The sequence below is a fragment of the Pelmatolapia mariae genome, unplaced genomic scaffold (assembly GCF_036321145.2).
Source record: "Pelmatolapia mariae isolate MD_Pm_ZW unplaced genomic scaffold, Pm_UMD_F_2 NODE_ptg000342l+_length_103917_cov_1, whole genome shotgun sequence".
NCBI lineage: Eukaryota > Metazoa > Chordata > Actinopteri > Cichliformes > Cichlidae > Pelmatolapia > Pelmatolapia mariae.
The window spans coordinates 15,795-87,883 of record NW_027052031.1 but is presented as its reverse complement, the minus strand read 5'-3'; the positions used below and the strand labels follow the sequence as shown (position 1 = coordinate 87,883).

The 72,089-nt window shown below is 42.4% G+C and overlaps 2 protein-coding genes across 3 annotated transcripts; both read left to right on the top strand.

Moving 5' to 3' along the window:
* The first annotated feature begins 20,110 nt into the window (after positions 1-20,110).
* Positions 20,111-25,086, top strand: LOC135932368 (protein L-Myc-1b-like). Of its 2 annotated transcripts, none has more exons than XM_065469803.1 (3): positions 20,111-20,374; positions 21,338-22,022; positions 23,716-25,086. In XM_065469803.1, exons 2-3 carry the CDS (start codon positions 21,383-21,385, stop codon positions 24,495-24,497), a joined length of 1,422 nt encoding a protein of 473 aa, XP_065325875.1. In that variant the 5' UTR covers positions 20,111-20,374; positions 21,338-21,382; the 3' UTR covers positions 24,498-25,086. The 2 variants fall into 2 exon arrangements, with proteins under 2 accessions (XP_065325875.1, XP_065325876.1); XM_065469804.1 differs by having other exon boundaries at positions 21,335-22,022.
* Positions 25,087-27,815: 2,729 nt separating this feature from the next.
* LOC134623012 (tRNA dimethylallyltransferase) lies at positions 27,816-68,301 on the top strand. Its single transcript, XM_063468259.1, has 11 exons — positions 27,816-27,990; positions 46,621-46,761; positions 50,560-50,658; positions 51,045-51,202; positions 51,718-51,860; positions 51,986-52,097; positions 55,487-55,599; positions 55,758-55,835; positions 65,701-65,810; positions 67,155-67,272; positions 67,610-68,301. The coding sequence occupies exons 1-11, from the start codon at positions 27,832-27,834 to the stop codon at positions 67,822-67,824; spliced, it is 1,446 nt and encodes a 481-aa protein (XP_063324329.1). The 5' UTR covers positions 27,816-27,831; the 3' UTR covers positions 67,825-68,301.
* Positions 68,302-72,089: the final 3,788 nt, after the last annotated feature.

Below are 72,089 nucleotides of genomic sequence, written 5' to 3'. Positions count from 1 at the left end.
CAGGCAACCAAACAGAACTGATGACATACTCTGTTTGGGAAAGAATGAGGGAAGGCTCAAGACTTTTGCACAGTCCGTACACATTTATATGCAGCATCTGAGATTAGTACACTATGAAGTGGAAAGTCAGCTAATTTGTAAAGCTGAAGAATAAACACACACACAGAGACAAATATGTCTTTAATGGGACATTTGACATTTTGGGATAACATAAGCTTGCTGATGGTTTAATTACCGCCACCAAGGAGGCCGTGTTTTTGGTAGCATTTGCATGCGTGCGTGTCCTTCTGTCTGTAAACACAATAGCTGAAAATGTTTTGAATGAAGCAACAGAACACTGAACTTTACTCACTGTTGTCAGGATAGATTGGTCTTAATTACAACATGAAATTTAACCTAGTTTGGTGATGCCACTGTGTTTGTGTTGGCAGTACATCTTACTCGCCCATCTCCAGGAGACCATCCCACCATAGAAACCATCCCACAGAAAAAAAAAATCTTAGTAACAGTAATAGAACAAGACTGAAACCATTCCTAATTGAAACATAACAAATCTGATCTGAAGTCACAGATTTTCACTTTAATAGAAAGCAATTTATTAATGTGGAACTCCTTTCCATTATCATTTTAAGTTGATTTAAAGAATTATTTTTATGAAGTGTTCAAAAAAGTATTGAGTCTGGTTAACATAAAAGTTTAATGGATTCATAACAACTTTCACATAGTTGTCATCCTCTTATCTTCATCAGGGTGGGGGATCGTATCCCAGATGTCACAGGGCCAGAGGCAGGCTACACCCTGGACACGTGGTCGCCAGTCTATCGCAGGGCTAACATAGAGAGACAGACAAGCATTCATACATATGGGTAGAATTACCAAGTAAGCTATAGCTGCATGTCTCTAGATTTGAACTCAGGACCTTCTTGCTGTGAGGTAACAGTGCTAACCACAGCACCACCACGTCGCATCAATCCATGCTTTAAAAAAGTAGGAAAGCTATGATGACAAAGCTTGATACAGAATTTTTTTTGATATTTTTATCCTTGACAGGTTAACCACAATAAATAACAATAGCATACATGTGGTGTGTGTATGCTTTTCTGCCTCTTATAACCCAGTGATTTTCCTGTGGTTTGAAAGCTCGTGTGGTCTTGGGAATTTGGTGAGTCCAGGCAACTAACCACTCTTGCTAGATTGAATCAGGTCATGTCAACAAGATTAAATTAATTTGTTGAATTTCATACATGATTTAATTACATTCACCATGGAACCATGAAATTATTTTGTTCAAATTACAAGTTAGACTCTAGTAAATGCAACAACCACCCAATTTCATTTTTTGAGTGCAGGTAAATGTACACTGCGTTTGTGTGTATAGAAAGAGGTACATATTAACAGAACTCAAACCCGACACAGGTCACTAATCACCTGTTTGTTGTTACCGGGTTCATTTCCAAAAGGGCCTTGAACACACCTCTGTATTTCTTATCTCCAGTAGAAAAGCATTATCTAAAATCATTAGCCATTATCTCTTTAATCACTCTAGAGATATTTCAGCCATTACTTCCTGCTCTCCAAGACCATATATCTTCTCTGGAGCAGTGTTTCTGAAGCAAGCATCTGTAAAGTGCAGCCATCAGTTAGAGGCAGAGCTTCAGTGAGTGAGTGGGAGTGAACACAGCTAATGGATTAAATGAGCAGTTGTGGGACGATCTAAAGATTCTACATGTCTTTAAAATGTTAAAATGATTATCTATGGATACATTCTCCAGGACTGTTAACAGGATTGGAGAATGTATGATTCACACGTGTGATTTGCTGTCTTTACATTTATTTATTTTTCTGATTTCCTGGTAGTCTGGAGAGGTTCAATCAATCTGGAGTAAAACGCTCTCTCACTGCCTTTTAACAGTGCTACAGACTTTACGAGCATGTGACTGTAAAAGCCTGACACGCATCTAAAGTTGTTAGCCACTGTTCAAAATCTGCTTAATGTAGTAGTACAGAGCAATGTACTCCTGATGACACCAGACCAATGGATGCCCTTTTTAACTGTATTCTAGATATAAAATCTTGGATGGCAGAAAACTTTTTACAGCTTAACCAGGACAAAACTGCAGTTTTAATCATCGGTCCTGAGGCTCAGAGAGAGAAACTCTTGTCTAAATTACAGGCATTTTCACTATGCCCTTCACTACAAGTGAAAAACCTGGGTGTTATTTTTGACTCTGAGCTTGGTTTTATCCCACATATTAAACATGTAACCAAAATTGGATTTTATCATCTAAAAAATATAGCCAGAGTCCGCCCTATTCTCTCTCGGGCCAACACGGAGATGCTGATGCATGCTTTTATTACCAGTCTCATTGATTACTGTAATGCCCTGCTCTCTGGTCTTCCTAAAAAGAATATTTCATCTTTACAACTTTTACAAAACTCTGCAGCTCGTGTGCTGACGAAGACCAGAGGGCGGGCCCACATTACACCGGTTTTAGAATCGCTGCATTGGCTCCCCGTGTGTTTCAGGATCGATTTTAAAGTTCTTTTATTGGTTCTTAAATGTCTTAATGGTCTTGGGCCTTCTTATCTTTCAGATCTGCTTTTACCATATGAACCCTCGCAGACCCTGAGGTCCTCTGGTACTGGCCTTTTGATTGTCCCTAAAGTCAGGACACATACTCACGGAGAGGCAGCTTTTCAGTGGTATGGTCCTCGACTGTGGAACAGCCTGCCGGAGGAGCTCAGGGCCGCAGAGAACGTACATGTTTTTAAGGACAGGCTCAAGACCCACCTTTTTAATTTAGCTTTCACCTAACGTTTATTTATTTTATGCTTATTTATTCTATCCTGTTATTCTATTTATATTATTAATTTAGGTTTTACCTAATATTTATTGATTTTATTCTTATTCATTTTTTATCTTCTTACGCTATTTATATTTATATTGTATCCCATTCTTATTTATTTTATCTCTTTATCCTGTATATATATATTCTTATTAGGTCGTATCTCCAGTGTTTCCTCGGAGAGGGCTCTCTGCACCGGGGCTGTGATCGACCGTGGCTGCTGGGGCTCTGTGGGTCCTCTCAGCCTGGCTGGGGGGCTTCTTTGCCTCCCTCCCCCTGGCTCATGCGTACCCAGCCCAATTTTACTCTTTAAGTGTGCGTGTGTGTGTGTCTGTGCGTGTGCGTGTGCGTGTGCGGGAGGGTGGGTGGGGTGGGCTGCTTTTAACCATGTAAAGCACTTTGTGCTACATTTTTTGTATGAAAAGTGCTTTATAAATAAAGATTGATTGATAAAGATTGAATGTATTCTAGAGCAGGGGTGTCAAAACATAAGGCCTTATCGGCCTGCCAATCACTCCAATCTGGTTCACTGGATGGCTTTGGAAAATATGAAGGAAGAGAAACATTTTGGACTTTTGACTGTGTTTGTTTTGTTTCTTCCTGATATAAACCTTCCTTGTGGTCATTCATACTACACCAAAGTAATAAAGTAACAGATAAGCAGGTAAAATCTTATTTTTTTCATTTTTCACAGTGGTTCCACAACCTTAAAAAACAAAACAAAATTCTTTCTGTAAATTAAAAAAAAACAACTTGCTCCTTTATAATTACAGGGCAGTCTGGGTACTTGGAGCTGCCAGAACTTTTTCTGTTAATTTTGCACATTTATTTCTTTCAGTTTAAGCCCAAAGAGTCGTGCTGACAGATTTCTTTCATTTACTACAGCAGCATTTGTTTATCATGTAGTAAAACTGAGAGGTCCTGTTGAAATTGTGCTTCTTTTTCTTGTACTGAGATATGGCAGGGATTAAATGTACAATGAAACATCTTTACACTGGGTGAAATTTTTTCCTTTAGTTTTTTGCCTCTTTGCTACCACCTGCTGGAATATTTGTGACTCATCCCAAAAGGTGAAGCATCACTTCACTGAACTGAATCACTGAACCGCCAATTTTTTGACTCCTACTTTGGAGTCAAAAAATTAAGGATAATCTTGTTCATACCTCAAACCTATCTAAGCTGCTGTGTCAGAAAAAGATGTGCTGGATCTCAGCACTGAACACAATAAACCCCAGCTTAAATAGTTTCTTCTTTATATGAAATATTGTTTTACCGTAAAACGTGTCACCTCAGTCTGTTTTAAAACTTCTAATTGTTAAAAACAGTGGATGGATGCTGTCAGGGTGAAGTGTTTCCTCACAGTCTACATTTTTGTCCCTTTTGTTCTGCCTACTGGAGTATTTGTCCAATGACAGGTTCTGTGAATGCAGCATTGAACCACAGTACAAGAACAAATCGGTTCAGTCTGGACTAACCCACAGAGAGCTTGTTGATGGCTTCTTCATTAAAACTGACCACAACCGTGATGTGTTCAAAGTCACTTAAATCATCTTACTTCCTTATTCTGATGCTCAGGTTGAACTTCAGCAGGTCGTCTACAGGCCTAAATGCACTGGGCTGTCTCTATGTGATTAGCTGATTAGGTATTCGTGTTTGGACAGCTGTAACTAATGAATGTTCGATGAGCCTATAAATCACTGAACACTGCAGTGATACTTGTTGACTGATCACGTGTGCAGGGAGACAGCACGGCCAGTAGGGTGCAGTAAAGGTCTGTGTTGTGGTGATGGGCGTCTACTTCAGGTAATCAGAGACTATACAAGATAAACATCCTTCTCCAGATAGTCCAGACTAAAAGCAAATCAAAGGCCACAAATAGTCATTAATAGGAAATAACCTATATGCAACGGACAACCCTAATACTGCAAAAAGTACACAAGTGGGCATTAATTTTGTGAATGTCACTGATATAATACCCAGTCAGATCCACTTTTTCCTCTTTTTCCTTTTCTATGTATTAGACAGGCACTCAGCTGACCACTGAATGGCTTTCTCATGGACAGTGACCATATAGGCACCTATTTCTATAGATTCAGGGTCTCAGAGAGTCACATTTTAAGAAGATTTTATGTTAAATATAAAATTCAGCCCGAAACCAGGGTTTTTGTGTACAAGCATGTAAAGCAGTTTTTATTTATTAGGGTGATTTTAATTATTATTTATTTTATTAGTCTTTAACATAACTTAAAAAAAATTCTGGTGTGTTTTGATGTAAAGAATGTTTGTATTTTACAAGAATAAAATGGGGAAGATGTGATAAGTGTTGTTTTGGATCACTCTTTTAAGTACTTTTTTTGTTCATATTCAGGACAATATGGAGAATGATCTTGTTCATCTACCTTATTCCCAGCCCACAAAGCAAATTATGCCTTTAAAACCTTGCTAAACTCCTTTGTCCTCCCTTAGTTACGTTGCGAAAGGCCCAGGCTACTGGGGGCTTCCCATGATGCACTGTGTTGCTTTTTCACTCACTATGTGTTCATACACCACTCCCCTCACCCCGAGCCGGTCACGGCAGATGGCCACCCATCCCTGAGCCTGGTTCTACTGGAGATTTCTTCATTTAAAAGGGAGTTTTTTTCTTCTCACTGTCACCATGTGCTTGCTCATAGGGGGTCCTGTGATTGTTGGGGTTTCTCTCAATTATTGTGTGGCATATACCTCATAATATAAAGTGCCTTGAGGTGTTGTTGTGATGTGGTGCTTTTTAATTAAAATTGAATTAAATATTGTAAAGTGAATGCAAGAGAAAGTACGTGCAACTTCTTCACGCACCGCTGCAGAGGACTTTTTTATCTGATCTCTTTTCATCGCTGAGCTGACCACCTCACTGTGTTTCTTTCAGCAGAGGAGGGGAAGTATTGGATGATGTCACTGCTACCTGTCTGAGTGAGTGAGTGATTAATCACCAGAGGGCTCACAGTGGGCGGAGAGGGCGAGGGGGATCGGATTGGAATGAGAGAGGGAGGGGCGCGAGACCGATCAATCTCCGTGATTGGCAGGCGCGATCTGAGGACCTGCCTCCCCGGAGGATACTACATCAACCAAAGTCAGGCGGGAGGTATAAACATGCAAACAGGGGCACACACTCGGGAACCTCGCATAGACAAAACCGAACAGTTACACACAGCCAGCACGCGCTGGCTTAAAAACATGCACCTGACATGGAAAAGTGCACACAAAGAGACTCAGGCACATGCAAGCAAACTGCTGTAATCTCACACACCCACCCATGATTATCATTTCTACCTCCAACTGCTCGCTGAGAAAGTGTCAAGGCTGGAAAAATATTCCCAGGTACAGGCTGGATGATAACAACCTGAGCGTGGATGGATTTACTGCCATCACACACACAAACACACACACACACACACACACACACACACACACACACACACACACACACTCTTTATGTCAGCAACACAGTCTGACCGTAGTTGCTCCATGTAGGTAGAAGGGAGTGGAATTGCTAAAAGAGAACTCAAGGGAAACCATGTAAACTGCAATGCTGGATTTACCATCACCACATCCAAACATGTGCACAGATAAAAATGATAGCCTCACACATTTTCTTTTAGAAAAAATACATTAAAATTTGCAACAACAACAACAATGGCCCTCCCCCTACACACTTCTGGCTTTTTATCTCTCCTTCCTGTTGTAAACGCCCCTCCTCCTGCTGTTACAGTATCGCCTGATGCTTAGTGGCATTAGTTTTCCTGTTTCAGAGACAGAGAGCAGCATCTGTCACTAGCTAGGACTGACACATGGAATCCCACCCAGAGCCCCGAGGCGAGAGCCTGCCACCTGAGAGCCCACCATCAGAGAGCCTCTCCCTGGGGGCCTGATGACCCCTTCCCCCATTAGTCACTTTATCCAAACTCAGCACTTTTGATCCATCCTTGTCTCCTTTTTTCCAAGCTTGCTGAATTTCTTTATTGCCGCCTTTTCACTTGTTTCTGCTCATCAGTCACATTTTCACAGATATATATATATTTGGCCAGAAACATTTGAATTTTTCTATCTTTCCAGTTAAGATGTAACACATGCCTCCCACTTAATTAAACCTGATGAGTTTAATAAAAAGCATGCCTACAGAGGCTCGCACAGTCTCCACGCTTTTCACCGCTCGAGCTCAACAAAGTCAAGGCTGCTTTTTATGTTTTTGCCAGTAGATTTGAACTAATGTTGTATTTATTAAAGCAAATTTCTGTGCATCTCTACGTCTATTACAGCACATCATAGAACACATGATGTTTTATATTAGCAAATAAAGAAAGCATCATGCAAAAATGTAAGCACTTGATGTGTAATATGGTTGTGTCATGCACACACCTAAACCCTGCTGTCTGCGAATCAAAAGAAAGGCTACCTTAAAGAGAGAGGAGCTAAAATTGGAGCTAACGCTAGTTCCACCATAAGATAACAATTATTTTAACTCTCTTTCCCCCCATAAAGACGACATTTGACGACCTCCCTTCTACACTTAACAACAAATTTTGACACCTCAATAAATACGTAGTTTGACGACCGTTAGTACACGTTCCTTGTTTTTCCAAAGGAGACCACTCTCAGTAACTTCTGATGCAAAACCAATCATTTTACTCTATAGGCAGGTCTAAAACATGACAGGCTTTCAATGGGTAAAGAGTTAAACTCTTTGAATTGCGCAAAGATAAAGCTGGTGGTGTGGATAAAATTGTCGCCTCACATCAAGAAGGCTCCTGTTTGAGTCAGCTGGAGCCTGGAAACTCGGGCTATCTTGCAAAGACATGCGTGTTAGATTAATTGGTACTTCTGAACTGGCCGTGAATGTGAGGTAGATAAAGTGCCTGAAGTGTATAGAATAAAGTGAAGTATGAATGTATGGTTAGACAATGTGACTTGCAGTTAAAAGCACCTTGAGTCATCAGCAGAAACTGGAAATGCGCCAAATAAAAGTGAGCACCATACATGTCCTTTTAAGCAGCATTACCACGAAGCTGGCTCACAATAAATTCTACTAACGAAAGAAAATAAACATAAAACATGGCCAAGTATAAAGTACCAGAAAATGGAAATAGCCTGTGTCTACAAGCTGTACTCAAAGCTGCAATGATTCAGTTACTGGATGTAATTATCTAGATTATATTCTAACTTTAGGGTTTCCCACAGCCTGAGAGCGTATTTCAGATTGACTTATATTTCATGCCTTTGTTTTGAATTTTAGTCATATTTAATCAGCCTCAGTGTTGCTCCTCTTATGTGTGATATTTCCAGTTTCCTGTCATTGAGCTGCAAAGATGTTAGATGGTACACATAGTGTAGCATTTCCAGCTGTTTTCTCATTTTACTGGAGAACAAAACAAAGCTAAAAGAAGAGTGAAAACTGGGCAAGCATCGTGACCCTAAACACTGCTGTAATCCAAGAGATTGAGGCTAACATGGCTAAAATCTGAGTGCATCAAACAAACAAACAAAAATCCCATCTGAATGAATGCCCATGTGTGCCCGCACTTTCAAGTACGGGCGCTTTAAATTTGTTAAGGGAAAAAAGAAAAAAAGGAAGATTCCCAGAATGGTTTGAATTCCTTTTAGCCACTGACCTTCTGCCTGTGATGTCAGAAGGCCATATGCTCCCCACACACAATGAGCGAAGGATCCAAACACATTCACACACACACAAAGTGGCTGCCTGGTTACATTGTAGCAGGAGCTGCCTGGAGGAGGTATTGTTAATGTTAACTATTGTGTCTTCCTCAGCAGGGATGACGGGTGTGTGTGTGTGGGGGGGGGACGGACGGACGGACAATTGCTGCTTCTGGGGGAGTGGAGGAGGATTTAGGGGGGTTGAAGGATGAGCAGACAAGTAAAGAGCCAAACACATTAAATGAATATAAACAGAAGACTGAACAGTGTGTCATTCAGAAGATGCTTTAAGCCAAATGTTGGACAATGAAGAAAATCTCCCCAAATATAACACTTTTTATCAAGAGTGGTATATTTTTTAAAAAGCATCACAAATATTACAGTATATACTGTTGCGTATATATGCTACTGTTTCAACTACACGATGTTCTCGCCCTCAGCACACCTTCTCTCACTGACTTTGGGGACTACCATCACACTCACGCCACGGTTATTCTATTGGAGAGAAGAGGAAGAAAAAAGCGTTCTCCTCTCAATGATCAGCTGCCATTACTGAAAGAGAAAATTGGATTTTCCTCAGGCTGCTCGCTGAAAGAGATTGGAATTTTTTTGATTTGAGGTGGCCTCTAGTCTTCCAGCGTATGAAAACGGGAACACCGTCTACTCTCTAGTACTACCTCATATGCATACTTGAGTTATCATGGACTCAGAGCAAATCATACAAAATAATAGACCTCTTTTCTGGGTAGTATTATGTTTTAGAAAAGTGCACCGGAGTTTTCTTGGTTTTTAGACCGTCTTTATGAAACCACTGAAGCAAGAAACGCAGGATTTTAAACTATTTTAAAGACGTATTTTAATCTGATCAAAGGCTGTACCTAAAAGATGGCTATAGCTAACGTGATATCACACATGGAAACTTCCAGTCAATAGGCAAAACTTTTTATTCCACAACTAGTTTGCAAGTGGTGCACCACAAACGTGCATGGAAGACACTGACCTGTCTGCAAACACTTATTAACTAACCACATAACGGCAGTGAAACTTGAAAACGTGCAACCTTCGAGTGAAAGTTTTCCTCACGGCTCAAACCAACATACTTAAACAGGAGCAAACTTTTACTTTGAAGGGGAACTCTCTCCGTTTCTGGTCTGTGTCATAGTCCGCACAGTTTCATTAGCACTCAACGAGCAGTTAAGCAACTCATTGTCTTCCATACAAACTACTAGTAACCGCGACAGCCTGATAGTTACCAGAGCAATCACAAGGAGCACCATATACCTGTTTTCAGCCAATTTCACCTAGCAACAGCAGCCAACCTCTCACAACCACTTGCCAATTAGTTGGATAATATTTTCCAAGTGACTAATGGCTACAAGGGATCACTGACTGGTCTGTAGGCCAGTATGATCGGGGGGTTTTAGCAGTTGATTTCACAGCAGCTGCCAGCCACCTACAGCAGCGATCCCTAACCTCTTTTGTGCCACGGACCAGTTTATGTCCGACAATATTTTCAGAGGCCGGCCTTTAATGTGTCACGGATAAATACAACAAAATAAAACCAGTACTGGTACCAAAAGAAAAGAAGATTTATTCATAACACATGGGAAAAGACCCAGGGAAACAATTAAAAAATAACGCTAACGACCAATAAAAACCCTTAAAAACATGAATTTCACACCCGAGCCTCAACTCTTGCCGCCCGGTACCAAACGAGTCACGGATGGGTACCGGTCCGTGGCCTGGGGGTTGGGGACCGCTGACCTGCAGCAAGCACTTACAACCAGTCTCTGTGTGAGTGGGGACTTAAAACAAACAGTGTAAACTTCATGTGAGTAAAAATTGCAGTTATGAGGCCTAGCAGAGAGCAGTTAGCCCCAAAGATTGCTGTTTGGTGAGTACAATTCATACTTCAAAGAGGGCTGTCCAAACTCATATAATCTGGAATGACCTTTCATACTAATAAAATGATCCTGATGATGTTGTCAGGGTTAAAGCCAAGTTATTGAAGCCTGCAGATCTGGCAGATCAGTGAGCAAACAGTTGCTCTATGCATCCAGCAGACACAGAGAAAAGTCTGCATGCATCTGAATCATTTATGTGAGCCTACAGACGCGGTCAAAAGCATAAGGGGAAAAGCCTATATTGTTTAGCTACATCTAGTAGTCCCTGACTTAATTTCCCTGCATTTGATTAAGAATGTACATTAGCTTTTTTGCTTTTAAGAAAAAGCAGAGACATCTGTAAAGGAGGTAACTGAAAGAGTAAAGGTGTGGCAGCTGCAGCACTGTACAGCTAAGCTTTTAAGACTCAAGCAGTATCCACTGCTAATATACAAATATTGATTATTAAATAAAACATTTGTGCCACTTGGTTGCTGCTTACCTTACATCTGTAAATATGCTTCCACTGAACGACTGCTAAAAAAAGACTTGCAGAGCTCCTACTGTACTGCGAGTGAAATAAATTAGGCGGAGAAGTATGAGAAAACACGGAGGAGATTGGTGTTGACAGTCGTGTTTTATTTGGAATCATCCCTGTGTGGGAAAACACAGCCGCAGGGCAAATAGGCATCGCCATTCTTCTCCAAAATGCAATTAGCCCTAATTAGGAATGATTACGAAGAGCAGTTCCTTTCTTCTCCGCCCATCTTCCTCTGCTGTGTAGCCAGCTCTGGTTATAGTTTCTGACATAACCTGTGGAAAGATCTCACTTGATCTGGTGATCTTGAAAATGAGATTTCAAGTGTTGCTGCTGTTTGGATGTGTTAGAAAAAACACAACTTTTACTGCTTCCAGTTAATTGAAAAAGCAGTGAAGAAGGTATTTTTTATATGCGACAGATATTTTTATTTGTTTGTTTTTTGTCCTGGCTTTTGTTTTGACATCTCCTTATCAGGTTGTCAAGGTTACATCTTCCATTGTGTTCAAAAGCCAGATGAAGTGTTCGTCCCCGTCAGTGAGCGGAGCGCAGGTTCAGCTTCAGTTTTCACGCTTTTCTCTGTAAGTTCTTAAATAAAATTGTACTTGTGTTGCAGTGTGCGTAGGCTAATTCAATAGTTAAAACTGTGTTTTCTTTAGCCTTGACAGCAGTTTGGCCTTTTGTGGTTAGAGCTATCCACATTTTGTACACGGCTTATAAAACACAGAGCAATGGACGATAATGCAGTTGAATGCATGGGGAGGGGGGGGAGACATGTAGACTAAACAGAATTGCTGTCTCTCTGCATTTTCAACTTCAAGGCCAGTGATCCAGTCAGGTAGTCACGAGTCAGAACATCAGTTCTCACCACAAGATGTCTGAGTGCTGAAAACTATGTGGTGAGTCGCTGCAGAAAGGAAACAAACCAAAGGACACGTACAAAAAGCTGCAGTTATACAGAAATGATGTATATGATGTGTCTCAGTTTAACATGAACTCATTTTACCCACCTTTTAATTTACTGTACTCTGCAAAAGTCTCAATCCACCCTTAGCTTCTTTATGTTTTGTTAGGAAAATGGAAATGAGGGCATACAGAAGATGATTTGTGTGTTACCACAAAGCTGTCAGAAAAGTTGGTTGAAAACAGCCGATAGAGCATTTAGCAGAAAAACATTATTGTGACTGTGATTCTAGGTCAGGAAAGACCACGTGTAGAAATAACTGAAAGAAATAAAAACAGCTGCTTTGCTGGAGTTGATATACACACACACTTGAGTCTCATTCTGAGTCTGAGGATCTCCAGCTGCTAGCTTTATGTTAGCATTATGAACTGTGTAAAAGTCTAGCATATTGTGTTCACTGTAGCTTTTAGTTTTTCTGTAATGTTCATAGTGACTGTTTACTCTTTGCCAAAACATGTGATTACTTTGGAAAGCATTACAACCAACCCTGGTCACAGTAGACTGTATGTAAAAGATGGACATAACCAACAAAGTGACATCAGCCATTCATTCTTAGACGATGGATTTTCAAGCCTCAGTATTAGTATTTAGGCTGGCACCATGTTAACTTTTTGGAATCAGTACTTATGTTTACTTCTCTGCAGAGAAATGAAAGATTATTCAGCTTCTGAAGCTCTAGAGGTTGCCACTTGATTGCCGTGCACTGAGCATATCTGCAGCTTAAAACTGATCTAACTGGTATAGTGTATTAAAACAAGGTTGAGTTACTAAAGTAATTGTACAAGTTTTAGTTTGATATCTCTTTATCTTTCCTCCGCCTTTCTGCTCTTTCTTTTTTTCGCTGTACGCAAATTCAAATTTTTGTTTCAAATTTGCATTAACCAGCAGTTATTTGAGAAAACCAGGCATTCATGTGATGAACGGGCAAACCCGTGATGGGCATCAGAGCAGAAAGCCAGAAACATTCAAAACAATCAGCTGTGTTGATTAGAACACAGAAAGAACTTCACACTCACACACACTGACAAATTCCTGACAACAGTTATGTAGCACAGACACAAAAACAGAAGGTGATTTATCAGCAAAAACACTCGCAGGCTATTAGCGTGTATTTGTTTACTTCACTTTGTGTGCATCTATGTGATATTATCTGTCCTCTTGTATTGACTGACTGGGATCGTGCGCATGCCCGTGTTTGTGGTTGTGTGTGTAGTCGTGAGTGTGAGCAACGTTTCAAGAATGCTCAGAATCAACGCCCTGCCAAATCAGTTATGCAATTGCATTGTTTTCTCTTCCTGTGAACTGCTATCACATCGTATCCCTGATTTCTCATTTTCTCTCCCCTCTCTCCCTTTCCTCGCTCACTTGATGGATAATAATTTTTTTTTACCCAATCGCTCATTTCACCCAGTCCTGTCTACATTCCTCCCACCCTCCTGCTAACTCTTTATTTTGCACAGCATCTTCCCCCTCCATCCCCCACTCCTTTTATACTCTTCTCCTGCAGACCCTTGTTTATTCCCTTGCTTTCTGGCACATCCCGTATATCCCTCTCTCTTTGTCACACTCACGCCCTCTCTCTTTTTTTCTGTGTGCATATCTTTCCCGGGGTACAGTCTGTGCTGACAGGCTGTTCCTCCAGAATTGATTTTGACCAAGAATGCAATAAAAGTCACTGAAGAAAGAAGCGGAGCAGCTGAGTAACAACTGCTTGTCAATCAGTGCGGATGGCTTGCAGGGAACAGACGAATGTAAGGAGCAGAGTTCATTTATATGTCCACACGTTACACCTGAGAGCACCTTTGGTATTTGTATTATAGCCTCACAAGGTTGTATGGATTTGCTGTCACCTCCATACCTTTTCTGTAACTGATAATCATTAGCTGTGCTGCCATGTGATTAAAATCAATTTCTCATTTGTTTACGCAAAGTTGCTGTTTTTTTACACACTGCTGTGGTTATATGGTGACGGGCATGAGACACAAACAAGATGTTGTGTAATTTACTCTGTCAGTTAGTGAAAATATGACGCTTCGATTTTCTAGTTGAAAGGAAATCATTCTCGCACTCACTGCTGGAAAGTCCACAAATACACAGGCCATGTGAGTTTACCAAATCCTCGCTCAATGTAACTGTAGGTATTCAGAACTGAAGGAGCAACCTAAAAATAAAGGTCGTAAAATAAAATCTTTATGGGCCTGGATGGAGTTTAACACTCAGGAACTATTCATGATGAATGTGGTGGTAGATTGATTAGGAATGATTGACACATTGAGCAGTGTGAACAGGCGCCCCTGGAATTATCACCTAAAATCCCATAACCTAACGCAGAAATGCTAAAACTGCAAAAAGTGACTCACACACTCCCATAGTGTTAAAAATATTTCTATAACTCAGCCATTCATTCAAACTGCATTAAGGCTTAAAGTTATCTATGATTAAAGCTGTGGCTGCACTGGCCAACCAATGGTTGTGTATTTATATGTTTATGGAGCCAACACAAGCAGCTGGAGCTGCTAGCTGTCTGCTTTGAGTCTTTTAGCAGAGTCATTTCAAGCGTGTTTGTGGCGTCCGTCTCTTCTGCAACGTTTTTAATGCATTTTTCAAATAAATAAAACTGATTGCTGTGATAGAAATTCCACTAAAGAAGTCTGTGAAATGCTTGCATAGCTTTAGTTCTATGTTAGCATCATCTGTATGTGCAATGTGCTTATGGATGCTAATTGCTAACCAGGCCAAGAAGTGTTAGCTGGCAAGTTGGCACCTTACCAAGTACAGTCAGTACTACAAAAGTGTTAATCTTGTTAAAATGATGTTAATGCCATAACCGCATTAACGCGGCACATCTCCATTAGCGAGTTAGCTCGGATCGCCCCGTGCATGGGGCTGCACTTCGTCAACGTGTTAGCGCAGTTAGCTCGTTAACGCTGACAGCACTAAGAAAAATTTAAAAAGCCTTTTTTTAAAAGGCTAAAAAGTTAAACACAGGAATAGGAAATTTGCAGAATGCCAAAAGGGCTGCTTCTCCCTTTAGCAGGCTTGTAGCCCACTTTAGCATTCACACTTAGCCACCTGGCTAACAGTTAGGCCAGTTAAGCAAACAGACTTTCATCAGATATGAAAAGCCAAGTTAAATATTGCATCATTACTATTATTGTTAATATTATTATTATTATTATTATTATTATTATTATTATTATTATTATTATTATTACATAACCATGCCAGAATATTGTTTGATCTGTAGTTTTAGTTAGTTAGATTGTTGCTAGCCACAATGACTTCATAATATATCAAGCATAAAATAATTCTGTGCTTAAAAATTACATGTTGCAAAACTGAACTGACAACATGCTTTTGTAAAGTGTTACACAGTAGATAAACTGCAAATGAGTCATTTTAGCTCATTGGTAGGTGGTTGCCAGACACATATAGTGGTCTAAGATGTATCTGCATGCTAGGTTTGGTTCCTCAGCTCCTCATCCTCCTCCTGTAGGAGGAGTTCACAGACAAACAGAAAAATTGTGCATTAAAGTATTAAAGATTTGAGAAGATTTTCTGCATATACACTTTGTGGACATATGTCTGTGTGAAATAGTTCAATGTAATGAGCATCTGGACCAAAAGGCAATCCTCTCACTCTGTGTTGTGTGTGTGTCAGCAGGAGGTCAACACCATCTAGTGGGTAGCAGCTGTCACTTTTCCTCTCCTGTCTCACAGATTACATGAAGTGAACTTGCGGACGCCACAGACACACTGATGGTTGGAATCCAGACTAGGTGCTCATTGATCAGTCTGGAAGGTCAGAGTCGAGTGCAGCGGGGGTGGTTACAGGAATGACGGGAAGAGTGACCCAAGAAAGGGGGGTGGTGTTGGTGACTTGTTTTCCCGTCTCTATGCTCACATTCCTGGCCATCATTTGCTATCCAACTCCATTTCATTTTTTCTCTGGGGTTTTTATCTTTTACTTTTCTTTCTGCGGTACAATAAATCCTTCCACTGACATAATTACCATAAATAATCGTATTCCTGACAGAAGATGACTTGATTGGTGTATTTAGTAAACAAACCAAACCACAGCATGTGTTATTTTCTGATACATCATTGCCAACTGCTCGGAAACTGAGTATATTGCAGCAAACGTATCCATGTGTAAATCTAATAAGTTCAAATAACACAAGTTTATTTAAGGTAGCCTACGCTGATTTATTCACATCGCACTAATATTCTACTAAAGAAATTTTCTCGCTCTCTTTGCATATTAAGTGTCATCGTTTTAATAATCTGCATATTCTGTATGATAAACTCATATCGTTTGCTGCTGCTCCAGCAACCCCATGGGGATCGTTGCGGCTTTATTTAATCCAATTTAATCTAATGATTAGAAGGAACCAAATCACATTGAAATAATACCCTGTTCTATGCACAGTATGCCATAACAAAAGCTGCAGGGAGCGTTTGAAGAAAAAGAATCAGATGTATATGCACTAGTTATGTGCGTGAAGACTTACAGGAGGCGATGCAATGGGTAACTTCACTGTTCTTTATGAGTCCACAGTACATAGATGTAATACTTCATTAGAAGTCAATGCAGAAGCCCCGCCCACCTGTTGTTTAAATTTATGAGAGCAAGGGGAAGCCAGAAAGATGGCTTTAGGGCGGAGAGGCTAAAATGACATTTCAGGTGGTGGGTACTTGGTAACAGTGGAAGTTTCCTAATTGTTTACTTTAATGTTTAATAACGTGATTTTATTTTTATTTTCTTCAGGAACTGCCTTAAAAAACACTGTTTTTGAGCATTTTCCAAAGCTGTTAATACAATAATTCTCCAACACAAATTACTCTAAAGTGTAGATATGTCTCTTCCCTGCTGATGCAAGCCATAGGCACTGATCCTGAATCAGGCTTTAGATAGCTTTGGGCTCAAAAACAGCTTGGTTATGCACAAGAAAACATGCTGTTTTATATTAATATGTAAAGTGCATCGCAACACTATGAGTGTCCCTATTCTGGGAGAAGATAGCACTTAATTGGGACCTTGTGAGTAATAACATTTCAGTAATCCTATGAGACTGTCTATATGTATCAGGAAGATCAGTCGCAAGCTACCCCTCCTATTTTCATGCAAAAAGCTTCACAGATCCATAGGGGAACTGGTGCAAATGAGTGTTTTCCCACTGAGCCTCACCACAACACATCCATGTAGGGATCTGCCTTTTCCCCAAATCAAATTTACATACTGCAATTAAATGTTGTCTTTAAATAAGACAATTTCTTGTACATGTAAATGATGAGAACCACAGGGACTCCTTAAACTCACTTATTTTATCTAAAAAGACATTTCTTTGTACACTTTAAGGAGCGGGTTCTTGCTCTTATTCACGTTTGATGATTAATTCAAAGAGGAGAGGCAGATTAAACATTTCAAAGTAGGAAACAAGGCAGAGGGCAGAGAGGAATGAGATGAAAGCGGCAAGAGAAGGAGATATCAGGGCACGGATGAGCTGAGAGAGAGAGAGAAAGCGATGCAGAAGGGGAAAACTGAGAGATTGCTGCTTCTGTTTCTCCAGTCTGTTAGTACTGTGTCTTTGTAGGGAATCTTCTGGGAAAACGGAGCTATAACCCTCTAAAGCCTCCCGGCTTCATGTAGGGTCAAAATCTTTTTGATCAGAGGTGACTGGGAATAAAAGAGCATGAAGGAGGTCATTTTGTAAAGTAGGCAGGAAGAACTGAAGACAGATGAATAGAGGATGAGTGACAGAAGATGGGGTTTGAGATTAAAAAAAAGAGGAGGGTGGTGTCTGCTGTGTTTGATGGAATGGTGAGGTGGACAGACTTGGATTTCATGCTGTCTGCTTCAAGCTGGAGGGGGAGCTGAAGAGGGGCAGTTATGGGAAGGATGTTCTTCAGTCATCATGCTCAAGAGAGAGTGTGCGGTATGGTTTCATGACTCCAAAATGGCACTAGCGAGTTGGTTTCATATGACAAGAAAAACAAGTGTCAGCAGTTGTCCGAGTGTGTGTGTGTGTGTGTGTGCGTGTGTGAGAAGCTCTCAGAGGGGGTGCTTTACATCATAAGCTTGATATTGATTACACAGACTGTCAGATGCACGGTCGACACCAGATACTGCAGCCATATGTCCACATGAAGGAAGTGCGATTGCACACTCAGACGTACACACACACACATCAATAACTGCTTGCCCTTCACTGTTGCTGAACTTGCCCATCCATATTATAGCCCTTTATTTTTTTAACCAGTGGGTCTTTTTTACATCCCGACACATGAATCAAGAGTTCATACAGCCATAAAATCTTACATTGTGATTCACACGGTGTCGTGATCTTACGTAGCAGCTGTACAGCATCTGGCACAGTGCGCTCACAGGCCAGTTCATAACCAAGTCGAAGCCAGAAGTAAAAAAGGAGAAGGAGAGTTTTCCTCAAAAAGTCTGAAAGCCAAGGAAGCTGTGACTTTAAAAGTGTTCTGTTACTTTAACCAATACTGTAAAATTGGACAAACTGCTTTTACCTTGAAAACAGTAACATCAAAATCGGAGAGCAAAATTATGCTAGCTTTTTTGTTTTTCCACAGTACCAAAGTAATGAAAATGCTTAATTTAAAGTTAAATTAACTTAAATGCACTTTCATGTCTAATGCTAGATATACTAAGATTATATAAACTCTATGACTGATATGATATTTGTTTTTTTAAAAACAATATTCCAATATGTTATGTTTTTTGTTCATTTCAGACATATAATACACAAACCGATTTCGCTAACATTTATTATGTTTAGTTATTTATGTACGTTTATGTACAATTCTGCCAATTCTGTTCAGAGCAGCTGGTTGTGCGACCAGCAGGAAGTTGCAGAGTGCCCTCTGGTGGACAAACTATGCAACTTCAACACTCATAACATTGAAGGGTGTTTCCTTTCTCTCTTCTGTACTATTTACATTTTCATTTATTAGCAAGACTGAATTGGATGGATGGATGGATGTGTTTACTTGGTTTAAATCTGACCCCCAGAATTTAGAACAAATGCATAAATGCACAACAACAAAAAACATTTAGAAACAGAGGTATTAGTTAGGGGGGTAAAAAAACAACAACTCAAAGCTGCTGTAACATTATTCAGTGAGGCAACAAAACCACAGACAGTGACTCCCAAAATATGATGATGAATTATGAGTTGATACACCACTGAATGATTTGAGGTTCACGAAAGCAAACACACACAGTATCTCCTTCACCCCTCAGTTCTATAACCATGGAGAAGAATGAGGAAAAGGATTAACACAAAGTGCATTATCAGCCAAATCTTTCAAGCAGTGTTGTTGCTAATTTGATTGTCAGTCATAGGAAGTGTTACTGACCGTCAGGTTATCAGTCAGACATAAAAAGAACACTGAAATATACATGAGTCCTTGAAATCATCACAGATTTGAACGTGCAGAAAGCTTTGAACATAAGCTCAGTGAAACACTAAGAGCTGGGGGGTGGGTGTTACAAATCCACCCCCCATCCAACAGCTGGAGCCTATCCCAGCTGTCATATAGGGCAAAAGGTGGGGAACACCCTGGCCAAACAAACAATTACACAGCTGTTTATTAACTGCAATAAACCACATGATCAGCTGCCACTTGTTACTTCCAAAGAGAAACAGACACCTTAGCAAAGGACCGTCGGCCTGTTCGACTCCGACTTTCATGTATGAGCCAAGCAAACAAAAGAGGAGGAAACAGCAGCCTAAATCGTGCTTGTGTGTGTGTGTTCACTCAGCAGGCAATAGCATTTAAAAATTCTAAAGCTATGCAAAATGCGTGAGAGCCTCACTGCACTAGACTCCAGCATATGGGGTTTTTTTATGTTTTCTTTTACACATGATGCAGAAAATCAACCCTTAAAGCTCTCCTTCCCACGCTCATCCAGATGCTTATGCATGTGCACGGACACACACAAACATGCTCTTATTACGCGTGCGTAATTATTGCAAAAGCAGCGCGCTGTCACCTTACGAAATCTGTGTCATAACACTCAGCTCGCACTCTCGCTTTTGCGCTCCGGGCTATTTTTCAGTGTGCTGCACCTTTAAACGGCGGGCGTGGCTCTCCTACTACGACCCGCCTCTTATGCAGAATAGCCAAGAGTCCTTCCCCCGGATCATATAGTGCAGCAGTCTGCAAAGAAAGTGACCACAGCCGAAGCCTATCCAGCCCTCTGAGCGGTGGGACCGCGACCAAACGGACTCGTTCACCCCCGGTGACTGTTTACCACCTGAGAGAGACACCGAGCGCAGCAGCAGAGGGAGGGAGGGACGCTCGCTTTGGGAGCAGATTGCTTGTGAAGGAATCACTGTGGCTGCTTTTTCTGTGTTTTTTTTTCTTAGTGGGGTAATTGCGCACAGCGGATCCATGAAGACGCAGACAGGTTTTTCACTCTGGGCACCAGGTAAAAAACTCCTCACAGCTGACACCCAAACGCACACGTGGATGGTTTAGATAATAAGTGAACCGCTTAAAGTTTTTTATTTGAATTTTATTCGGAGAGGGGTGTGTACTGGGGATTTGACGAATGGAAAAGCCGCATCTCCAGCGCGCCCGCTGCTTAATTAACTGATCGGCTTTTTAGCCGCAGCTGAATTCCTTGAGCTTGATAAGGAGTCGAGCCGAGGAGGAGCCAAATAAAGTGCTTTACGCGCGGCTCTCCGGTTTGAGCAGCCTCACCGGCAGCACCGGGGCTGCTACCTGCTACCTGTCTGTCCAATTAATCTATTTTCAGTCCCATTTTAATCGCCCTGTTTTCTGCTGAGCAGTCAGCGGAACACCCCCGCCCCCCTCGCTTCAGTACCCTACTACTAAAACAGTGTTATGTAATGAAACAGTTGCGAAACTTTGAACTTCTCAACAGCTGCAGCAAGACTGGTGTTCTGGTTTTGGTTTGTTTTTGTTGTTTAAACCTTACGGTGTGTGAGCGGAGAATCTTTATGCCTGAAAGTCAGTGTCTTCACCCCCACTACCACTCTCTCCAAATACTGTCACCTTATGAAGTCTTTACCGATTTGCAAACAAGGTTCTAGTGAGTCAAGTCATCTGTTACACCTTTTTTAAAGGTGGAGGTTTATTTCCTGAAAGGCAGGTCGCTGTTTACGAGGATAAACTGCATCATTATCTAATAGGCAGCGATGCATGAAAATAGCTGCATTATGCATTTACCACAGGGTCGACCCCCCCCCCCCCCCCCCCAAATAAATAAATAAATGATTAAAAACAATATACGCATAGCGGTGTTATTATTTATGATGAGAATAAGGCTCAGTTCTGATCCAGCTGTCGACTCTCTCTCTCTCTCTGTGTGTGTGTGTGTGTGTGTGTGTGTGTGTGTGTGTGTGTGTGTGTGTGTGTGTGTCAGCAGACAGCGGGAACAGGGAGTGATTCACCCCGCTGCCTCCAGCCACCCATGCCGGGCATTAGCTCCACCGCTCCTCGTTATGAAAACCGGGACATGGACCACCTCGACCACTACCAACATTATTTCTACGACGACCACGACCCGGACGAGGATTTCTTCAAGTCCACTGCGCCCAGCGAGGACATATGGAAGAAATTCGAGCTGGTGCCGACCCCGCCCATGTCCCCTATCCGGGCGGTGGAAGGGTCGGGCAGGGTCGGACTGCTCTACCCGTCTCTCGGAGACAAGCTGGAGTGGGTGTCCCAGTTCTTGGGGCAGGAGGATGAGCAGCAGCAGCATCAGCAGGATGTGCCGTGCAAGCTGGCTACGACCGGCGATTCGTTCGGGAACCTAAGCTCCATCATCATCCAGGACTGCATGTGGAGCGGCTTCTCGGCCGGACAGCAGCTGGAGAGAGTTGTAGGGGAGCGGTACTCTGCCTGTCCCGGGACCGGAGTGGCCGCTAAAGTCGCAGCCGGGTCCGCACTCACCTCCCCCGGGAGGGTGCAGAGTGGCCCCGGTGACACTGTTGCCCTCGGCGGCTTGGCTGCGGACTGCGTGGACCCCGCCGCGGTTCTCACGTTCCCCATAACAGGCGGATGCAAGAAACAAGTGTCTTCTGGTTCCGAGTCACAGAGCGACTCTTCAGGTCAGTAACAGGTGAAGCGCACTCATGTACAGCGTGAACGGTAGCTCTTGAACTAGGTACTAGGTTGAACAGGTAGTTCAGTGGCCATAATAAACCTTCCATATAGTTACCTGTTCTGTTTCCACCACATCCCTGTCTCACTCACACACACACACACACACAGAGAGAGAGAGAGAGTACTTAACACACTGGAACTTCCAGACCCGCCCAGTCATGTTTTATTTAAGTCTCCTTTATTTGTTTGCTTGGATCAGTGACTTTTAGGTATTTTGTTTTTTAACTTAGTCATTTTTATTAAATTTTTTTTTTGCTTTGGTCAGCCATCTTGGCAGTAATGGCTGGCATGGCACATGATGATGACTGCATTGCGTTACCTTTGGTGCATGCAACACATGCTTGAAGCCCAGAGAGCGACACACCCATCCAAACATCTGCTGCTTGGCAGGGCTCCAGCAGACCAGCTGCTACCTCTCCCTGCTCCTCTCTTCCAGTCTGACTTATGATAACAATATCCTCTCTGCCGGCTCTCCCTGAACTCAGATTTGATATGAATTCAATAAAGAACACTTATTATTGGAACTTTATGTAACTGGGAGGGGATCGAGAAGCCCCCCCCCCCCCCCAGTTATTCTGTCTCGCCTAAATTTTCCCTGAGACAAGACCTACTTTTTCCCAATTTTGTATTTTTTTTTTTTTCCTCTCCCACTCCCACTCCCCCGAACCCATATGATCGAGTCTGGTATGTAGGCTGCCATGTGATGTCGAGCTCGGAGCGTGCATAATGGTGTGTGGAATGCCACAAAGGGAACTTGTTGCTGCATTCCTCCGCTCAACAGGCTCCGGCGCCAATTGTGTTGGGGGGTGTATTTGGGCTGTGAATAGGAGCGGTGGGGGATTAGCCCGTTCAGGAGGGTTCAGCATTTCAGGGAGAGACGGGAGCTCTGAGAGGAGGAGAATGAGCCAGCCCGGGAAACAGATGTGTGTTTAAGCTTCAGTAAAGAGCTATTATAGGGTTACTCTGGAGAATCCGTCCTGTATGCTTTTGTAATATGAGACTTGCTTTTCACATGAGTGCTGCTGAGGATAATAGCTGGGGTCGCCTTACTCCCAGCTTTGTGTCTGTCCCCTCGTCTTGCTGTGATGTTAGTTACTTAAGAGTGTGTTTTAATCTATAAGAGTGCTGAAAGTCTCCTGGGAGTCTACTCGATTTGCGGGAATGGAGTCAAAAAGATTTATTTTATTTATTTATTTATTTTAAACCCTGTTTCCACTCCAGTAAATAGAGGAACAAATGGGTTTCGCAGCGCTGGATATTAGTCGGCTCATTTTAACAAGTTGAAGAAGCACCTGAGTGCTTCGCAGCCTAACCTGTCTCTCCCTCTCATGCTCACTCTGTGCACATGAATGAAGAGGGGGAATTTCCACTCAGGGAGCTGACCTAATGCAGCGATGATTCAGAGCCTTGGTGAGAGTGTGTGAGTGAGGGAGATCATGCAGGTTTTGCGAGGCTCTGTGAATATCTTTTTCGCAGAAGCATTTAATTGGCCTGAGGAGGCGGGAGGCTAGAGCGAGCGTGTCAGTCAGGCTGCTCACCTCAGCTGGCATTTTAAGTCTTAAACACTTCACTCTGTGTCTTTGCTTCTCTTTGGACACACATTTATCCAGTTTCTTACCTTTTTATTTTCCCCTTCAGATGATGATGACGACAAAGATGAGGATGAAGAGGAGATTGATGTGGTCACGGTGGAGCACAAGCAGCAGCGTAAACCTCGCCGACTGGTCAACACCCGCAAGCCAGTGACCATCACGGTGCGAGCTGACCCCTTCGACCCCGGCATGAAGCGTTTCCACATCTCCATCCACCAACAGCAGCACAACTACGCCGCCCCCTCCCCGGACACTCTGCCGACAGCGCCCGAGCCGCCGCGGAAGAGAGTTCGGCAGGAGAACGCATCGGCTCAGGCGACGCCGCCGCCTGCCCAGAACTCTAGTTCCCACCAGCCCCGGCCTGGCCACGCCCCGCTGAACTTGGACAGCAGAAAGCCTCACGTGACCGTGGCCAGGTCGGAGTCACCTAACCTCAGCGCCTCCTCTCCTACCTCCTCCGCCTCGCCGTCATCTCCTTCCTCCTCCTCCTCATCCCACCCCCAGAGCTCCCCTTCAAAGCCCCCCTCCTTCTTGCACCTCTCTAGCCCGCAGTCGTCCGACTGCGAGGACACCGACAAGCGCAAGGCGCACAACTTTCTTGAGCGCAAGCGGCGGAACGACCTGCGCTCGCGTTTCCTGTCGCTGCGGGACGAGATCCCGGGCTTGGCGGACTGCCCCAAGACTCCCAAGGTGGCCATCCTGACCCGAGCCACCGAGTACCTGCAGCAGCTGCACGCCAGCGACCGACAGAAGGCTCAGGAGAGGAAGCAGCTGAAAGCCCGGCAGCTGCAGCTGCTGCAGAGGCTGGCGCAGCTTAAGCGCTCCTGAATCTGACCCGGCACCTCACACGTACACTCACAGGACTGAACGGGACTCTGTGAGGATGAAAAAACACTAATGTTCACTTGGAATAGTGCGGGTGGATTTCATTTTTTTCCTTTTCTTTTGTTTTTCTTGTTTTTGTTTGTTTTGTGGTTTGCACATTAGCTTCTGAGTGACTGACGAGGCCACAAGCCGTCATGACAGCAAGCTTAGGGACTGATGATCGCACGGGGGCATCCGTGGATCGGTGTATGCGTGGGCTTTCAGTTTTAGGTTTGTCCAGCCCCCCCCCCCATCATGAAATATTGTCCACACTGTCGCTCGTTACGGCCTGCCGCGTTTGTTTGACGAAACTGCCGCGACTGTGTCGTTAACTGCTGCACCGCCTCCTCGATTGTGACAGACTCTTGTCGCGCTTGCACAGCTGCGACATCTCCCTGCGATGTCTTTGTGTACTTTCCATCACATGGCCCCCAAGTTCTTGATATCCAACATGTTGACCCTTTGTTTTTCTTTTTATCTGTCATTGTCCTCAAATCTCTTTCCCTTTCTTGTTTTCGTCACACTACTTCCATCCCCTACCCCCTTTCTAACCTCTGGCCAGCAGAGATGCGGAGCAGTTAATGATGCAGTGTTATCGTGCGCATCTCGAGCAGATGAAGTCCCGACTCCTCTGCCTGCAGGTTCCAGATTGCAGCTTTCGGTATCTTACCCCTCAATCGTCAGACGTTTCAAAAGCATCGGCTTTGCCCTTCTATTTCGTAGCGTTATTTGGAGAACATAGAAATTTAGCAAAAATCCCAAGAATGTTCCCCCCTGTCTTTTCTTATTGTGCCATGGAGAGCAGCCAGAAGATGAATGTCAGCATCCCTTAGTTAACTAAGAGAAACTTTTAGAAGGACCTGATTTGAAATCTTTGTCCCCCCCCCTCAAAAAAATGCCTGTAGATGAAGCCCACTGAGGGTCAGCTGTATGTTTTTCATCTTGCTGTCTCATGAAGTTTTTTTTTTTTTTTCCTGTTTTTTGCATTGATGTAATGCCTTTAGAAGCCTTTCAGTGTATGTAGACTGTCCAGTTGGATGTTATGTATATAGTACACTTCCTGTACAGTCCCTTCCAAACCAAAACCAGAGCTGTCTACTATACTCGCCCTAGTTGGTTTTTTGTTTTTTGGCTCAAGCTTGCTGGCTTTTCAGAGACAACTCAAAGCTTCTATTTTTGTTAATAAAATGATTATTAAAAGGAAAAAAAAAAGTCAAAATAAAACACTTTGAACGTGATCACACTAGTCACTTTGTCACAATGTTTTTCATTTGTTATTGTTTTCAGAGCCTCCTTGTTTTCATACTTGTGTGTTTCTGGGGTTTCTTCATTTGTTTAAAGAATAAATCAGACCAGGCAGAAGTTTTTATACTATATTTTCCTACCAAGTTGTGTTTCAGTGTGAGCTAATGACTGTTTTTTGGTTAATCGCAGTGGACTGGGCTTTATTGGTGGTTTATGTGCTGAAAGTTGTGTATCTTGATTGGATACCCCACCACAAACAATTCAATCACTATAGCTGTAACGCTCTTAGATCTAGTGCAGGTGTTATGGATGGTGTGTGTGGACTTAAGAGGATCTACTGATGAAACTTTCGGCTGTGTGTAGCCTTGATGTCGATGCTTTCTGCTTTTTCTTTTTTTGTTTTCCTTTTTTTGTGCAAGCCTGGTGCTGCCTGTTGTCCTGTAAGCCATGCAATAGGACACTGTAGCCCCGGATCGAGTACTGTAAACGATGAGTAGCATGTCCAGCTTTGCCCGCTCTCAGGAAAATCCATGTAGTCTGCAGCTTTTGTATCAGGGCTGTAGACTGTGCTTTTGGAAGGGGGGGGAACCTGTTATTATGCTGTTTGTAATAACCTCAGGAGCCACCACAGATGGGAGAAAGTGAGCTGTAAGAGCAGGAGATGGATGGATTTGGTTGATGAATGGTGCGTTTCCCCCGCTTCCTCCTTAATGCTCATTAATTCAGCACAAACCACCAGTAAACCCAGTCAGGTTTTTCCCCCAGCAGGGTACACCCATGACAGTGGTTTACATTGTTGTTGTTTTTTTTGTTTGTTCCCCCCCATGTGTGATGGTCACTGGTTTCTGCTGTAGCACAGTCATAGTAGCAGTGAATTCTTTTCTTTTTTTTTTTTTCTTTTTTGAACCTTGTCTCAGCACTTTTCTTTTTCCTGTACCTCATAAGCCTCAGTGTATGAAGAGTAAGTCAGAAAAGTTAATAAATTCCATGGTTTGACTTCATAAATCAATCATTTGTCTCTCTTTCTTGAGAATAGCACAGAATTCAGACAATCAACAGCAGAAACGGGAAACCTATTAGCCAGTCAGTGTTATTGCACTGACTTATGCGCACGCAGTAGCGCTTCACAACATAGTCAGCTGGAAAGAAAAACAAAAACCTGTGAATGGCCATGGGGAGGTCTTATCAGCAGGAAAAGCTGCAAAATTTGAGAAAAATAGAATTAAAAGTCCAAAATTTATGACATCCTTCACATTTTCAGGCCTCATATTTGACACCCTTTCTTTAAAGTCTTATTTTGGGGACAAAGCTGTAAAACTTTGGAAAAGCTTTTCCTTTTGTTAGGTACAAACAGCATTGCAGTTTTCATAATGTTGGTCTTCTACACCACCACAACAGACTTAAAATGAAACAACGATTCAATCATTCAATCAAAGTGCAGATTTGCACTTAAGCAGAGATAAAAGATCCTGGGGTAATTTGTGAACCCACAATATGAGCTCGACATGTGCAGCATCCAATTCTATTACACACACACTGTTTTCCATCAAACCACCTGTATGAGTGAACACTATTCCCCCACTCCTCATCCAGTGTTTGTTCTACGCGGTCTCCAGGGTAACGCTTGGTAGCATCTTCACCATGGCAATAAGCATCTTTGCTCACTACTGCAGAGCTCTGGCAGTTTCCATAGAAACAGTGCCAACTGTGCGGTTAAATGTATCTGCAAAAAGCATTGCACGGGTACCCTGAATGTAGCAACGAGCGATCTGATTGGTGCAAAAATACAGCATCAAAGCCATCTACCGTTATGACAACTTGGTTGCTGGTTAATTTGCGGAACTGGACGGAACCGGTTACTGCCAGTAAAACCGTTTAATCCAGTCAGTTTAATTTATACCAGCGACAAGACTGAACCGGTGTGATAATAATAATAATAATAATGTTACGGCAGTAACGGCTCCCCGTTGCTCGGCAACAGAACCCTCCTCCTGTCTCCTGTGCTAGCAGCGCATGCGCGCGGTCGTCAGCTGGGCGCCGATGAGGCAGCATCATGGCGGCTTCCACTCTGAGCGTGCAGGGTGCTCTGCGGAGAGCGATGGTCCCATCTTTGGTGGTGATTTTGGGAGCTACCGGCACCGGCAAGTCTAAGCTAGCGATCGAGATCGGAAAACGGCTTCAGGGGGAAATAATCAGCGCCGACTCCATGCAGGTAGGAACACGAGGGAATGCGCAGGGAGTCCTTGACATGGCAGCCATTATGCTTTACATGACCCTCCGGTTGTTGGAATATTTGGAGAAAGGGAGCGCAAAACGTGAAAATAAATAAATAAATAAGGTAGATCCGAATTCAGAGAAGCAGCATGTCATGTAAGGTGGTGCTGACTAATAGAGAAGACGTAGAAGGCCAGATATCAGTGCGCCAGATAGCAGACAGTAGGAAAATAAAACGTCAAGACGTAAAATATGAAACTTCGTCGTCATAAGACGGTCATTATAGCGTAGTTTAACAGATGTAACGCTTACCTTAGACCTCTTTGAGCAGCGGAGGGGTGAGTGTTTCAAAATGTGTCTGATCTGCTTTAGCTTTGGTTTGTAGCACCCATAGGCTGTATATAAAAGATGGACGCAACCACCTTGACGTTTGTTTCTGGTTGCATTTTAAAACATCAGTGTTGGTACTTTGGCCCTTTTTGGAGGCAAAAGTGACCGTATTTATTCTTCTAGAGGCTGAAGTGCAATGTCATCAGCTAAAGCTAGCAAGCGTAGTTAGCATAAACTGTGCAGGCGCAAACACAAAAACCTGCTAATTCGAGCTTATTAGCAGGTAGTAGCATTTCACCAAAGCTAGGTGCAAATCTGTCAGTTCTTTTTTGCCTCACATACCTCTTCTGACGTTGCTCTGAAAGTTGAGATTGTCTACAGAGAAACCAAAAGTTTCTTCATAATCACAATTTTGTAGCTGAATTTGAGAATGAGTTGGTTTTGGAGCCAACGTTAGATCATTAGAGGAACTGTAGTTTTCTGAGGTTACCTCTTGGTTGTTGGATGGTATCCTTCAGTAACATAAAATACATATACATATGGATCTCTGTATTATCAAGCATGAAAAATACATATAGGAAGTGCTTAATAGATGTCAGGAGTTCACTCAACTATCATAATTTTTAGTGAGGTGTTCATTTTTACTCATTTATTTGCAATAAATGAGTAAAAGTAAAAATCATACTTGGAGATATCTTGTGTAGCAGTGAAGACTGTGGTAGAGAAGGACTTGTCAGAATGATATCTTTGGTTGGAACCTGTGCAGTGTTGCACAGCGTAAGCATGAATATAGATGAGTCACACCTGCAAGCCAAATCTGGCCAAATTTCTAACCAGGCACCAGAAAGTTTTGTCCCTCCTTGCTGCAGCAGCAACTTTACTGCACCTTCAAGCTAACAAGCTAGCTATCAGAGGGTAACACCAAAAATGAAAAATGCTAATGGAGGCAGTCAACCTTAAGAGAGTTGGGAGACAGAGTAGTTTGTTTCATTATTTGGAATACACACCAGCATTCATAAATAGTTACTGAGGATATATTGGTGTAGCTAAGGAGTGCTTTAAAGCGGAACTTGTACAATGTGTGTAATTTGAAGTGGAGACGATAGGTTAAGGTAACACTTAAATATCATCCGGTTATTTATTGAATTTATTTTAATCTGATGTGACCTCAGTATAGACTAATCAATGTTGCATCATTATAACTAAAAAAAGTAAAAACAAATATTATTTATAATAGCAATTATCATTTTCCTGACAGTTTATTGACCCTAACACAAAGCAAGTGTGGTGGTTTGCTAGTAGGCTGCAATGTTTGGAGTGGTGAACATTACATAAATGCTTAAGCTGAAAAGTAGCTGTAAAGTAACAAACATTTTAACTCATAGTAGAAACGTTAGCAGGCAACTATTCATTTTGTTTTCATATCAAATTGGGTCTCAGCAATCTGGTACTGTATTCTTCGGATTATAAGGCGCATTAAGCAAAACATAACAGTCAGATAAGTCAAAATTTACTCAACTCATTCTTCTTGCTTCCTCCACTTCCGTACCATTGATTCATTAATGTTGAATTCTCTTGCAGCTGCTCTATTCCCGTGTGGTTGCAGTATATTTATAGCTAACCTCGTATTGTGGATGGATTATCTCAGTTGTTCTCCTGACTGAAGTTTGGTCTGTTTACAGCATCCTGCCATGCGATTGCATTTGTCCCTAACCCTCGGGAACCCTCACGTTAACTTTGATTGAGTGGAAAAAAGTTAGCATTCATCTTCCAGCTTCACTGTGTTTATGTTATGCTAACATAGCCGTCTCGCTAGCGATCACGTAGCACATCATTATGTACCAGCTAGTCCAACTTCAGTAACCCTACAAACGTCACTCCTGTTTAGTTTTCTGTCTTCATTTATGTTGGAAGTGATAGCAGAGCTCTACTCGTTAATTTTTTCAGAAATCTCTCAGTCAGAACATGCTATATCATGTTTAGGTGGAAACTAGCGAGCTAACTTCCTGCTAACTCCGTTAACTTTAATAAATTCTGTTTTCATGGATGCCTGGATGTTAAACTTTTTTGTTACACCTGGTAAAGCAGCAACGCTGATCATTTTATTAAAGATGAAAGAATTAAGACAGTTTTTAACTCTCAGTGATGCCGCAGTGTTCGTTTGACTTTGGGACCTGAAGCGGACAGAGTTTTGGACCCACATTACTTTGCGAGGCTCCAGACTACGGTAGCCATAATGCTCCGACAAACCATCAAGCGGTGCAGCTTCGTAGCTCACCCAAGTCGTACTGAAAAAATTTTGACAGATTTTTGAGCGCCGTGTTACACATAAAATCGGTTTGAGGTCAGTAAACACAACCAGAATTCGAATTCGCCATATAATCTAGTGCACCAGATTATAAGGCGCACTGTCGATTTTTGAGAAAATTAAAGGATTTTAAGTGCACCTTATAGTGCGGAAAATACGCTAATTCTACTGGAATTGGCAAGGACATCTATATCTCTGGTGTGGTGATATCCCTAAGCAGTCATGGACAGGCAGCAAAAGATGCTTCAGAAACTTGAGGGACTGGAAAGAGTCATGTAGCAACCAGAGATCATATTTCAAATTAAAGTGGAGCCATAAGGCTAATGAGTGAAACTGTAAAGTTTATTTCATGGCATAAAGCTAGGCTGTATTGTAAATGGACAGTCCCTGATAGAAGTTATTTTTTGACTTCTTGTCATGATTGGGCCCACAGACATTTTTTTTAAACTTTAATTGGTTTTATTTGTAAAGGGACCATGTGCAACATTAACATAAATGTTGCTATTAGAATCATTGTACCCGTCACAAAAATGTTGCATAAAAAGTAAATCGCAAAACATCCACATACCCATAAGCACCAATAAAGGAAAAAAATTATGCCTCTCCAGAATCTTACAGTGGTGATATTGCAAGTTTATTATATTCTAGTGACTTTGAAGTTTGTTTAATCTTAAGGTTGAATGGAGATTTGTAGAAATGAGTGCAAGGACACAATTAAAGAGTGACTGTTATGCTTTTACATCAGGAAACGCTCCACACACACTATGAGCGGCTGTCATGTTCGGGCTTATAAACAGGGTGTTGTGAGGTGTCCAGGTGGCAGCCTACTTGCAGAACTGTAATCGCATTGCATGCATTTTATTGACTTGGTGGCGTCGTGGAAAAGCAGCTATTTTTGCTGACTGCTTCAACCTTTATGTGGACTGCATTGTACGTGAGTAGACTGAGCCGGATTTGCATTTTCAGGAAAATTGAAGCGTGTCAGAAAGTTGTTATATGCCGACCTCTGATTCAGTTAGTCATCCATCCATTTTCTTAATTGCTTATCAGGGTCGTAGGGAAGGAGGGGGCTGGACCCTATCCCAGCTGTCATAGGGCGAGAGGCGAGGCACTCCCTGGAAAGGTCACTAGTCTGTTGCAGTGCTGGTGTGATTCTCATGAGTTTGCCAGCCTTTCTCCAACGTGGCTTTAAGACTGTTGATCTGTTGGTGTCTTTCATGGTTAATACAGTCAGTATCACAGCATTGTATACTACACAGACATACCTGTTCACTCGAGTTGTTAAACTTCAAGCCGAGTAAAGGTTTGGTGGAGGTAGGGGTTAGGTAGAGGTTATGGCGATTAGAGGCTGGTGTCAGTTTTAGGGAAATGAATGTAAATGAGTTCAATGTTCTCTGCAGCGATGGAGGCACGCCTCTTTGTGCGCGTCTCTGTGTCAGAGCAGTGACATTTAAAATCTCTCACACTCGTGTCATCCCCTCACCTCTCTCTCAGCCCCACCCTGCCGTTTGGTTCCCAGGCTCCGTTACCACAGCAACCAGAAAGGCACATTCACTTAAAGAGAGAAAGCTGGGTGCTGGTTTGAGTCTGGGTCATGTTATAGAACAGAAATGCACAGAGGGGGGAAAAAAATCCAGCTATCCACAGATGCTGGTGTCCTGCGGGGCTTTCTCTTATTTGGTAACTAATCACATCTTCCATCACCTTCCTTCCCCAACCCCCGTCTACCTGCTTCTTGATGTGCATTGTCCTTGAGAGCGTCTGTCCCTGTGGGGAGTTGCCTCTTCCAGCAGTCACCTGGTATTGGGCAAACTGGGTTACACTAATAACATTTCAGCCCAGAATATCTCGGCAACCAGCGGCCCTGGTTGGAGAGAAACTGTGGCCTAGTTACAGCACGGCAGCCCCGTCCACAGCCTCCACACAGTATCTGGCCTTGTTGCCTCCTGTCAGTGTGTGTGACAGCGAGAGAAAGCCGGAGAGACACGCAGACACGGAGCGAGTGAGAAAGTGGCTGCTTATGTGAGAATGGGGCTGTGTATAGGCTAGAGCTGGCCTGTGTTGTCTTTGGGATAGGAAACAGTCTGGGCTTGTTTGGGAGAAAGCTGCATTTGCTGAGCTGGTGCATATTCAGCGCCGTGCTACGCCGGGCCCGGCAGCTGAGAGTGAATGGGCACGCTGTGGCCACTGGGAAGTGCCTATTGTCCCGTGGAGAATCGGTTCCCACACTCCCTAACACTCCTATTGTGTTCCTTCACCCCCCCTCTCCTTCCCTCCCGACCACAGCCCCGGCCCCCAGCCCACAGTTCATTGGACATGCAGGGGGATATTATTCACTCATTAAATGAACATGCTATCCATGGCAAACGCACAAGCGGCTCGCTGTACGGTCACTGAATGAGGCTCTGACGAGCAGCATAAACCCTCGGTTCCCAAAGTGGGGTCCAGGGACCAGCAGAGGTCCTTCAGTAAGAGCATTTGGAATTGAAACAACTGATTTTAAGTTTCACAGCCTTCATTGTTCCTGTCATCGCACCGGGTGTCTGCAAGTCTGAGCTGTGTTAAATAGGCAGTTATTTAAAGCTCCTGATGTTGCACAGAGAGAGAACCTCAGGTGCACATGTTCACTATTAGATTATTCCGGAACTGGGTTAGTAGTTGCATTACAGCATATATTTAGCTAAATTTAACTGGACTTGATGCCCTTTTGCGTTTAATTTTCTTATATTCTTTTTCTTGTACTGGTTGCAGAGATTAGATTGTACCATTTTTCTCCTTTTCTCTCCAATTTACAGGTTTCATTGACCTTTGATTCAAGTAAAGGTTCAATTAAAAAGGTCTTTGGGGGGACTTAAGTTTGGCTGTTTTAATTTGATCATTGATCCACTGTGGCAAGGGGATGTGTATGTGTGCACACATGCTTTCCTAAATTAAATTTGAAAAAAAAAAAGCCCTTTATAACAGAACCTTTATTTGCAAATTCTTTATTTATCTGGTAATTTGTGATAAATAAATGGTGATGCAGTCCTGGCTGGTAGTCTTTATTCTTCTCTGCAGCGCCAGGTGAGCTTTTGTTCAGCCACACATGAACCAGTTCCCCAGCTGATGTTATGTCTGGTTCCACTTGCATGTCCTCCAGTTGGAGCAAGTCTCCAGAACTGAAGTCGTCAGTAGCTGCAGTACAAAGCAGTGGAGCTGGAAACCGTCCCACATTGAGACGATACACTCTTTGATGAAGAGCCAGCGGATTGTTCACTAGTAAATTTGTCACGAATGTCGTCCTTCTCTCTGACTGGGGGAAAATGGAAAATAAAAATGCATAAATGAGCAGCCAAAGTGACAGATCCACTCGGGCTGCTGTTACTGGTGACACAAACGGCAAATCTTTGATCAGTTGTACATTCCTGGGAGGCTGCTGAAGGATGCGACTTAACGGAGGTGGTCATGGTGGAAAAGTGTCACACAAAGATCCTCTGAGAGGGAGGGATGACTCCCAAATAAATCTGAAGCACCGTTTGACCAGATTTAAGTCCTGAACTCAGATTTCATTGAGAATTTTTGGACTCAGCTGGCATCAGTTTGAGTTGAAAAAGGCACCCTGCAGTTTGATGTTTTGTCAAGGTTTTTCGAATCTCATTGTTTTGTGTGTTTACTTTTTTGGTGATTTGTGGATGTTGTGTGTACAGGTGTTTAAGGGGATGGAACCGAAAGCCTTTGTTCCTTTGTGGGGTTGACTGGTTCCAACTTAACAGCAGCCTCCTTGTAAATAGTGGCGCCCACAGACGGTTGAGTAGCAGATTGTCGCCAACTGCCCTCGATTCCTTCGAATACACATCTAGGCAGCGGCGTGCTCTGAGTAAGAGTTTAGGTAATAATGTTGCTCTAGTCTTCAGTGTATGAATGAGATTGTGAAAAGGCAGAGCGTGCAGAAGTTTCCCTCTAGAGAGGAGAGATGTGTTCACGCACTGCTGTCGCGCTGATTGGACATGATGCAGAATTCGGTTGGCTCAGACGAGCTTTTGATGAGCTGCGACAGACGGACATTTGTTAATCAAGCATCACCTCAAGAGAGAGGATGATTTGTCAGGGCATCGCTTACTTACTGACAGCGCTTTGCAAGACATTATTGTTAATAACAAACTGTTGATATGGTTAGTGACAGCAAGGAGGCAGACTGAGGTTCATATGAAATATTAACTTGTGCGGCCTGTGTGAAAGGTACTGTGTGGATCCCTCGCTTTATTTGCCGCTGCCCATATTTTCAGTTGTGATTCAGGTTTGTGATATCTGATAGTTTGGGCTTCTTGTACAACAAACACATGGGATATTTTGTTTTCCCAGGAAAATTTCAGGACATCAGCAAATTTTAAGAGACATCTGAGACATTATGAGAGGCGGCCGTGACATTTAATGAACCCTTAGTGGAAAATTGTGGATGAGCGTGTCTGTAAAGACCCAACAAGGATCCAAACTAAGAAACGTATGAGCCTGTTGTTTTTGCTGACACATGCAGATAGTAGGGAAACAGGCCAAGACAGTTTCAAAAGACTGGTGGCAGGTAGAGCAGTTCGTTGTTGTCATAAGTATTGGTAGTAGTAGTAGAAGAAGACCACCTAAGTACAAACATGCAAAACCAGCAATACAGTTTTGTTAATACTTCAAATTCAAAGTTTGTGCACATGTTGCGATATTTTCTCATGCTTTTGTTTATTTCCCACTTTTTTGTGCCAAGGAGACCAAGAACTCCTCTCAATTGAAAAAAAAACAAAACAAAAGTTATAATGACCGACCTGTTTGAAAGGCTTTCGCCTCTTCGTCACACGCTAGCAGAATGGAACAGATGACGCAACAGTTAAATGCCAAGCCCTGCACACGGGTAAATATGAAGATCAGTCAGCAGCGGTTGCATCCGCTCAGATTAGATCAGATTGGGTTTTTTTTTGTGTGTGTGTGTGTGTGTGTGAACAGATTTTTCTCGCTTACTCACAGTCGCACGTTGGATGGATTTACTAACAACATATTCGTCAACCAGGCACGGCATAAAAGATCACAGCGCTGGACTGTGCGAAAGGCGTGCCTCGCAGGGGTGGGGATGGGGTCGATTTACAACAGGTCGTGCACATGCGCGCCATATATCTCGTGACTCTTCGCTTTATTCGCGTCTGAAAGAAGGTGCCGCTGTGTTTCTCTTAAGGACTGCATGAGCGGCGAATGGGTGGATGATTTGTCAGGCTTACTCATCTGCTGCTGAATGCAAAAAATGGGCCCGAGCAGCGGGAAAGCTGCCTTGTGTCATCGTGGCTCTTATACTCCTATGAAAGTGGAGAGAAGGTGGGGGGGGGTGTCTTTTGTAGTAAAAAACACCAAAGGGCTGATTTGCCTTTTTAAGTTGTAAATTTAGAACGTGATGGTTGTGTCGCTGTGATTTCACTCCTGTGAGGCGGCTTACTCGTTCACAGGCTACGCTTATTACCGGCCAGAGCTTGTTACACACACACACACGCTACACATGCATGCTACACACAGAGGCATGGTGCTTGTCTACACATCAGACACATCCTACACTCTTATATCCCTCTAATTCTTAAGCAGTCATCCCTTCCTCCCCCTCCTTCGCTCTCATTGTGCGTGTCTCTCTCTGTGTGTCTGCCGAGCCTGTGACCTGTCTGGGCTTTGACGGATCGGTGTGCATTGGAACTTAGGCAATGCTTCCTCCCACATCCAGTTTATTATGTACCTTTAGAAGTAATCTAAGCCAGTGTAGCAGAGCTCTAGAAAAACAACACAAAACTGACAAACTCCTATTTTGTGTGTCTCTGTGTGTGTGTAAGTGAATTGCAGTCTGCGGGTGTGGTGATGCGGTCAGGCACAGTCAGGCAGCATGGGAGAGGAGGATAGCAGGATGGAAGAAGAGGAGGAAGAGGAAGAGAGGGGGTGGTGGGGCTACGCCATGAATGATTTATTAGTCTGGCATTACTGGGCCATTCCCCACAGAGAGACAGAGGAGAGGAAGATGGAGGGATAAATTGTTGAAGGATGGTGCCTTGAGGGGAAGGAAGGAAAGAAGGGGTAGAAAGAGAATGGGCAGTATTCATTTGTGAGCGTAACCGAGGAAAGGATTCCTGGAGACAGAGCTTACAGTCTATGTGCCGGAGCATGTGCCGCGGCCTCGAGGAGGCTGAATCGTTCCGTTATCGACAGCTTCCCTCTGACCCCACTGTTGGTTTTTGATCAAAGCTTTCGGTATTTTAGTATTAAATGTTTAGCGCGCTGTCGCTTTGCTGTTTGAACGCTGCAGTGTGATTTAAATCATCATCGCGGGCTCGCTGAAATCGGAGCTCATGAAATACAAACTGCAGCACAAACACAGATTAGATCTGCGTTTGATTTGCAAAAACACTCGTGTGTTACTAAATAACATGTGTTGATCTGACAGTTTCCAATAGTTTTTTTTTTTTTTAGCAACAAATGGTATTGATGTGACGAGTTATCATTTTCTTTTTTTGTAAAATGTCACATTTACAAGCCTCTCACTGGGACTATGAGCATGAACGTGTGTCACTTAAATCTCATTTAGACTTTTGCAAACTTTAATTATAGCCTAAGGATTATGAGATTACACCAATCAGCCACAACATTAAAATCCACGCCTACCTTGCACAGTAGTGCAGGTCCCCTTAATGTGCCTAGAAGAGATCTGGACTCATGGTAGTACCCTGTGGGTTGTGGGGTGGGGTATGTTGGTCATATTCCTCCAGCCGTTCTTGGACATGTTTTTTTGGACTGGACTTTACTTTGTTTTGGAGCCAGGTGCAGAATAAAATACATCTTCCTTTACTTAAAGCTTCTGTTTAATTGAAAACGGGATGAAAATAACAGATTAAAAGTTTAAACTGAGAAATTTGACTGCTGTTTGAAAAATATGCGCTTGCTTTGAATTCAGTGGCAGCAACATAGTTCAGAAAATTTGGAACCGGGCAGCAAATTGTTGCAGAAACAGTGCAATGGTTAAAAACTACTTGTGTCATCTCACAACTAGGACTGGATATGAAAACATACAAATTGCATTATTGGTGTCTTTCAGGCAGTTCGGTAGTTTAGTTGTGTTGCTTTGCGGCATAGACACACACATATGGCGCTGTCGATTAACAGCATTTACCATAAATCCAAAGCACATCCAGACAGGGGATGATGATGATTTGAGGGACGAGCTCTTTGCCCTCTACTGCGTCAGGCTTTTGAATTTTATGGTCTGTTATCTCTGGTATGTCTGGCTTTTAAAGGAATTTTTCACATTCAGACTACATCCGGGAAATTTTAAGCAGCGCGTTGTATGGAACAGCTGTGATTGGCACATCATCAGATAGTAATTTAGGGTGCGCTTGATATGCTTTTGCTTTGTGGAGTATACATTTTCTGTATCTGTGGCTCGCATTCACCAGATAAAAGCCGCGGGTCTCTCAACTTGCGCAGCTCCAGTCATTGTTAATGGGAGATGGACATGCCTTTATAACAGAGACAGCTACAGTATCCTATAAGCAAAAAGTAAGCGTAGCTTTCAGCAACAAATCAGATTGTGGCCACAAGAAGGAAAGGAGAGAGACCGATTTACTTTGGTACATTAACTTATGTCTGTATTTAGCTTCTCCTGATGGAATGCCACAGGTCAAGCCTAACATTAGCTGGCATAATGTTAGCTTATGATCCTCTGCTGTTGTTGTTTATTCAGCGCTTGTCTGTTAGGAGATGGGAGGGTCACATGTTTAATGTGCTGACAATATGTAAGTGCAACATTATCTTCATGTTCGTGCCCATTTGTTAGAGCCTTAACTTCATTTCAGGAGATGAGGTTTGAGATGAGGAGGAAGAGGATGACGTTTTATCCAGATGCTGGTTGTGCTCTCTCAGGTTTTCACTTCTTTGGTGAAAGATGATAAAACATAGCTATGATCTTTCATAAACTGAATGTGAAGCTGCAGATACAAATTTGTACCATGGTGGTACATAGTATGTCATACATAGTATGTCATGCCTTGTGTGACATACTTTGTATGTGGCCACTCTCTACATAAAACACGATTGGTGGAACAGTGATGTCAATCTTGCCCACTGTATTCAATAAGGCAGGCAACATGACGGCTTCCACAAACTGGGGCTCACTCCTGAGTATTTAAATGGATCAATTCTTTATATTTATGAGTAATTACAGAAGCAGGGTTTGATGTCCAGTGCTGCACATTGCTTTTTGATTGCTCTCACTTGCCAGTCAGCAGTCTGGAGTGTTTTCATGTAAGCTTTTAGTGTTGTTTTATGCTTGCCTCAAACTTCAAGTGAGGTGCTTCAAAAAAAAAAAAAAGTGAGCGGAGTCGAGCCATGCCACACAGTGAAAATGAGACTTTTTAACTACCAACATGGGCTTTATCCATCATTTGCTCCTAAATGGACTCATCTAATTTAGATTAATTCCTGCCACAGAAACAAATTCAGTGGATCGGAGTGGTGTGTTCCTGGGAAATTTGGAAAATGTCTATATTTTCATTTTTCCGGCAGCTATCATTACAGAGTGAAATTCTGAGAACACATTATTGAAATGCCAATACTTTAAAGTCATTACATCGGTCCAACAGTAGTTTGAAAGGTCTGTTTCATTTCCCTTGACCCTTTTCTTGCTCTTTGTGAGTCTTATTTTGTGTCTCACCGAGTAATTGTGTGTGTTTCTTTATTCTTTCTTCACCCTTCTCTGTCTTCTTTTTGCCCTCTTTCATTTGCCCGTGCGCCTCCCCTTTGCCTTTATGTGGCAGAGGAACAGCTGTCTCGTGCAGGGCATAAGGTTGGCCAGGCAGTCCGGCTGCAGGCTCCGCAGAGCTCGAACACTGAGCTCATTGTCTCACATACAAGCTCGCACACACACTCCCCTGTCCTACTCACACACAAGCCACATGCTCACATCCATTTAAAAGCGAGGCAGGAAGGAGTAGGCAGCTGAACCCACATTAGCTGGGTTTCCATTGAAGTGCATCAGCGTAAATTATGACATCTGAAATTGGAAAAAGCTGAAAGTGAGGAGTGCAATATGTGAAGCATTTCATCAGCAACTTCTCAGAAAATGCCCTTTACAGTGTGTGCACGTTTGTGTGTGTGTGTGATGCGGGGTGATCTAACACGTTTAGACTGGGACGGTTTTGGAGTAAAAATCACAGAGATCTCTTTATAAGTAGCTGTAAAGTGTGCATGTGGGCGTTTCTATGAAGATGCTGGACTTGAGTATAAAACTGCAAAGAGGATTTTCTGGTGTGGTCTTCAGCTGGTGGGAGATGTGACCAGCATTAGCTGTAGGCAAACAATTTGCTCACCTCGAATCTATATTTTACTTTACCTTTCGTCAGCCTTTTGTCTCTCTAACAGCGGCCTCTCCTTTTCTCTCTCCAAGCCAGCTGATAGAGGAATTTTTTTCTCCCCCATCATTTCAGATGCTTACTTAAAGAAGACGCCCGATTGTGCTAGTCACCCAATCTCAATTTTATTGTGACATCTTCTTCCAGTTTCCTCCAGAAGACGTGTAAACACGATTAGGCGTGTTGATTTTTATCTTTGATTCCTTTATGACTCTGAGCTTGAGCATCGCTCCAATTTGTAGCTCATTTCCACCGCCTCAACTGGAAGTCTTAATTTATTTCTGATTTTATTTCCTCTCATTTGCAGCTCCCCCTCGAATTGTTTTCCCTCTCTTCATATCTTCCATTCAAGCGGTTCTTTTTTCTCGTTTACACTTCTACACGTCTGCCGGCTCTTGCTCTCTGGGTCTCTTTGTCCTCCTTAAAGCAAAATTAGAATAATCAGATTTTTTTGAATGGATGGATGGCAGAAACTCACTTCATATATATGATAGAGAGCCTGTGATGTTAGTGAAAGCAGGGGGGATGCTAAATAGACCATACAGAGCTGTTTCAAAGTTGTATTTGGTTTTTTCACCATGTGACTAACAAAGTTGTGTTAATATGCTAGGTGGGGCGGCTCAAAATGAGACACACAGCCATCCCTGTATGTCTTTCTCTATAATTCTATCTACTATACACACAGAGAAATACCAGCTGTCTCTCTGAGCATCTATCTGTCTTTCTTTCACCATTCATGCTGCCATCCTTCTAACCATCATCCTGTCTCCTCTCGGTACAATCTGTGTGAGTGTGTTTGTCAGAGACAGAGCAGGAGGGCTGCTGGTAGATAATGTGTGCAAATTTGTCAGGGAGCATCCTGTTCTCTGTAACAAGTACACAGCACTGTTCTGTCTCCTCTTCTGCTCGTTCATCTCCTTTCATCTCTCTAAAGCAGTTGTCCTTCCAAAAAAAGAGAAACCCCTTTAAATCTTCATCCTCCTTAATTCGCTCTTCATATCCTTCATCCATCTATCCATCCATCCTTCCATCCGTTCTTGTATCCAACTCTCGCTTGGCTGAGGGTGGTGTCGTGCAGAGAAGCCGTAAATAATTTATCTGCCTTGGTTGTTCTGCCCTGCACTGCTCCCCTCTTTTGGATGAAGAACATTTTGAGAGGTACACGCAATCCACACAGGCTCTGACAGAGGATTTGATCAATAGCCTGCACAGCTCTATTGATTAACACGTGTAGTATATGTCAAGTTATAAACAGTTGTATTTTGTTGCTGACTTTGAATGCTACAGGAATACAAAAAGATGCTTAGTAGCAATGTCAGGCAGGTTTCAAGAGGATGTGGGCAAGGCGTGCACCACAAAATACTTCCTAAAAAGAAAAACAACTTTGAGATATTACAAAACAGCAATCTTTGGTTTGTGCTGACTTAATCATTCTGAGCTTAATCTGACTGGGTGAAAATCACAATATAAGACGAGTAGATTTGGAATATTTTACCCCAAATTAATGCAAAACGATTGGAAGCATCACCGTGCAATAAGCTAGTTATTGAGACACGCTCATGAATACATCTTACAGATGCAGTTAAATGGAAACAAAAACAGCCCCAAAACTCTAAAAATTGCAAAGGTAAGGAAGTTAGAACGTAGTTGTTTCACTTCCTTATTTCTACCTTATTTAATGAGTGTGTCCAGTTACAAGAACTCGAGAACATTTGTAATGTGTAGGGTTTTTTTTTTAACTTGTTTACGCTTTGCCTGATTCTTGCTTGGTTCCCTCTGGTGTGCAAACTGTGGCTTGCCAACACTCAAAATTTGAATTGGGGGTGTTTCTCCCATCTCTTCTTTACTTTTTAAATTTTGGTTTATCGATTGTTATAAATGCAGACACTGATACATCAGAAAACAGCTAATATTGTCTCACCAATAAATTGGAGTGGTTACCAAGTTTTGGACCAACATGTTAGAAAACACTCTCAACTATCAAGTGAAGGAATAGCTTTGGGAAAAATGGTATTCCAACCCCATAGCAGATTTCCAAAGACTTTAAGATGTGGTTGCCTAACACACATTGCAGATGTTCAGATACTCAGAGTTGGCTTTGCCTTTACGTTGCCACACGTTGGTATACCAGTAGTGGTGTATATGTCTGCTGATGATAAACAGTACATATATGGCAAACAAGCTTTCACGTAAGACAGAAGCAGTGGTGGCTAATATCATTCCTCCCACACACTACCACCACTTTATCATATAAATACAGCCCTGAGGCCATGTCTTCTGCACAGCATCTGTGTGTAGTCTACTGTCATCCGTTCAGAGTATGTGATTGTGGCTCAGAAAGTGAATCCCCCTGAAGATGCCAGGAAAACTTTGTGAAACCCTTTCAAGTCAAAAATTACCAGTAGACCTAAATCCTGTCCACATAAAACCAGAAGTCTGAGTTCAAAAAATATATATAAATAAAATCTTGGTGAAACACACTATTATTCAGTATTTCAGCATAGGAAAATGCAGCCTTTAATCAAAGCAGACAGCCAGCTATTAAGACTAAAGCACCCTCCCAAATGGACACACAAGTGTTATTTGTTTAGCATGAATGGACAAATGGATAAAGTCACTCTTTACGTTCACTTGGGAGCAGTTTTTTCCTGCCATGAAAAATGATGAACGTTACAAGACAAAAGATTCGCTGTTGAATGAGTGTCGGACGTTTTATGAGTAGAATGTTTATTCAGCGAATCGGGAGGTGATAGACTGGGTAGTACGAAAAGACGAGACAGCTCAGAAGTATAGGAAATAGGTAACAGATATAATCACTTCAATGGCAAATTATTTGATTGGTCATTTTTTTTTTATAAATCTCATATGTCAGTGTCCTTTATTTGGGTTTGGGTCATTATTTTGTAACATTTTTACATTTTATTTTTCTCCTTTTCTGTCTTATAAGAAAGTCAGAGCTATGGATGAATTTATTTGTATACAAAGACATATAGTATATATAGTTTATCTGATACTTATGGGAAAAGTCAACGTATCTTTCAAGAGTTCATCAATCATCCATACACTAGCCTATGCATTCTTTATTCCTTTTTCTTCTCTTTCCCCTCTGCTTTAGAGGGAATATCTGCCCTGATCACCCCAAGTTTACCTTCCAGTGGCAGTCAAAGAGTACTGTTTGTCCCACCAAGCACTCCTGAATGCAATTTGTGGTCCATCTGCGTTCAGGTTTTTGTTGAGACAGCATACAGAGAGGGGTTTTCACCCTCCACAAACGTGCTCCCGTGTAGTCGTCCAAAATTCCAAAAAATCGTCAAAGATCAAAAATGAAAAGCAAAAACAGTGGCCGCAGTAGACGCTTTATTGTTTTTTAACATTCAGTTTCACTTTAGTTGTTCGTAAGCTAGACCGGTTGTGTCAGATGTTTTTGCCACTGCCCCCATCTGACAACAAATACTCGCTGCAGGTAGATGCCGAATTCCTTCCCCATAATTCTACTCAAGCGTAAAGGAGGTCATGTACGCCCACTGTGAATGACCATCATTGAACAGAGATCATCGAGCACCAGCTATCACCCACCTATAGCGCAGTCTTGAGATTCCTTTCCAGGTGCATGAAGATAATGGTGGGGTGTGTGATGGTGAGGTTGGGCAGCGTTAGCGTTTAACACCTTGGCCCTCAAGACGACCTCCAAGGAGACAACCACACTAGGGGTTAAGTACCTGGGACTTCAGGTTACGTCAGTTGTTTTGGAGCTCAAGAAACTCCTTGGATAATAAGAGGTTAAACATCTTCTCTAACCTGAAGGTTGCTCTCTTTTCAAGGACTCAGACTACCATGACCTAGATGACTGAGAACCTAAACAGACATTAGCTCAATTGGAAACCCATTAAAATGTCATTTTTAACCGTGTCTGGGCTTGCAGCACAGTCAGCCAGGACAGGACAAATTTCCTTCACTTGAAGTAATTCCCCAAGAAAACTTTAAAATGTTAAATACTATTAGACCTGACAACTCTCTAAGGAACAACAAACCAAACTGCATCGTTCAGGAGCTCTAACTCTGCTGAACGATAAATATCATGAGTCACCTTTCTTTCAGGTCATTTTATGACTTGATCCGCTTGTAATCATCTCTTGATCTTTTGTCTTTTTTTTGTGTCTAATTATTACCGAGCTTATTGATACGCTTCAATTTCCCTCCCACTTGTGCAATGGATGAATTCAAGTTTCTTTTTTTCCCTATTCTATGATCCAGAAAATATTAGATATTATGTCATCAAATGACTTCTGTAACTGAACTGTTTGTTTGTACAAACAAATGTGAAGGTGAACATATTCAGTGCAAATTAAAAACATCTCAGTTCATGTAAAAAGTAACTGCAGATGGAGTGCACATGAACACCGAAAGGAAGCGCATCAGCTTTTGATGTGTGTGATCATCTCAGACATTTTAATGCTGGAGAAAACGACTTTGAAGTTTAAAAGGCTGAACACGGCTTCTAACGAGAGAAGCCTAGCAAGAAATGTGCTCTGTATCCCAAGATATCCCTTTCTAAAACTCTCAACTCTGTTCGAGTGTGAAAATCATGACGGACAACTGTGTGACACCCAGCTGTCACATTCCAAGAGGGAGCTCCATCGCTGTGTGATGTAAAGCTGACGGGAGATGCGTGTCATAATTTGCAGGGATGGCCAGAGCAATTTGACATGGAAGACGGACAGCACTCATCCTTCCTTTTCCTTAATAGCCCTGTGACCAGCTTCTGACATTGAAAGACACGCACAGTCTCATACTAGCCCAGATTTCAATCCCCTACCCTATTTGTTTTATAGAAGCTATTTTTACTGTGTTGCCCTGGGTTTTATAATTTCTCAGATTGAGAACATTCAATAAACTTGCGTTCTTACAGAACATTAATATAGCCTGAAATGCTGTTTTCAGCATGCTCTATGTAACTTTGTTTTTACATAACACACCCTTTTATTGTAAATGTCTGAATAGATTGTAAAGTAACTTAAAAAAAAGAAAAAAAGAAAAAGAAACCTTTCCAGACTCTCACAGTGACTTCTGACACCCTGTGGACTAATTTCTGTGGGAGACACTTGGGCTGAATGTGGTATTTTCAGTGCTTTGCCTCATTGCCTTTCTCCTGCTCCTTAAGTCAGCTGTGACCAATGCTAGCAAATGTTAGCTTTGAAATGGAGTCCACTAATTGCCAGCTGGTACCCAATGCAGACCATAACACAAACTCCAAATTAGGAGAAGACACCCCCCCCAAACACTTATGCGTCATGTAGTATTTTGCTAATTATGTTAGCGGACAAGCAGGCTAAAGTTAGCCAGCTAGTTGCTGCATTGGTTATCAAGCAATTTCTTAGCATTAGAAGTTATTACCTAGGGATTTTAAACAGAATACTACTCAGTAATTACGTGAAACTATTTGACCATATTCAAAAATTGTCTTTCACCCCAAGCTACCCTCAAATGTCTTTTTTTTTGTACTAGGTCAGATATAAAATTGGAGTTATATTTATTGCTCAACAAGGATGCTGTCAGCTGGCTAGCTGTAACTTAGCTAGACAGCAAGTATCTGAAATGGAGAACAAAAGTATGTTTTCCATCTAACGAATGTAGAAAAATGTCTTTTTATACAGTCATTGTCTCCAACAATGAAAGTAAACTTGGTCGCAAAGTGGTATACAGCAGCGGTCCCCAACCTTTTTTGCACCACGGACCAGATTATGTCCAACAATATTTTCACAGACCGGCCTTTAAGGTGTCGCGGATAAATACAACAAAATAAAACCAGTACCGGTACCAAAAACAGAAGCTTTATTCATAATGCACGAAAAGACCCAGAGAAACCGAGTTAACGATAAAAACAATAAAAAAAAATAACAATATAAACAGATAAAAACCCTGAAAACCATAAATTTCACACCCGAGCCTCAACTCTCGCAGCCCGGTACCAAACGACTCATGGACCGGTACCGGTCCATGGTCCGGGGGTTGGGGACCACTGGTATACAGTGCTTTGTTTTGGTCGCAGGCAGATTACCCTATTTGATCGTAGTTTCCATGGGGGATTACTTGTCTGCAAACGGAGATTGTTCCATTCAGAGTACAAGGTTGTTCCTTTTGAATGACGTTGGCTGCATTCTCAGTTTCCAGTTTGTGTTGCACTTTTTCAAGCTTTACTGAGGGTAGGTTAGTAGTCAGTGTTTGTGGAGATGTTGGTGTCTTCCATGCAAATTGCAGGTGATCGCAGCAGTCTGATAGTAACCAAAGCTATTGCAAGGAGGTTTTTGGTACAACCCATTTCACTTAAGAACCTCCAGCAACCACTAGCCAACTGGTCAGGGAACACACATTTTTCCCTCAAGACCGGTGGTTGTATGTGCATGAGCAATGTGCACATGACGCTAAACAAGAAACCTCAATAATGCTAATAATGCTGCAATACTAATTACCTTCCAGGAATTTTAACTTCACCCTTTGAATTATCCTGTAATACCTCCTGTAATGGTTTCTATTTATTTTTATTTTATGTGGTCGTTTTTCCTGCCAGTTGATTCCTTTCTTTGTGTCCCTTCAGGTGTACCAGGGCCTGGACATTGTCACTAATAAGGTGACAGCTGAGGAGCGCAACCAATGCACACATCACATGATCGGCTTTGTGGACCCATTAGTGAGCACCTACACGGTGGTAGACTTCAGGAACAAAGCGGTGGCACTGATATCCTTTTTGGAGCCATGTGAAAGCATGGGAGCAGTGTTTTCCATAACACCTCTTACCACATGTTACAACAATGCCCCACCCCAATTATCAAGTAGTAACTGCAGAGAAAGAACTGACTTCACTCTTAGTAATTGATTTTTGTAAGTGTGTACGCATCCTTGTTTTGTCATTGTGTCTTGCTGCAGATGTTGCAGTGAAGATGAAAAGCGAGAGATCTCTAGAGACTGTATTTATAGAGGAGTCTCTGTGGTAAATCTACACACAGTCTGGGCAGTCACGCCCTCCTGCAGACACTGGCCGTCACACAGATGTGGAGAGAGGAGGCGATAACTAGAGAGAGGGTATTAATAGATCAGGATGGGGTGCACACGCACACACAGACACTCGCTTTTCTCTCTCTCTCTCTCACCCTCACCAGCGCAGCGAGGGGATGCGGTAGCTCCAAGAATAGGCTCAGTGCACCGCGAGCCTGCTGGTGGGAAAGAGGGAGAAACGGGAAGAGATGAATACAGATTAGTAGAGCTGGAGGATTTTAACTGAAAATCAGGAAAAAGAGGAAGGAGTGTGCAAGATAGTTAAGACGCCTAATGGGTGTAATGACTCTTCATCAGCCATCAAGCCTTCTCTCTACATGCCATTCACATAAACTCTCTCCTTCTGGACCTCCTCCTCTGTGCCTCTGTTTGCTCTCAGTTTTCCATCCCTCTTTCTGTTTTCTCCTCCCTTAATTTTCCTCGCTGTTTGCCGGCAGTCGCCCTCACTCCTCTGCAAGTGATGAGTGACGATGGCTGATGGGCCTTTATCTTGTTTGGTCGGGTATTTATTTAATCATCCCAGAGTGGAGAAAGTAGGCGACCAGAGGGAGGGAGGAGGGGAGAGAAGGCAAGGTGCAAGATGAGAGAAGATGCGACAGAAAAAGAGGGAGAAGGAATAAGGTGTGGCACACAGGCTCTGTCTGTGTGACCTGCAGGTATTTTTGAAAGGGGACCTGTTATGCTTTTCTGTTTTACAATTACAATTACAAAAGAGGTGGGACGAATTTAAATAAAAACAGAATGCAATGATCCTCTTCGCCTCAGTCCATTTTAAACGAGCTTTGCCCAGAGAAGATGATGATGGTGTTTCAGGATCATGTTAACATGTGGTTTCTTCTTTGCACGATGGAGCTTTAACCTGCAGTTGTGGATAGCACAGTGAGCTGTGTTCACAGTGACAGTGAGTCACTGAGCCTATGCAGTGATTTCCAGGACAGATTCATGCCGATTTTTAACGCAGTATCACCTGAAAGCCTGTAGATCACAGGCATCCAATGTATTTTATTTATTTAGTTTGGCCTTGACCCTTGCTCACAGAGACTTCTCCAGATTCTCATAATGTTTTGATGATTTTATGAATGGTAAATGAGATATACAATGTCACAATTTTACATTGAGGATTATTATTCTGGAATTATTCCACAATTTGTAAATGATCTCGTTACTTCCGCCTCTCTAAAACAGTCGTTTTACACCTAATCATATTACGGACCTGTTGCCAATTAAACTCATACGTTCCAAAATATTCCTCCAGCCTTTTGTTGCCCAAGTTAAAATGGTGGAAATTAAAGGAGACACTATAATTCTGATTAAGCTGAACTAAATTGCTAATATTAAGTTTACAACTCATCACAGCTTCTGACATTTGTTTCAAAGCAGTCTACTTTTTGGTCTTTAAAAAGTTTCAGGTTGCCCAGGTGGAAGAATTTTTATTGCTTATATTTTCTCCACAACACTCCGAAATACATTCAGCAGACCATAAATAGTCTGCCGAATCCTTAAGCCTGGGGTCAGGAGGTGTAATGGGTCATGAGAGGCCTACTGGGGTAAGAAAGACCAGAATCAAAGTTCTGCAACACAGATTTTAAATTCTTTTCTAGACATAACCATAGTTTTTGCTTTTTTTTTTCCTTATTGGAAAGCTCCACGTCTTTAGGCTGAGGACATTTATTCAAATGACACAGTACAAGTAGTTTAAAGCTGACATAACCAAATTTCACACTCCAGATGTCAGGAGAATCGTCCAGGCCTGGAGCGTGCAGGAGAGACGGGAAACATGAGCCCATTTGCTCTCTCTGAATTTACTGGACTATTACCTGCACTGTTCCTGCATGGGGGCAACTGGACATCAAATTGGGCACGACCTTTGTACTCAGGAGCTGACTGATTTAAGAGTATTTTGTGTTGAGCTAAGACACCAGATTGTTTGATTCTCACATAAACCTCCTCTGAGTAATGGCTACAAATGTTCAGAGTCAAAATAGCAACATGGATACAAGTCAGATTTTTATTCAGATTTGTTGTCAATTTTAACCATAAAAATTTGTGCTGTCAATAGATTAAAAAAATTAACTACTTATCGCACAATTTTCTGTAATTAATCGCAATTACTTGATCAATAGCCTGGCTGCAATTACATTTTTTCAACTTTATATTTAAGCTTGTAACTGACGTTTATGCAATATAATGAAGTAAATGCAGAAAAAACAGGATGTGTACTTAAATTCAAAGAGAATTTGAATAGTATTCTTCAATCTTTTAGCACAGGTTCTCTCCTGTGAAATACAACTTTTTAGAAAGTTTAAGTATTCACTAATATATAATATATATTAGTGCTCTCAAACAATTAGAATGTTTAATCAGATTCATCAAAGGGTTACTGTGGATTAATTTTGATTAATCACGATTAAATATCATTCATTTTTAGTCTACATTAATCGCATTTCATTTTGCATGAGCAAACAGACTCGAGAAAAAGGGAAAATATACGCACTTAACATGAATGTTCAAGATGTTCAATAAACATGTTAACAAAAAACTCTGTAAACATTTATCCTCTCTCTCTGTCACTCTTGGGGAGGCACTTCATGTCCTTGAAACGAGGAACCAAATCTATGTAAAGCTCGTGTTCTCAACTACATTAACAGGTCTGCAGTTTGTTGCAATCCACTTGGTAATTGTGTCAGTCAATATGTCCGAGGTAGACTTACTGAGGCCCCGATGCTCCGTGAGTGGTTTGTCGCAAGCTGGGTGACACGTTAGCCAAAGTGCTAGCAGCATCCCCGACTAACGTGTGCTTCGCGTCAATGTGATATTTTAAGCTGGAAGTGCTTCGGTGAAAAGAAAATTCCTTCTTGCACAATGTGCATAATACTTTATGTCGGTCGACTGTTCCGTCTTGTTAGTCTTTTAATACTCAAATTTCCCATCGAGGGGGCCAATCTGCGTTTATCATCTTCCATATTGAGCTGATTGGTTCAGCTGCCCGTCACTACCAGATCAACTGCCCATTTGCACATGTGCGAAGGTAACTCTACTTGAACAAATTTTGAGTCATTCTGCACTCCAGATGCGTTAATTGCGTTAAAAAATTTTTTTTTATCACGTTAATCGTGATGATGCCGTAATCTGTGATAACACCTTAATATTTGGCAGTACAAATAAAAATACAAACGAATTTACGTATCCATCCATTAAGTCCAATAATATTTGAGTGTTTTGAAATACTACTGATGCTGTTAACTTCAACAGTAGCATAAAGGGAAAACCCAGAATTCCTGAAATACTGGATCATAATGTAGTCATCACAGGTCTTAAAGTTTTCCATTAGGAATATGATGTATTCACTCTTTCTACCTCAATTAAACAATAATGATATTTTTAATTGCTTTAGATTGTACATGAATGCACAACAATGTCCTGGAATTGTTAAGCCATGCAAAATACGCTGGGATAAACTTCTTCCTTGACATGTTCCAACATAGATGGCATGCACAAGAGGAACAAACTGCCAATCATTGTTGGAGGAACAAACTATTACATTGAGTCTCTGCTGTGGAAAGTCCTGTTGGACACCGGTGTAAGTGTCATAGATGCTCAACTTGAATACACCGCTCTCTGTCCTTTCTGTCTTTTGTACTGTTAATCTCTTAAATGTATAAATGTCTTATTATCTTTACCCATTTTACTTGTGATAACAACATTAAGCCAGAGTGCTTAAGCTTTCACAGCTTGAAGATAATGTAATATTTTACTTTAGTTTCATTTCTTCATGCTGCATAGTCATTTACTGTTAATAAAACTGCCACGGGTGCTTTTTCTCATCTTAATCTCTGTTTTCATTGCACATTACTTCTGACCCTAGGCACCGCTCTAAACGGACCTTGTAATGTGTTAAAGATTTGGAAGCAGGAGCTTAATGGCAGTGTTCGAGGGCAGCTTTTGCAAATACAACTTGTCTCGCAGCAGGAGAACGAGGAGCCGGGGGACGGAGGGGATGGGTCTCCGAACAGGAAGCTCGAGCTCGAGAAACTGGGAGGAGCTGAGTTGCATAAACGACTGGCTGAGGTGGACCCCGATATGGCTGCCATGTTGCACCCAAATGACAAGCGCAAGATAGCCAGGTGATACAGCTGGTGAAGGGTAATCTGTCAGTTTTAGTGATGTGGATGTAGTTTTGGGGCATGTGTTGTGCTCCTTGATGTGTAGCATGCACTCTGGTCTCAGGTTAAGTTACCCAGTTCTTTAATATGAGCTGGTAAGGATGATCTTTTCCTCTTAACTTCAGCGCACAGCCACAAGTTTGGTTTCGATTTAAATCTCAACAGGTTGAGAGTTTTGGTGTGTTTGTTTTTAAAGCTCACTTTGAAAGTATCTTGGTGAGAAAAGGATTGAGAGATTGTTTGTTCTTCATAATTATTTGTATTTTTTCTTGCTTTATGTCTTCATTTTTCTGAAGGATATGCCCCTGGTGCAGCAATAATGAACATTCTCACCACTTTTAAATTGTACTCTTCATTTGACCGGATTGTTATGTAATTTCAGTTTACCCTCCCAGGCCTTATGAACAAGGAGTTCAATAAAACTTCATAGTACACATGGATTTCAAGTGTTTGATTTGAACTTAAAACTTACACAGGAGTCTGCAAATCCACAACGAGACGGGGATTCCACATAGCCGCTTGCTGGAGGAGCAGAGGGGGCAGGAAGGCGGTGATGGTCTTGGGGGGCCGCTAAGGTACAAAGACCCCTGCATCTTCTGGCTGCATGCTGACATGGAGGGTAAGGAGGGAGATTTGTAGATGTGCTCTTTGTGTGGGGGAATAAAACAAGCTTTGAAATGTGGAATGTGTCTTTATTTTCACGCTACATTTGTCATATCTACTTTTTTTTTCTGTGTCCTTCAGCTCTAGACAAGCGGCTGGATGCTCGTGTAGATGATATGTTGTCTGCAGGAGTGATACAGGAGCTTAGAGACTTCCATATCCGATACAATCGACAGAAAATCCAGGACAACAGGTAAGGAAATAAGATCCTGTTCATCCTGATGGTTTTTTTTTAGGTTATTTGTTTTTTTTGTCATGTCAAAGAACTATGCTAGAACTATTCTAGATAAAGCCCACAGTGTTTAGACTTCTGTTCATGTGGGACTAATATTACTCTAAGATGTCCAGTAATTATTAATAATAAGGGATAAGCCTATTTATATCTGACGCTACTAGGGGAGTCTAGTATTTTGTGCTAATTACTTTAGTGCCTCAAGAATTTTAATTCCATGCTGAAGATAACTCTATAATTGTATTCTTGGATTGTACTAGAACAATTTTGATGATTAACAGCTTAAAATAATCCTTTTTTATGCAGGCTTTGGATTGGTTCCTTTCTCACTTGCCCCCTTTTTCCTCTTTTGTGATTGGCTACCCCTCACAAACAGAAAGTTACAGATTGGTGGGGCTTCTGTTCCCACGGCTAGTGCTACAGATGTCCATAATCCTGAGATGACTATATTAATGATATCCGCTCTCATTGACATCATAATTCAATAACCATCTTCAATAAGTTAAACTCAGCTGGCCCCATATAAAAATATGTTTTCTTGAAATTAGGTTAAAACAACATTCTCTTTGTCAGAAACAATGCCAAGTTAACCTTGAATAAATTAAGGCATGCTGAAGATATTTTCCATCTGATACACAAAAATTCATGTGGACTAGACAGTAAAATTCTGGAGCGATCTGTTAATATTAGCGCAGGTTAGCTAGGTTTCAATGTAAACTAATTTGATGCTAACTTTAGCTGAGGCTTGTTGGGAGGTAGAAAACAAAATATGTTACCATATTTGGACAAGACGGTAAAATGGTAGAGCATGGGAGTCAACACTACAAGGGGTTGCTAGTTTACAGTATACTGTAAGTTAAAAGTTAGCTTACAGCTAGCACTGTTAAATCAATTAAGATGTTAATTTTGGCTAGGAGGGAAAAAAGGGAAATAAAATATGAAACTGAAAATTAAGAGTTGTCATTTTTTTAAGCCTTTCATGGTTTTCACCATTTTGTTTAGACCAGTACAGCTTGTGCATTATCAGCTAAGAGTAGTATTAGCTAGGTAGCTCACGGCTAGCTACGGGCTAGCCCCAGGCTATAAGTCAGAGCTAATAGAAAATTAGCATACTAAAGTTGGCCAAGTTATAAAAACATCAAATTTTAAGAACAGCAGTTTTTGACATTTGGCTTTATTTTGTTCTTTGGGGTTGTGCTTCTGTTTTTTGGGTTGTTGTTTTTTTTTTTTTTTTGCCTTTTAGTGTTCACAGGTAAAATCACTAACCTTGCTTAATTGACAAGACAGATTCTTCAGGGTTTATTTTTACGTTCAGAAACACTTTGTTTGGCAGCAACTATTCCCCTCTATCTCTACCAGGACATTTTTAGATTTAGCTCTAGCAGCTACCTACTCACCATATGCTGCAATACACAAGATAACCTGCATTTTATTTATTGTATTCAGTTTCCATATGGTATTCAGATTTTTTATATATTGTTTCCAAGTAGGCAGGTAAAAAACGATTCATACTATTCTGAGATTTAACATTCGTTGTCTTTATTTTGTATCTACATCACTACATTACATTTTTGTTAACTTTGTCTTTTTATGTCCTGTGTATGACATGAAATATGAAGACCAAAAAGAAAGAGAGATGTGAACACTGCTGTGTGTCTCTGTTGGTAGTCGATATTGATAGTGTATGATGGGGTGTGGCTGCAGGGAGTTGATGCACTGGTGGAACGTTGCCCAGGAACCTTCCGGTTCCCCTCCCTTTCGTTTATTTCATCACCCTATCTCACCTCCCTCGTCCTCCTCCCTGTCCCTCCATCTCTGCCACTATTGCCCTCTCAGCAATCTGATCATCCATGCACTTTACTCCCCCCCCCTCTCTCTGTCTGTCTGTCTTTCTCTGCTTTGCCCTCATGTCTCCATCCCCAGCTGGCTGCTGTGGCCAGACATCAAGGTCAGATCTCCACCCCCTTCCCTGCCTCCCTCTCTTCCTCTGTCTTTCTTTTCCTCCCTCCATTGACTCTACATTTCCTGTGCTCAGACGCTATTCTCAAATTTCTGTCTCTGCCCGTCTAGCCAGATTTATTTTTGTTATTTCCTCTCGTTGTTTCTCTTACAAGCCTAGAAATTAGGGACCTGAAATAATCCTTTTTATTCTAATATTTGCTGTGCAGTGTATTTGAGAAAGAGAATTAGATAAAAGCAATTGTGTTTGTGTGTGTGTGCGTTTTATTATAACGATATCTTATTTGCATTTCAATGTAGAAATCTGACCTGCAAAATAACAAGTAAAAAGGACACAAAGTGCAAAATGTTATTATTCAGTTATTAGCTCTGATGTCTTATCTGACCTAATGTGATACAAATATGGGAGGATACTCAGTTAAGCACTTCTTACATCTTCAGACATCAGCTAGTGAAGGTGAAAATACATTTGTTTCATACTTGGTAACTCCGTCATCACTTCGTATCAAGAATTTATCCTGCAGTGAAGCATAAAGCTCCACTAGTGATATTGTTTGCACCTCTTGATCATGTATTGAAGCTGGAGGGATGTCTCAGGGAATGTTTTCTATTTTCTATAGGATTTCTGATTATCACAAAAACAAGGTCATAAAAGTTTGACACGTCACTGTTTTGTTCAGATAGCAGGCACAAATTCATCCCCTCACACATTAGTAGCACTTGGCGATGGTGGGAATGAAGAACGCCCTTTTAACAAGAATCGGGCTCAAAGAGGAACGATTTCTAATGCTGACTGCAGTCACAAGAAGTTAGATTGTAGCGTTTGTTTACAAACAAGCAGCCTGAAGACAACAACCTGTGGAAGGCGGCCTATTTTGTACTGCTATACAAAAGCTAAAGTATTTCCGGTCAGTTTCAGGCTGCCTTGTCTAAATAAAGGAAAACTGGAAAATAATCAGATGAGAATTTGTGAGTATTTTACACAACGCAGATATTATCACAGCAGTTATTCTGCTATTGCTAGCACCTGGAAAAGCCTGATTTATCCTTGAACTGCCTGCAGTGCTCAAATTGGGGTGATGTGCTCTGACATTTACTAAAATGCTCCGTCTGACAAGTTCACCAGAGGGATTCTGCCCCAGCCTTGTGTCAGCCATGGTCACCATACTGGATTTTTAGTAGCCGTGGGTCCCTCCGTCTGCTCGTGTCATTCTGTCACTTTCTCTCTTGAAGGGCTTCACATCTGCTCGCTAAGAGTTTAGGAAGGGACAGAGAGATGGAGGAGGAAAGGATGAAATGAGTCACCAGCTAGTGTATAAATGTCAAGTTGAAGGCGGAAAGGTTTTATGTTGATGGATAATGTTTCCTCCTCTCCTCTCCTCTCCTCTCAGTCAAGACTATCAACATGGGATTTTCCAGTCGATCGGTTTTAAGGAGTTTCACGACTACCTGACTGCTCCGGAAAGCAGCACCCAGCAGGAGAAAGACTCGCTACGAGACAAAGGTTAGAGAAACACCTGATCAAAGTCACTCAGATGGAGTTGGATGCACTGGCTGGTGGACTGCTGATCAACCACAACAATCAGGGTTTTTTGTTTTTTTTTTAGTCCTCCCTTCATTTTGTGCTTCATCTAACGACCAGTTTGTTTTTCACTCACTCAGGTATAGAAGCTTTGAAGATTGCTACAAGGCGTTACGCCCGCAAACAGAATAAATGGGTCCGCAACCGCTTCCTCAGACGTGAGTACCATTCACCCATGCAGTGAGTGTGTGAGTCGGGTGTGGGGGGTGTATTGGTGCTGCAGACAGATCCTTAGCAATCAGCACTCTGTAACAAGATGAGGTTCGTGCACTCTATTAGAGACACAGTAAGCCTCTCAGCCCACCGTACTGTGTTCCTGGGTACAGAGATGGTGTGTGCGCGCGCCACCTTTTTAAAGCTTTTGTTTCAGTTATTGTTATTGGCCCTTCCAGGCAAACAGAGACATGTTTGCGACCTGTTTTAAAGTCTTTCGGCTCCTCGTCATACAGTTTTTGAACGTTTAGTAAGCTGAAAATTTATGGGACACAGCAGAGAAACTTCAGTAAATGTTAATTAATTCCACCTCAATTGCCGTTGTTGCCTGATTGGGATATTCGACTGATATGCTGGTATATTCATAACAATTTTAATGGAAAAAGGCAAAATTAATGTTAATGCTCATCCCAGTCTTCCCTCCCCAAGGAGCTGTTTTGTGGTTTCTTTCAAACAGCTGTAGAAAGGCTGACACCACTCTGACGTCTTTCACAAATAAATCACATGTAAGCATAACTAATCAACTCACTGTGTTCTGTTTTAAAAAACAAAAGCCTCGATGGAAACCATAAACTGTGGTTTCAGTTTCCTTATTTGGTGAAAATCTAAATCCAAGTTTTATTTTTGCAAAATGATTTTACGGTTTGAAAACATCCCATGTAGCTCAGCAGGGAAAACCACCGCATTCATTTAATCACTGGTACAAAGTTAGATTTGATTTTATGCAGCATGTGCGCACTACTGTGACGTAGTACATTGGATAATGTTTCAAGATCCATCCCCAGCACACACCTGCAGCTAAGACCTGTGAAAGCTTCAACCCCCCCGTGCTTCCAAATGCATAGAAATGAACTCCAGTGTTTGGTTACCTGCTAGAGCAGCTGCCACTGCAGAACGGACAAGACTGCCCACCGCAGCCAAAATCAACCTGCGATTTGAAAGTGGTGATTTGCCACCGTGAGTCAGTTTAAAGTGTAGAGAGTGCGTAAGAGCAGAGTGTGTAGTGCGTTTCTCTTCCCTTGAAAAGGAAACCTGGTCCCACCGGCAGCATGCCCTGCAGTAACCCTGCCTCCTAATCCTGTTAGGCCCAAGTGGCTTAAGGCCACGCCAGGCCCTAAACCTCAATACCCCTCTTTCTGAGCGCCTGCCTACCCGCTGCACACGCCATATGGACTACATCACATGTGTGCGCGCGTCTGTCTGTGTTGCTGCTATAATCATAGAAACATGCAGTAATCTGTCTAAGATTGTCTACTTGTGTGCACGCGTGTGCTTTTAAGTGTGTCCTGCCTTTAGACAATCCATATAACACTGCCCCCCCTTACACACACACACACACACACACACACACACACACACACACACACAGAAGACCCTGCTTAGACTGTGCTCTGTCTGCTGCATCAGGCCTGAAAGTGCAGGTGGCAGCAGATGAGATTAGCTCTCCTCAAAGACCTCAACCTCCCATCCAATGAAGTCTCAGAGGAAATACTTAATGTGGCGTTCTGTTTTGTTAGATTTGTGGATGTTATGATCAGAACTTTGTTAGTATTTTTTTTTTAAATTTATGGACCATGGTCGTTTTTACTCACCAGATTAGAGAAATATAAACCAGAGCGAGAACGGCGTCAATCAGGCAAACATCTCTTTGAGTCAGACCAAGAGTAGCTATAAAAAGTAGTCCCTTGGAAATATGTGCAGCAGTAGTCTACTGTAGCAGCTCCAGGGATTTACTGAGACCTGCATTTTTGCTTGCTTTATTTATTTATTGTTTTTGTTTCAAAGAGTTGAGTGTACAGGTTACAGCAGATAGCAAGAACTTTCTAAAGTTTTTAAAGTATAAAGATATTGGTCTCAATTTTAAGAGTGACTAGACAAACAGATATACTAAGAAAGTATCTTTGTTATGAGGATAAACCATCCCTGGCGTCCTGTTTCTTCTGGTAATAGCCACACAAACACATTTACCAGGAAGTCCGTTTGAAGAAACACATCAGTCATTTGAAGGATTTTTGCTGCGAATACCAAAACACTGCACAGTTAAGTTATCACAAGGAAGAATTTGAAGGACAGCTTTTTTTGACAGGCACCAGATAAATGGCTTGAAGAAGGCCTTCATGTTACTAGATAAGAATGTACAAGCTCATATTTAATTACCCAATGCACCAGCCTTGTAGGGTGGCTTTGCTGCAAAAGCTGAGTCACGAGGAACTGTGTTGCCGGATGACCTTGTCTGTTTGTGTGGTTCTGGAAACATGTTGTTCTTGCTGTTGACTCCATTGACGTTGTTTTTGTCAGTGTCTGTGCAGAGATGGTGGGTAAAGTGTTTCATGGTTACAGATCAGGACAGAATTATTAGCTTTAATAACGTGTCTTGTTAAACCCAGACCTATTTAAACAGAGCAAGACATTTTTAGAAAAACTTTTCCAATATCCAATCCCAGCCCAATCTTTCATGAAGACCAGATTTTATGGTCTTCTGGCATGGACCTTGGTCATCAGTTCATCCCAGATTCTTAATGGGATTCACGTAAGGGCTTTGTGCGGGTCAATCTGTTTGCTGTGGTCTTCTAGAAGTAGTTCTTCACCAGGAGCGTGAAGTGTCGGAAGACAAAGTGACGACCCAGATCCAATTTTGTTCCTGACTGCTTGAGGTTTTCTTTCAGAATCTTCATATATCCTTCTTCCTTCATGATTCCTTCCACTTTGGCGAGATTTACAGTTCCAGATGCACTGAAGCGTCCCCACTGCATAATACTCCCACCACCGTGTTTCACTAAGGGGGACGGTGTTCTTCAGGTTGAATGCCTTCTTTCTCTAAACATAAGCAGCGTCTCTGTGGCCAGAGAGTTCTAGTTTCGTCTCATCTGACCAAAGGATGTGCATCACTTCTTCTTTTTCTAAAGTCCAAAAATGCCAAAAAGTCTATTTTTGGCACGATGCTTTCTCAAGTGACAGTTCAAAGACATGCTGAAGTTTTTAGACTGTTTAAATTGTAAAATAACTCTTAGTTTTAACTTGATTTTACACACTTAGAGCATTACAAAGTTAAAGTGCATCAGCTTTTGTTTATAGCTGGAGTTTTTGTATCATTGGGATCCAGTCAATTCTCAGTGTCAGTAACTAGCAGAATACTGTTGGCTGTAGGGCAGCGGGGCGTTTATTGCAAAATCTGACCCAGTTTACTTTGAAAATAAATCAATCTACAGGCTGTTGGAGCCAACCAGGAGAGTTGGGGAAGGTCTGAGTTAGTCACATCTGCTCAGATAGTAAAAACACACATGTTAGATTCATTAAAGATTTGCCCAAGGACAGCCCTGTAATGCCTACCCCTGGTTGAGGGATGCCCTTAACCAAGGTTTTGCTCTCATCCACCTTTCTGTTCTGCATCATCTCCGTTGACCTCTCTGTCTTGCTCTGACTGCTGACCTCCTTTTCTCTTTCACCCGAGTCCCACACATGCCCGCACAGATGCCGGCAGGCCTCAGCTGAGCAGGCTAATCTCTTGAAGCGTTACAGAGCTGCTGGGAATGTGCCCCGACCACACAAACGCGGGCAACAGGGTCGCCGGGGTCCACGCAGACCAACCCAGGCATGCAGAAACTAGTGGGTCAAAGGGAAAGACAAATTGAAAACGACAGAGCCTCAGTCAGGCTAACAATGAAGTAGATTAAAGAAGCTAGAACATAATCTGAATGCTGACTTTATATGTAGATATACAGACAGAGAGGCTGAATCACAAGCCTCGAAGGCACAAGTTTAACCCAGTTTTACGGTTCACGTTTAGTAGCAAATGTCAGAGCGAGAGTTGGTGGGCGTTCAGTGCTTTAAATACTTCTCAGCAGGATACGTGGTTGTTGATGGACTCAGCTCTGGTTGCTGTGAGGATTTAAGCACCAGGTCAGCCAGCTTAGAAGAAATCAAGCTTAATTTGACTTGCCTTTATTTGGGGCTGTGTGTGGGTGTACACCTATAGTGTGTGCGTGGCGAGGGGGGTGGACTTAATTAGTCGATTTAATTACCCTTAAACTACATAGTAATCTGAGGTTATATTCATTTTATCTGGTGCTGAATCTAATGCAGATGAGGCAGCTCCCTCTGTTTAGTAAAACTCCCATAAGGCAGGCATACAAGTGCAAACAGCACCTGTAACCAGGTTACGCAGGTGTAGTTTGACCGAGGCCTCGTGAGCGTTAAGTAACAGGGGGATAGGTGTCTTTCAGTCCCAGGAGTAAATGAGTGAGTGAAGGATGGATGGAGGGCGACTGAGAGGAATGGCACATGGACGGCTGGGTTGGTTAAAGAAGGGAGAGTAATTTGATCCAGCTGAGGCAACAGGTGTGGGGTGAGTTTACACCCTTGTCCACTAGCAAGTGTGAAACCCTCATGAACTCTTTCTCTCTCTCTCACACACGCACACGCACACACACACACACACACACACACACACACACATAAATAAATGCAATCTCATACCATGGATAAAAACAAGACGGTGTTGTTGTTGCCAAAGAGACCTCTCTGTGACCTCCGCTCAGCAGACGGGCAGGATATGTTTAGGCGGAAACGTCAAACGCTGATGAGAAATCTAAAATCTTATTTTGCTGAGGTGAGGTGGGGAAGAGATGGTGTATTAAGAAAAAGACTCTCTACTCCTCAGAACAAATATAGCTGGCTTGTCATAGAGTATTCAACCGCTACGCGTCATCTTTATCGCCGCAGTGGCTCATAAAAATGCCACAGGGTACATGTGAATCAGGAGAGACAGTCATTCATTACAAAACACATCTGCCATTGTGAAAAACACAGAGTGACTTACAGTTGTGTCTGTAAGTATTTGGACATTGACAGGTTTTTGGGGGGGTTTTTTGTAATTTTGCCTCCTTTATGGGATTTAATGGTTTATGAATTCCGTCCATTTTTATTCACAGTCCCATTTTCTGAGCCTCAAAACTATGTGGGCAGTTCACTGTCTATGTCTGGGCTGTCCAGCTCCAGGCCTCAAGGGTCGGTGTCCTGCAGGTTTTACATGTGTCCTTGATCCAACACAGCTGGTTTAAATGGCTAAATGACCTCCTCAACATGTCCTGAAGTTCTCCAGAGGCCTGGTAATGAACTGATCATTTGATTCAGGTGTGCTGACCCAGGGTGATATCTAAAACCTGCAGGTAACCAGCTCTTGAGGCTTGGACTTCCCCACTCCTGGTCTATGAACTGTGAGAGCAGTAATGCTGACCCAAAATAGTTTGCCCATTAAAAAAAAATAAGTAGGTGAAGGATGCTAAAGTCCTCCATATAAACAATTGGTGCCACTTGTTGTTTTTTTCCACTTACGAGAAGTTGATCTCTTGTTTATGCAAAGTCCAGGAACTGCTAGCCTGCACTCTTAGCTTATCTTCACACTTCACAGCTAATTAAAGCAAAGCGACTTCCGCTGCACTTTTCGTTTAATGCGGCAGCTTCTCTTGCACACTTTAATTTCTGTGGAGTGTGAGGCTGCTGTTTGCTGTTGAGCGATGTGTCAAAGATCTTCTAGGAAGATCTAACTGCATTTACAGATTGGCTTGTCACGCTTCTCCTCTCTTCTCTTTGAAACGCACTACTGTACTTTACACTTTGACTCGGAGGTGTGTCCAGTGTTGGTGAACGGCCTGAATGAGTCGGTGTAGTTTGATGATCAGTTTCAGCTTTGTGAATCTACATGACGTGTTCATCCTGCTGCAGGCTTTAATTCTTATGGTAGTTACAGCCAGAATATCAACCAAAAATCCAAAAAAAAAAACACATTACGTAAAAGTTATAAATTGATTTGTGTGTCACTGAGTGGAAAAAATCCCCAAGCAAAACACGACTCAGTATTTGGTGTTTTTGGTGACTGTGGTCCCAACTGCCTGCAGATCATTAACAAGCTTCTCCCGTGTAGTGTTGGGCTGATCCACCATGTTTCTCATGATCATCTGTAACTGATTGATCGATATGATTGTAGTCAGTCTGTGGTAGCCGGAAATGTGGGGATCTAATACTTCTTTAGAGAATGTTTATCTCTTTAAGAGTGTGCAAGGGATCAAATAAGCTGTATTAATCACCAGTATACTGCGCTCTCATTGGTAGCTGTTTCAACTGCTCACCTTGAGGCTGAGAAAAAGTTTTTCTCACAATCTGCAAGCTTTTCATCATTAATAGATTATGTTCTGCTCCTACTTTCTGTGATCTGAGGTTATCATGTCACTGTGAATCCTCCCTGTGTGAGGGTGCAGCTTAATGTATAGAGAGCTTAGATTTTAGATTCCCTCATTCCACAAAAAATCCCCAGAAACAAAGTCCACTTTTTACAGATCCTTACCTCCCAAAGGAAACTTGAACCAGCCGTACTCAACCTGCTTCAGAAATTCGATCACAAACAACAGTTAAACGACGGAGGTGAGTGAGACGAGAAGTGGAAGAGGAACTTTAGGAAAGGGGAAGGAGGCTGTTGAGTCAATAGCGGCAGCTGCGGTGTTCCAGTGTGGATGGCAGCCAAAGAAGCACAGCTGGGCCAGGGGACATCGCGCTGAGGCTGGTAGCGGAGCTTTTATAGCAAAGCACACACAGCCGCACATCCTCACTCAGCAAACACAAGGACAACACAGCAAATGACTTCTCGCCCGCTTGTTGCAACAGGTGGACGACTGTTTCAACACGCGCGCACACACCCGGCGCTGGCAGGCAGCTGCCCAGCGACAGATTCTGCTCCTTATTGTTGGCAAGGCCATCTCCCCTGTGCACTCGAAAGGCAGCGCTCACGCTTTGTGTTTTCTCCGAGTGTGCGTGCGCGCGCCCACGCCGACCACCCCGTCCTTTGTCCCTTCGGCATTTCTTATCAACTCTCATTCGAGATGTTGCGGATTAGAGGGGTTAAATTTCACCAGATCCCAAACGAGAATTGTTGTGGAGCATCTGGCAACCCACCGTACAGTATCTCCCCTTTTATTTACCACCGCTCCACTCTGCCCAGGGGGGAGGTTAGTGACTGCAGAAGGGAATTGTAGGAGGGTGCTGAGAGAGATAAAAACACAAAGTAAGGAAACAGATAGTGTCAACAGGAGGGCACAGAATGCCCACTGCTGAGGTGAAGTAAATATTAGAGAACCTGAAGGCGAGATCGCCAACTCTGCATCTGGTGCGGGTACGCCAGGTGACACTTGCTGCCGCCGCCACCTGCCTGGTATTGTGCCGCCAACACAAAAGACTTACCTCCACACTCACACGCAGGAACCATGCAAATGGAATCAGAGGCTTTGATTAACAGTAACTGCTGTTTGACAACACACAGACAAGCCCGACTGAGTTGAGGACAAAGTTTTGAGGATAAGTGGTGCACACAGATAAGAGGAGGGGGAAAAACACATGCTGTGAAGCCAAATGATGCAGGTGCAAGGTGAGATTCTGCTATTAAGGAGCCTTTTGTTTGTTTTTGCATTTGAACCTTGTGTCAGATTAATTTAAGCACAGCTGGTCTCAGCATGAAAGAATAAAATATGTCACGTGTTTAAATGGCTGACTGCAGATTAAGCCTACAATATGCAAATTTCACCCAGTGGCAGTTGAACTGCAGTTTGTACCAAGAGTGAAATGTAAGTGTAGAGCTGCCGGGTGTGGCTGTGTGGGGACTCATTGTTCCCACACACACACACACACACACACACAGCCACACACACACACACACAGCCGCAGTCAGTCCTCTGACAAAGTCAACACTGTTAGTTATACAGTCATACAGTCAGGACTCTGTGTCTCTCTGTGATAATGGAGGCCCAGACGGCTCCCAGTGGAGTTCAGTCTATAGGATGTCTGCTGCCCTCAAATCCACAGTTGACTTTGTGTAGAAAGGATTAAGACATAATTGAGTTGGCAAACAGCGCTTTATAGGTTAATGGGATTCGTTTACCTGAGAGTGTGAGCTTAACACACATATATTCTAATCAGACGGTGCCAATTTAAATCTCCTTTGAGTTACCAAAGTTGGAAAACCAGAACAACCCCAGATTCACACGTTCTGTAGATTATCCAGTTTGCCTAGTTTAGAATGAGTTTTTCTAACCTCTAACTAACTGGGAACATAATGGAGTGGCTACAGAGATGATGTGTTATATATTATTCCTTTGTGTTTAAGGTGTTGATAGTCTAGCGTTTATTTTTTAAAAACTGCATTCAATGTAAAAATTATATGCATTCCATGCAGAAGTATGCAATGTGGTTTTGTTGTATTTTGATGGATAAAAGGGAAACGGCTGCAGTGACTGTGACCTGCAAACATGCAGGGTAATGCAGTATATGAGGCAAAATCAGAGGTTGCCAGTGGTTGAGGTGAAAAGCAGACATTGTCCAAAGAAGTGTTGAGAGAGCTCCAGAAAGCCTGGAGGACCATTTCCTCGAAACCACTTTAAACAATTACACGAATGTCTGGCTCCTTGGAAGCGGATTTTTATTTTTATTTAATTTTTTTTTTTAAATGGAAGGATTTTGCACGGTAATGTACATTTGACCCATTCATTAACATTTACCGTCATCCACCATGTTTTTCTGTAAGCTTGGCAACTTATAAATAAAAATGTTCTCCAGTTTTCCGACTTGTCGTTCCGGGCGTTTTCGCAAATTTTCCCATTTAGCCAACCGAATCGAACATGAAGGCGCAAAAGCACAACCAAATCCCCGAGCTGTAAGCTGTCGAGTTGTATTCTGGGTAATGTAGGCTCCAGTTTTTAGCATGAAGAAGGTTTGAAATAAGGTTCTGCCTCACCTGCACGTGCACGTTTGTTCAGTCATGGTTGCTGCTGTCTCGTCTGGAGTCGGGTTGGTTTCTTTTAGGTGCGTCGTGTCTGAGTACAGTCTCAGAGTTTGCGCCTCTCGCGTGCATTCAGACTGCAGTCATAACCTTGATTCCTTGAAAAGATAACCATCTAGCTAGCTTTGAATGTCATTTAAACCCTGTCTGTTTGTATTTTCTAACCATCTGGAGGAAAAACTCTTTAGTACAATAAAAGGAGAAAGTGAAGACAACTTGTGTGACAATGTGTCGTAGTGTGCACTGACACAAAAGAGTCAAAAAGTGGGGCTCAGACTCTTTTTTTTCTGTTTTCCTGCTAATTTATTTAATCATTAAAAAGTTGCATCTGTTAGAAGTCACTCTCTGCAAGTTGCACCGATCTAAATTTCCACGGTACGCCTTGAAGGGCAGCAGCTCTGGATGCAGGCGAGTGCTGGGATAGACAGAGAGACGAGCGGGGCAAGGTCTGGTGCTGCCGTTGCGTTCCCGAGGCCTGGCCCGGAGACTGCTGACTGATGCAAAATAGAAACACGGGGGTGGAAGAGTTCGAGGGAGAGACAGTGAGTGAAAGCTGAAGCGAGACTGATGGCGGGAGAGAAAGAGAGACGGCGCACAAGACACGAGGGTGGGAGGAAGGAGGGGGGAGACATTATCGAGCCAGTGTGAGTCAGCAGGTTGATGGAGCTTCAGGGTGCGGCTCCAGCACATCGCCGCTCCTGTGCGTTACCCAGTTTGAACTGGCCTGTCTCAGCCGTTGCAGTTTGCAGACAGACCCTCCGGAGCTTCATTGTTTTATTTATATATTTATTTATTTATTTGTGTACAATGAGCACTGTCACTGTCAGAGGTCTGAAAGTTTTTGTTCAAGGCTTTTTTTCCCCTCCACCTGTTTATTAAAAATAAATCGTTGGAAACACTGAATCCAATATCAAATCAAGTCCTCGTTGTCCTTGTCAAATGTATAAGTGTGTGTTTTTGACCTTTCTGTGTGTATGTGTGTACAGGACCAGGGGACAACATACCTGCAGTGTATGGCCTGGATGTGACGGACGTGTCACGGTGGGAGGAGACGGTGCTGGACCCTGCACTGCAGATACTGGACAGCCTCAGTAAGGTGGGGCCTCGGCAGTCCAAAGTGGCAGCTTCCTGTTGGCTGCTTTCATCTGGTGCTGTGGGATCTTTCTCTTTTACTTCAGTTCCTTTCGCTGCTCTTTATCATTCTGTATCTTTTCATTGCGTACTTTGTGGTTTTACATTTACTTCCTTTCATCCTTTTGCCATTAGTGTGTTCCTCTCCTTGTTTGTTCTTATTTATTCCTCCTTTTGAGGATATGCCCTTCTTCCTTGGATTTGCCTTATTTGGGCTTTTTTTGTCCCATTTTTATTAATTTTTCTTCTTTTTATTTTTCCTTTCTGCGATTTCCTAATTCTTTTTTGTCCTTCAGTTGTCAAAGGGCGATGGCGTGGACACCCGAGTTTGGGAATAATATAATTTGAGAACGAGGCAACATAGAATTTTAAAACTGACATCACGGATGAAACTATTAAAAATGTTTGAATCTCAGTGACCTCGATGTCAAAGTCGAGTTTGGGCTTTGGTTGAAAAAGGAAAAAAGGCCTTTGTTTGTATAAATTGTCTTCTGCAACACATGTTTGCCGGTAGCCGAATTTAGGTTACTTGTATTGGTTTGCTTGTGATATTTAGCATTACCAAACTGCTTGTTTTTCCACGGTTCACCCATTCCTGGTGAACTCCACTTGTCAACCATTCAGCATTCCGTAGACTCATACGTCTCTCCATTACAAGATCTCGGAGGATCACACAGTCAGGCACATTTATGGGACCATAAATCATGCTTTATCATAATAAATCATGACCTCCTGACCCAGTATGAACCTTGCAGATCCCTCGGGTCATCTGGATCCGGTTTTTTATCAGTTCCCAGAGTCAGAACCAGACACGGAGAAGCTGCATTCAGCTTTTATGCTCCTTATATCTGGAACAAACTCCCAGAAAGCCTCAGATCAGCTGAAACACTCAGTTTATTTAAATCCAGGTTGAAGACTCACCTGTTCTCAGCTGCTTTTGAATAAAGCACCAAATCCACACTTTTAAGCTTAAATTTCAAAACTTACATTTTAACTACTGATTTTATCTACTGTTTTGATTTTTGATTTTATATACTGTTTTGTTTGTTTGCTTGTCTTAATCAATTTCAAATCATGCTTTTTATTTGTTTTTGTTTTTAATGTCTCTGTAAAGCACTTTGAATCACCTTGTTGTTGAATTGTGCTATATAAATAAACTTGCCTTGCCTTGCCTTTACTCTGCTGCCTATCCCATGTTCTGCTTCGTTCCCTTTTTTTGTTCCCTAAAAGTTTGTTTTAGCACATCATAAATATTTTTTTCAGATTTAAAACCTAAAAAAACCCAGACTTTTTTCGCTCCACTTCTCAGCATGAGGAGCCAGCTATTGCACCAGTCAGAGCGCAGGGGGCGGAGCAGAGAAACAAGCGGAGCCACCACACGTGTGACCTGTGTGACAAAGTGATCATCGGTGACCTGGAGTGGACAGGTGAGGCATAATCGTGAGGGGGGGGGGGGGGGAAGCTGAATGTGAATATAGACGTTTGCTAACGATACTAACATGTTCATCAAAGCACCGAGGACAAGCAAACTGAGAAGTAGTCGTACCATGTTATGTATTTGACTGTTTAGCGGTGCCTTAAGATTCCTGTGGAGATTCATGCCCAGTGCCAAAAACAGATTTCTTTTCTCTACATGCTCACCTGATCACCTCTGGGCCCTGTTGCACCAAGTCTTGTGACTTGGCCTCTTGGTGACTTGGTCTTTTTCTCTGTCTCTCTTGCTAAATATATCCAAGGCGTGTCTTTTATCCTCTGTACCCGCAGCTCACCTGAAATCTAAGAAGCATCACTATCATGTGAGGAAGAAGAGGAAGTGCGATCCATCCTGTGACCAGTCGCAGAGGACCAGCGCACCTTCCGACTCTGCAGCAGAGACTCTTTCAAAAGACTCTTGTGATACTGTTGCTCCGGGCAGCGGTGATCAGACCTCTCAGGACTCTTCTGGGACGACACACAAGGAAGTACCAGTGACTCTTTAAAAAGCCTGCACTGACTCAGGTCTCCATCCAGTCCTTATATGATTAATTCCTGGTTTCCATCGGATCGAATTTATTTATTAATTCCTGAATTCCAACAAAAAACCCTCCTTCATAGATGCTGAAGCCCTCGAGCTTCAGGTTCTTGCAGCCTTTTTTTTTCTTTTTCTTTCCAGTAGCAACACAGACCGAAGCGAATAAAGTACATGATTTATGGCGTGTGCAGGCAAAGAATAAAAAAAACAAATCATAATTTATTTTTTACCACTGCCTGAAAATCTAATGTAAATTTTAAGAGAGAGGTTTATTTTTCTATTTTTTAAGACTGTGCTGTATATACCACTGCTATGGACTCTCTAGTTTGTCAGCATTTCAGGCTTCAGGACAGATTGTTAGTATTAGGCCCGGTCACCTTTATTTCAAATAAACTCCCAAAGTTTTCTCAGCTCATGCTCCGAACCTGTAATCTTGTGACATAAAATATTTTATTATTAAACATATTTTTATTAAACAGAAAAAAAAATGTCTCTTTCTGGAATTTCCCAAAACTTTATAGAGAATTCAAATGAAATGAGCACTCAGAGCGCGCACTAACAATGAAGGTCAAGGTCAAACACTTAGCTAACATAGATACTGTTGTCTGCTGAGGCCTAGTATATTGTTGTGAAGTTGGTAAATGATCCATAAAAAAAATTGTGGGTAATATGAAGTTTTTGCTGATTTGCTGAACGGCTCGAGCTGGTTTTGGGGTCTACCATCACGCAAAACTTGAAGATGATATCTTGAAAACTGTGGATGCTAGACCGTTACAGACAAACAGAACCGATTACATACACGTTTAGGGGGAGAAATCGGGAGGACACGGACTTAACGCTATAGCATTGACAGTAAAGACAGCTGTGGACCTCCAGCCTCCACCCACTGTGGAAGACAGAGCCAAGTTGCAGCAGACTCGGGTCTTTTAGGAGACTGCAGCCATGCAGAGACCCTGATGGACTGCCAACCAACCCCTCAGTCACACGTCACCCCATGTGGTCAGGTGAGAGACCCTCGATGACATAACGAGTCCTTCCCCAGGTTTACCTGACGATAACTTCTTTAGGTGATCGGATGCTCTCCTTCTCTCATCTTGGCTCGAGTTTGGACTTTTAGGAAAGAAGCATTTGGATCCCAATTATGTCGTTTTCATAATCCTAGGAAGTCTAAATTGTATTTATCCAAGTGACGGTGCTTTTATGCCACTCAAGCGAGAAGTAGAAAGCACAAAATTGGATTTCAGGGGTCTCTCGATGCGACAGCAGCAGTTTAACCTTGGTCTCATTGAGCTCTCATTGACCTGCTGACACAGCACTGAGCTTGGTCCTTTGTTTGCCGGCTGCCACCTCATTTTCTACTCATGAAATATGTTGTTTCTGGTCTTTTGTTCACTAGTCACCTGATTGGCGTGGTTTATCTCCTGAGTGGAGCCCAGCCGAGCTCATTTCAGCCCTGACGGTGATGTAAACCACCAGCAGGTCAGGCTGTGAGAGGAGTGTGTTTTCACAGCGGTGATTGCAGGTCTTTGTTTATCCGGCAGCGTGCCGTACCGCTTTCAACCCGAGGCGTGTCTTCCCCCCGCTGTAAAGCCACAATACCTGGCATCGCTCCAGAGGCTTTCTTTGGCGGTGCTTTTCCGTCTCCTCACCTTGCTCCTGCGTTAACGCTCTCTGTCTTTAAGTTTTCAGTTGCGGTCTTACAGTCTGAGGAATTACAGAGTTTAGTTCACAGGCTCCCAGAAGTTGACCTCATCCACATGGCTAAAAATATTTCCAGCAGCATAATAGCTGGAAGTGTGCGTCTGTCTGCGTGAGTTGTGTCCCACATTCTCTCTCTTTCCAAACTGGGTCAGGCCTCCAGCTTACTGGGGTATTACCATACAGTACGGGAGTCACAGTGATAGCAAAGGTCACTGTACGGCTCGTGTCTGGTTTTTATAACCACTCCTCTGTTTGGATGGTTTGTTTTTCTTTCCTTCTGTTGTCCATTTCGAATCAGCTACGGCTCTATTTTTTCCACTGCAGCACTTTTTTCATCTTGGTGATCTCTGTAATGACAAAAAAAACCAACGAGAGGGATCTTTGAATGAGGAAAAAGCATTACTGTCAGGCATCCAACGTGCTGTTAAATGCCTCGCATTTTCTTTAGTAATTTTACACATGGTGTGTGGTTATCTTGAGTGGCTCAGCGAGTCTGGCTTGGCACCTCCAAGCACCGCTGAATCACCTCACATTTAAGAGCCAAGCTTGCGCAATTCGGTGACATAAAGCACCTTGACTGGAATGCCAGTATCCACAGTCACAAGGCTAATTAGCGATGTGCACACTGTGAAGCAACGTGTCATCGATGCACGCACTGAATGAATAAAGCTTTGAAACAGGCTGGGGGGGTTGTACTGCAGCTATAGCTGCCACCCCTCCTCTAAATCTGCCCTATGTATATGCGTGTGCATGTGTTTGTGTTTGCATGCATAGCTGCATCAGTTAGTGAGCCATACAATGATTCTCCCAGTTTCAGCACTTTTCTGCTTCTCCCTCTCTCTGTCCAGTCCTCACCATAGCCAGTCAGTAATTTTAAATGCTCTGAGCACATACCGCCCCATACATGAGGCCCAGTATAGGGGAACTGTACATGCGGTAGCCTAAAGATGTCCATTGGTCTGGCCTGTTCACCTTGGGGCCTTGGCCTTTAGTACTCCATATACTGCCTCCTGCGTGGGCTGTAAATCAACGGTATAAACCAGACTTCACACAACCTCACGCATTGGTACCTTGACTCTCCAGAGCAGAGCTGATATTAGCCTGCCTGACAGCTCAACAGAAAGAGATTCTAAACAGTTTACCAAAGGTGGAGGCTAAGTATGTTTCCGTGCTAGTTGTTCATAAGCACCCGCAATTGGCCACCTCGAATAATACCCATGAAAACATTTTGATTGCTCTATTTTTCTTTCAAGCAGTAAGTGCATTTTTACCGCTGAGGTACTGTTAATTTCAGTTTCTAGACCAACCAAACTCTTCGATTAAGGTGCACTCCATCTGTACTGTTAAGACACTGAAAGGAGGCTGCTGACAATTTAAAGAAGTGAGGGAAAGACAAGGCTAGGAAACTTTAAATACAATGTTTGGCTTTCTTCAAGGCCTCTCTCCACTAATTGAAGTCATTGAACTGGACTTCTCAACCGTGTTTTTGCTGCTAGTGCCTTTTAGAGCATTATTACTGGAATTATCTGACAAATAACCCGGCTTTATCAGCGCCACAGGCAGAAGGATTCTGCTTCAGATTTGATGACTGAAAATGTTGTACTTCATTAGGCTGTTAGCAGTAATGAGCAGGTGTCTGTGTTTTGCAGTACTTTCTGGATGCAGATGTTAATCAAGTTTGCTAGCATTAGCCGATAACTTAGCACTGGTCCTCACGTCAAAATATAGCTCTACAAAACCAACATGGTGGTAGATGAACTGCTAACATCAAGGCTTCACTTGCACAAGCCTAGAGACTAGTCACGACCCCCTGGCAACCTCCAGTCACAAGGTAAAAATGAGTATTCTCTAACTGTTGAGAGTGGTCGCTGGTTGTTGCTAGGCGAAATTGGGCATTAGGCTAATTAGGTACCGTAGCTAAAAGCTTTTAGAGCTAAAAGTGTTTAGCTAAGGTACCTAATTAGCCTAATGCCCAGTGCTTAGGACCAACAGTGGGTCAACTGGAGTTAGACTGGTTTCCCAGCTCATTCCTGCAGCACTTTCTGTTGGTGCTTTTCAGATTTTCACCTATGAACAGAAGCTGCCTGTTTTCAGTCTTTATGCTAAGATTAGCTCCAGGCAGTAGCTGTTTTATTAGCATAGCATAAAGACAGCTATGTGACTATTCTCAAGGAACTTCCTAATAAAAGAAATTGAGTAAACTTTCCTTTGATGATTTCTTGTAAAGTAACTGTGATACTGTCTTTTTAACCAGTCAGACCTTTATTTTTGATCATTCTCCTCATTAATTTTCCTAGTTTGTCCTCTAATTGAGCTCAATGGACGTCTGTATTTGAGCTTTGTGGGCTTCTCAGAGCTCTGCTTGTAGTAGTGTGTCACCCAGTGACTGTGCATCTAGGTAATTTGAAGTCCACCTAATCCTAATCTCTAATCCCGTTTGACTAAACATTCTCTGCCATCTGGCTCTGGCGAGACGAAAAAAAAATGCTTGCACGTATCTACACAGGCAGACATGCAAGCATCTAATCAGAT

What these genes read in the sequence shown, in the direction of transcription:
- LOC135932368 (XM_065469803.1), top strand. Translation starts at nt 21,383, where the DNA reads ATGCCGGGCATTAGCTCCACCGCTCCTCGTTATGAAAACCGGGACATG. An exon ending in GTCACAGAGCGACTCTTCAG is followed by an intron (nt 22,023 to 23,715) that starts GTCAGTAACAGG and finishes TTTCCCCTTCAG; the next exon opens with ATGATGATGACGACAAAGAT.
- LOC134623012 (XM_063468259.1), top strand. Translation starts at nt 27,832, where the DNA reads ATGGCGGCTTCCACTCTGAGCGTGCAGGGTGCTCTGCGGAGAGCGATG. An exon ending in TCAGCGCCGACTCCATGCAG is followed by an intron (nt 27,991 to 46,620) that starts GTAGGAACACGA and finishes GTGTCCCTTCAG; the next exon opens with GTGTACCAGGGCCTGGACAT. An exon ending in AGACTCGCTACGAGACAAAG is followed by an intron (nt 55,600 to 55,757) that starts GTTAGAGAAACA and finishes TCACTCACTCAG; the next exon opens with GTATAGAAGCTTTGAAGATT.